Source organism: Salmo salar, unplaced genomic scaffold (assembly GCF_965601325.2).
Source record: "Salmo salar unplaced genomic scaffold, fSalSal1 ptg000152l, whole genome shotgun sequence".
Lineage (NCBI taxonomy): Eukaryota > Metazoa > Chordata > Actinopteri > Salmoniformes > Salmonidae > Salmo > Salmo salar.
Window position 1 is genome coordinate 295,462 of NW_027675323.1, and position 72,089 is coordinate 367,550.

At 41.7% G+C, this 72,089-nt stretch overlaps 2 protein-coding genes and 1 pseudogene across 2 annotated transcripts; 2 read left to right on the forward strand and 1 right to left on the reverse strand.

The window, feature by feature from the left end:
• The first annotated feature begins 8,520 nt into the window (after positions 1-8,520).
• On the forward strand, positions 8,521-15,342 carry LOC145866967 (uncharacterized). Its single transcript, XM_082971022.1, has 4 exons — positions 8,521-8,530; positions 12,433-12,855; positions 12,941-13,181; positions 15,318-15,342. Exons 1-4 carry the CDS (start codon positions 8,521-8,523, stop codon positions 15,340-15,342), a joined length of 699 nt encoding a protein of 232 aa, XP_082827148.1.
• A 4,629-nt stretch (positions 15,343-19,971) lies between these two features.
• Positions 19,972-33,309, reverse strand: LOC145867014 (uncharacterized). Its single transcript, XM_082971058.1, has 2 exons — positions 32,793-33,309; positions 19,972-23,933 (listed from the first exon to the last, which is right to left on the reverse strand). The coding sequence occupies exons 1-2, from the start codon at positions 33,079-33,081 to the stop codon at positions 22,291-22,293; spliced, it is 1,932 nt and encodes a 643-aa protein (XP_082827184.1). The 5' UTR covers positions 33,082-33,309; the 3' UTR covers positions 19,972-22,290.
• Positions 33,310-38,337: 5,028 nt separating this feature from the next.
• LOC145866968 (uncharacterized) lies at positions 38,338-42,294 on the forward strand (annotated as a pseudogene).
• Positions 42,295-72,089: the final 29,795 nt, after the last annotated feature.

A 72,089-nucleotide genomic window follows, 5' to 3' on the forward strand; every position in this document is an offset into this window, starting at 1 on the left:
AATAAGTATATGCATATTCTAGTTACTGGGTAGGATTAGTAACCAGATTAAATCGGGTACATTTTTTTTATCCAGACGTGCAAATGCTGCCCCCTAGACCCAACAGGTTAACCTGTTAGGGCTAGGGGGCAGCATTTGCACGTCTGGATAAAAAAAATGTACCCGATTTAATCTGGTTACTAATCCTACCCAGTAACTAGAATATGCATATACTTACTATATATGGATAGAAAACACTCTAAAGTTTCTAAAACTGTTTGAATGGTGTCTGTGAGTATAACAGAACTCATTTGGCAGTCAAAACCCTGAGACATTTTCTGACAGGAAGTGGATACCTGATGTGTTGTATTACCTTTAAACCTATCCCATTGAAAAACACAGGGGCTGAGGAATATTTTGGCACTTCCTATTGCTTCCACTAGATGTCACCAGCCTTTACAAAGTGTTTTGAGTCTTCTGGAGGGAGATCTGACCGAACAAGAGCCATGGAACGATGATGTCCCATTAGACACCTGGCGCGCGAGTTCATGTTGGGTACCCTCGTTCCAATACGTTATAAAAGAGTATGCATTCGTCCACCTTGAATATTATTCATGTTCTGGTAAAAAAAGACCCTAATGATTTATGCTATACAACGTTTGACATGTTTGAACGAACGTAAATATATTTTTTCCCCTCGTTCATGACGAGAAGTCCGGCTGGCTTAGATCATGTGCTAACAAGACGGAGATTTTTGGACATAAATGATGAGCTTTTTTGAACAAAACTACATTCGTTATGGACCTGTGATACCTGGAAGTGACATCTGATGAAGAGAATCAAAGGTAATGGATTATTTACATAGTATTTTCGATTTTAGATCTCCCCAACATGACTTCTAGTCTGTATCGCAACGCGTATTTTTCTGGGCGCAGTGCTCAGATTATTGCAAAGTGTGATTTCCCAGTAAGGTTATTTTTAAATCTGGCAAGTTGATTGCGTTCAAGAGATGTAAATCTATAATTCTTTAAATGACAATATAATATTTTACCAATGTTTTCTAATTTTAATTATTTAATTTGTGACGCTGACTTGACTGCCGGTTATTGGAGGGAAACGATTTCCTCAACATCAATGCCATAGTAAAACGCTGTTTTTGGATATAAATATGAACTTGATAGAACTAAAAATGCATGCATTGTCTAACATAATGTCCTAGGAGTGTCATCTGATGGAGATTGTAAAAGGTTAGTGCATCATTTTAGCTGGTTTTATGGTTTTGGTTACCCTGTCTTCGAATTGACAAAACATTACACACAACTCTTGTAAATGTACTGTCCTAACATACTCTAAATTTATGCTTTCGCCGTAAAAACTTTTTGAAATCGTAAAACGTGGTTAGATTAAGGAGATGTTTATCTTTCAAAGGGTGTAAAATAGTTGTATGTTTGAAAAATTTGAATTTTGACATTTATTTGGATTCAAATTTGCCGCTCTTGAAATGCACCTGCTGTTGATGGAGTGCACCACGGGTGGCACGCTAGCGTCCCACCTAGCCCATAGAGGTTAAGGTCTTTCGTCTGAACTATTCTCACCAGTCCTTGGCTCTGGATGACTACACGGGTAATGTCCGTTTTATCAGGGGTACTACTGGTATTCTGGCTGGCGGTAGAACTATCTCCTGTCCTAACCTCTACTACTCGGAATGGTACCGCAGTGTCGACAATGGTCTGGTCAAGGCCAACATACCATAACCCTAAATCCTCTTTCTTTATGCTTTTAATGGTCATTCCTATCTTCAAGCAATACTTCCCTTGCTCTGGATTGCAGTCAAAAACCCTGGCCTTCACTATACTCCATCTGTTTCTGTATTGGGTGTGTGGATTGACATAGCCTTCTCTCTCTGTGTGAGCTATGACCTGATTCCATGAGTTACACCGGGATCTACACAGATATCTTCCCCATGAAGTCCGAGTCCTAGACTGCCAGGAGGTTAGGGACCCCATTTGGTCTGCATAGAACTCTATTGAGACATCCTTCCCTAACTCTACTCTCACTTCCTTTTTATCCAGATCGAGTGACCTTTTGTAACTAGGCCATAAAAACTCCTCATCTTCTACACTATGGGTCAAGTTACCACTTTCTGACTTCTCGAGTGGTTCATGGTGTATTAGGAATATGGCTCCCACAATCAGACAGCTCAGACTGACCAGTACCCCTGTAAAGCCCCACCCCCTCCCGGAGAATATATCACTGGCTAGAGGCCAACCCACACTTTCACTTCTATGAACGCACACAGTGAGGATCGGGCGGGTTAGGGAATCTTTGTTAGAGAGGTAACCCCTGAACCTTATTGGTATTCGGTTTTTCTCCTAACTCTGTGATTGTTCGACAGTGTCAGTGTGTCTTACCCTCCCGCAATGTGTGATATGAACCCAGGTAGCTCTTTCAGCTATTCTCACCGCGAAGGCTATTACCAGGAACACTTGGTATGGGCCCTCCCACCGTGGCTGCTTCCAGTTCTTTTCTCCTCAGGGACTGGATCCACACCCAGTCTCCTGGTTGGATTGAGTGAATCATCTTCTCCTGTAATTCACCTGTTGGACACAAAGTCTCGGACATACGGGTTTGGTTAACCATGTGTTCTGTTAGTAATATCTTCAACTTCTATGTCTACCTGTTCTGGCCTCCCTAACTCTGGCATTCTAAATGGGTTTACCTGATCAGCTAAAATGTATTCCATAATTTAAAGAGATAGATCCTAGTAAACCAACTACCCTAATCGTGTCCACCCAGTAAGTTGGGACCGCTTCTTCCCATTTAATATACTTATCTATTATAAAAAATGTTTTTTTAAGTAGTTCGTTATCCAATAGGCCACAAAGTGTTTCCGAACCTGCTCTACTATCCCCCCTGTTGACACATGGCCCTGCCCATGTGTCAATCTTGCCGCATCTCTAAACAATGACTTAGGTAGTATTGGTAACTTATCATGATACCAAATACCGTCCCTTATATAAATTGCTCCTAACTTCTCCCATTTCGAAATCCCTTTCACTGGTGCTCTAGACTGACAATTTTAATATAGCTTTGTCTATGTTTACTTCCTCTTTTAAGAACTGCTGTGTCGATGGCTGCGGTTTAACCTGTTTAGGATAGGGGGCAGTATTTTCACGGCCGGATAACAAACGTTCCCGATTTAATCTGGTTATTACTCCTGCCCAGAAACTAGAATATGCATATAATTGTTTGATTTGGATAGAAAACACCCTAAAGTTTCTAAAACTGTTGGAATGGTGTCTGTGAGTATAACAGAACTCATATGGCAGGTCAAAACCTGAGAAGATTATATACAGGAAGTGCCCTCTCTGACCATATCTTGGCCTTCTATAGCCTCTTTATCAAAAACAGAGGATAGGTGGGACGCTAGCGTGCCACCCGTGGTGCACTCCATCAACAGCAGGTGCATTTCAAGAGCGGCAAATTTGAATCCAAATAAATGTCAAAATTCAAATTTTTCAAAAATACAACTATGTTACACCATTTGAAAGATAAACATCTCCTTAATCTAACCACGTTTTACGATTTCAAAAAGGTTTTACGGCGAAAGCATAAATTTAGAGTATGTTAGGACAGTACATTTACAAGAGTTGTGTGTAATGTTTTGTCAAGTCAAAGACAGGGTCACCAAAACCATAAAACCAGCTAAAATGATGCACTAACCTTTTACAATCTCCATCAGATGACACTCCTAGGACATTATGTTAGACAATGCATGCATTTTTAGTTCTATCAAGTTCATATTTATATCCAAAAACAGCGTTTTACTATGGCATTGATGTTGAGGAAATCGTTTCCCTCCAATAACCGGCAGTCAAGTCAGCGTCACAAATTAAATAATTAAAATTAGAAAACATTGGTAAAATATTATATTGTCATTTAAAGAATTATAGATTTACATCTCTTGAACGCAATCAACTTGCCAGATTTAAAAATAACCTTACTGGGAAATCACACTTTGCAATAATCTGAGCACTGCGCCCAGAAAAATACGCGTTGCGATACAGACTAGACGTCATGTTGGGGAGATCTAAAATCGAAAATACTATGTAAATAATCCATTACCTTTGATTCTCTTCATCAGATGTCACTTCCAGGTATCACAGGTCCATAACGAATGTAGTTTTGTTCAAAAAAGCTCATCATTTATGTCCAAAAATCTCCGTCTCGTTAGCACATGATGTAAGCCAGCCGGACTTCTCGTCATGAACGAGGGAAAAAATATATTTCCGTTCGTTCAAACATGTCAAACGTTGTATAGCATAAATCATTAGGGCCTTTTTTAACCAGAACATGAATAATATTCAAGGTGGACGAATGCATACTCTTTTATAACGTATTGGAACGAGGGTACCCAACATGAACTAGCGCGCCAGGTGTCTAATGGGACATCACCGTTCCATGGCTCTTGTTCGGTCAGATCTCCCTCCAGAAGACTCAAAACACTTTGTAAAGGCTGGTGACATCTAGTGGAAGCAATAGGAAGTGCCAAAATATTCCTAAACCCCTGTGTTTTTCAATGGGATAGGTTTAAAGTCAATACAACACATCAGGTATCCACTTCCTGTCAGAAAATGTCTCAGGGTTTTGCCTGCCAAATGAGTTCTGTTATACTCACAGACACCATTCAAACAGTTTTGGAAACTTTAGAGTGTTTTCTATCCATATATAATAAGTATATGCATATTCTAGTTACTGGGTAGGATTAGTAACCAGATTAAATCGGGTACATTTTTTTTATCCAGACGTGCAAATGCTGCCCCCTCTTCCAAGACCTCTGTGTCTGTAACTATAGCATATCCTGTCGCATTAGTACCATCATGGTTCTTTCTTGATGATCCATCTACAAACATAGTCAGTTCCCCATCAGGTAAAGCTACATAAGTCAAATCGGGTCTTGGTAGGACAACTTTCTCAGTTTCTGTTACACAATCATGTGGGCTGCCATCTGTTGCAATAGGAACTAATGTTGAGGGGTTCAGAGTAGTACAACATCCTATTGTCAAATTAGGCATGTTCAAAAGAATTATCATACGAGACAAATGTCTAGCTGGTGACATGTAAGCCATCTAATGCTCTAACAACAGTATGGATACGGCATGAGGAACTTTTAACCTGTTATGGCTAGGGGGCAGTATTTTCACGGCTGGATAAAAAACGTACCCGATTTAATCTGGTTACTACTCCTGCCCAGTAACTAGAATATGCATATAATTATTGGCTTTTGATAGAAAACACCCTAAAGTTTCTAAAACTGTTTGAATGGTGTCTGTGAGTATAACAGAACTCATATGGCAGGCAAAAACCTGAGAAGATTTCATGCAGTAAGTGGCCTGTCTGACAAGGTGTCGTTCTTCTTGTCTCTGTTTATGGAAGAGTGAGGATCTTAGCTGTCCCGTGACAGGCTCTCAGAAGGCGGCAAAATGCTTAATCGTGGCTTTGCAGGCTCTGGCTGAAAAAAAGTAGCGCGTTTGGGTAGTGGCTGGTTACAGTACTGTGAGACTCAGGCTCGTGCCCGCGTCGACCGAAAGCTTTGTTTTCTTTCCTCTGTTTAGCTAAATGGACATTCCCGGTCGGAATATTATCGCTTTTTTACGAGAAAAATGGCATAAAAATGGATTTTAACCTGTTAGGGCTAGGGGGCAGCATTGACACGGCTGGATAAAAAACATACCCGATTTAATCTGGTTACCACTCCTACTCAGTAACTAGAATATGCATATACTTATTACATATGGATAGAAAACACCCTAAATTTTCTAAAACTGTTTGAATGGTGTCTGTGAGTATAACAGAACTCAAATGGCAGGTCAAAACCTGAGAGATTCCTTTACAGGAAGTGGCCTGTCTGACCATTTCTGGAACTTCTTTGCCATCTCTATCATTTACTAAGGATCTCTGCTCTAACGTGACACTTCCCACGTCGTCCATAGGCTCTCATAGCCCGGGAAAAAAGAGAATGTCGTCATTCCAGCCCCAGGCTGAAACACATTATCGCCTTTCTCAAGTGGCCCATCAAGAGACACTAGCTTATGCGCGTGACCCCGACCGCCCCCGCCTTTGGGATTTTTTCCTCTGTTTGCCGAAAAGGAGATTCCCTGTCGGAATTTTATCGCTTTTCTACGAGAAAAATGACGTAAAAATTGATTTTAAACAGCGGTTGACATGCTTCGACGTACGGCAATGGAATACTTTGAATTTTATTGTCAGGAATTGCGCCAAGCGCGCGACACTTCTTTACTATTTCGGATAGTGTCTGGAACGCACGAACAAAACGCTGCTATTCGGATATATAACGATGGATTATTTTGGACCAAACCAACATTTGTTATTGAAGTAGACGTCCTGGGTGTGCATTCTGACGAAGACAACAAAAGGTAATGACATTTTTATAATAGTAAATATGATTATGGTGAGTGCTAAACTTGCCGGGTGTCTAAATAGCGAGCCCGTGATGCCTGGGCTATGTACTTAGAATATTGCAAAATGTGCTTTCACCAAAAAGCTATTTTAAAATCGGACATATCGAGTGCATAGAGGAGGTCTGTATCTATAATTCTTAAAATAATTGTTATGCTTTTTGTGAACGTTTATCGTGAGTAATTTAGTAAAATGTTAGCGAATTCCCCGTAAGTTTGCGGGGGGTATGCTAGTTCTGAACGTCACATGCTAATGTAAAAAGCTGGTTTTTGATATAAATATGAACTTGATTGAACAAAACATGCATGTATTGTATAACATAATGTCCTAGGGTTGTCATCTGATGAAGATCATCAAGGGTTAGTGCTGCATTTAGCTGTCTTCTGGGTTTTTGTGACATTATATGCTAGCTTGAAAAATGGGTGTCTGATTATTTCTGGCTTGGTACTCTGCTGACATAATCTAATGTTTTGCTTTCGTTGTAAAGCCTTTTTGAAATCGGACAGTGTGGTTAGATTAACGAGAGTCTTGTCTTTAAATAGCTGTAAAATAGTCATATGTTTGAGAAATTGAAGTAATAGGATTTTTAAGGTTTTGAAAATCGCGCCACAGGCTTAAAGTGGCTGTTACGTAGGTGGGACGAATTCGTCCCGCCTAGCCCAGAGAGGTTAAAGTGGCTGTTACGTAGGTGGGACGAATTCGTCCCGCCTAGCCCATAGAGGTTAAATGGCTGTAAAATAGTCATATGTTTGAGAAATTGAAGTAATAGGATTTTTAAGATTTTGAAAATCGCGCCACAGGCTGGCAGTGGCTGTTACGTAGGTGGGACGAATTCGTCCCGCCGGTCCCATAGAGTTTAACGAGAGTCTTGTCTTTAAATAGCTGTAAAATAGTCATATGTTTGAGAAATTGAAGTTATAGGATTTTTAATGTTTTGAAAATCGCGCCACAGGCTTCAAGTGGCTGTTACGTAGGTGGGACGAATTCGTCCCGCCTAGCCCATAGAGGCTAATCGGGAGGAATAGTAAGTAATAGGACTATTTTTTTTCCCCCGTGTCTCTGGGTCAGTACTGATGTGGGGGTGATTAGCGGGGCTATTTTTATTAGCTGGTCCGCCTTTTCTTTGTGCGGGATTGCGTTAATTTCATTGTATGCTGTGTGTGGTGACACGCTGTTTGTTGTACATTTTCAGTGGTGCATGTGTTTTGCGCAAGCTGTGTTTTGTCCCTTGTGTTTGGGGCACTTTGTTTGGTAGTGCGCTCTGTGCGCTGTTTGGGTTGGCTTGTCGTTTAGCCATTGTGCCTATTAAAGCCAATACCCTGAATCGCTGCTTCCTGCACTTGATTCCTCGTCAGCAAACACCCACGTCTTACAGAATCCCGCACCATGACTATGGAGTCAGCAGGAGCAGCGGCCAACCCCCTTCCCTCGATGGAGGAACGCGTGCTCCACCACACTACTGTCATCCACCGAATCGGATCCGCGATGGACCAGATGATGGAGAGGATGGAAAGATGGGAGAGGAGTGGTCTCCTCTCTCCACCTCCGGCTCCTCCGACGCAGCCACCTCCGCCTCCCACTGCGTCTGGCTCTGGCGCGCTTCATCTGGCACTCCCGAGGGAGTATGATGGAGCGGCGGCTGGGTGCCAGGGATTTCTGCTCCAGCTTGAGCTGTACCTGGCCACCGTTAGACCTGTTCCCTCGGGAGAGGAGAGCGTGAGTGCCCTCGTTTCCTGCCTGACGGGCCGAGCTCTGGAGTGGGCAAATGCTGTCAGGAATGGTCCAGACTCGGCGAGGGACCACTACCCAGAGTTCACCCGCCGCTTTCGGGCCGTGTTCGACCACCCTCCGGAAGGAAGAGCGGCAGGTGAGCGGCTGTTCCACCTCAGGCAGGAGACGAGGAGCGCGCAGGACTTCGCGCTGGAGTTCAGGACCTTGGCTGCTGGGGCGGGTTGGAACGACAGGGCCCTTATAGACCATTACCGGTGCAGTCTCCGGGCGGACGTCCGCAGGGAGCTAGCCTGTCAAGACACCGCTCTGTCCCTGGATGAGCTTATCGATATGTCCATCCGTCTGGACAATCTGCTGGCTGCCTGCGGGCGTTCGGAAAGGGTCCTGTCCGTTCCACCCCCGTGCACCCCCGCCCCTACTCCGATGGAGGTGGGGGGGGGGGGGGGCTGTGCCAAGGGGCACCGAAGGAGGTGGCTCCTCCTGCACCAGCTGTGGTTGGAGAGGACACACGGCCGACCGGTGCTGGAGGAGCCAGTCTGGGAGTCGATAGGGCAGGCAGAACACTTCTCGGTCACCCCAGGTGAGTCAGCACCAAATTCACCCAGATCCCCCTGTTGGTCACGTGTTCTTACCTATTTTGTTTTCTGATTTTTTTTCCCTCTTCCCAGCATAGGGCGCTAGTCGATTCAGGCGCAGCTGGGAACTTTATGGATCGCGGACTTGCCATTAAGCTGGGCATTCCGCGAGTGCCGATAGATTCTCCCTTCCCCGTGCACTCCCTAGATAGCCGACCATTAGGGTCAGGGCTAGTCAGGGAGTCTACGGTTCCACTGGACATGGGGACGCAGGGGAATCATAAGGAACGGATTCGTTTTTTCCTCATTGATTCACCTGTGTTTCCGGTGGTGCTGGGGGTCCCCTGGCTGGCTGATCACAATCCCCAGATTTCGTGGAAACAGGGGATTCTACAGGGGTGGTCAGAGGAGTGTTCAGGGAAGTGTCTAGGAGTTTCCATAGGTGCCACGTCATTGGAGAGTCCAGACCAGGTGTCCACCGTGCGCTATCCCCCTGAATATGCCGATTTGGCGATCACTTTCTGTAAGAAGAAGGCGACTAAATTACCACCTCATCGACAGGGGGATTGTGCAATAAACCTCCAGATAAACGCTGCACTTCCCAAGAGTCACGTGTACCCATTGTCCCAGGAGGAGACGTTAGCTATGGAGACATATGTCACGGAATCTCTGAGACAGGGGTTCATTCGGCCCTCCATTTCACCCGTCTCCTCGAGTTTCTTTTTCGTGAAGAAAAAGGGGGGAGGTCTGCGTCCGTGCATTGATTATAGAGGTCTCAATTCCATTACAGTGCGGTTCAGTTACCCGCTACCTCTCATCGCTACGGCGGTGGAATCATTTCACGGAGCGCGTTTTTTCACGAAACTGGATCTCAGGAGCGCGTATAATCTGGTGCGTATTCGGGGGAGACGAGTGGAAAACCGCATTTAGTACCACATCGGGCCACTATGAGTACCTCGTCATGCCGTATGGGTTGAAGAATGCTCCAGCCGTCTTTCAAACCTTTGTGGACGAGATTCTCAGGGACCTGCATGGGCAGGGCGTGATAGTGTATATCGACGATATCCTGATTTACTCCGCCACCCGCGCCGAGCATGTGTCCCTGGTGCGTAGGGTGCTTGGGAGATTGCTGGAGCATGACCTATACGTCAAGGCTGAGAAGTGTGAGTTCTCCAAACGAGCCGTCTCCTTCCTGGGTTATCGCATTTCCACCTCGGGGGTGGTGATGGAGTGTGACCGCGTTAACCTGTTAGGGCTAGGGGGCAGCATTGACACGGCTGGATAAAAAACATACCCGATTTAATCTGGTTACCACTCCTACTCAGTAACTAGAATATGCATATACTTATTACATATGGATAGAAAACACCCTAAATTTTCTACAACTGTTTGAATGGTGTCTGTGAGTATAACAGAACTCAAATGGCAGGTCAAAACCTGAGAGATTCCTTTACAGGAAGTGGCCTGTCTGACCATTTGTTGAACTTCTTTTCCATCTCTATCATTTACTAAGGATCTCTGCTCTAACGTGACACTTCCCACGTCGTCCATAGGCGCTCAGAGCCCGGGAAAAAACAGAATGTCGTCATTCCAGCCCCAGGCTGAAACACATTATCGCCTTTCTCAAGTGGCCGATCAAGAGACACTGGCTTATGCGCGTGACCCCGACCGCCCCCGCCTTTGGGATTTTTTCCTCTGTTTGCCGAAAAGGAGATTCCCTGTCGGAATATTATCGCTTTTCTACGAGAAAAATGTCGTAAAAATTGATTTTAAACAGCGGTTGACATGCTTCGAAGTACGGTAATGGAATACTTAGAATTTTATTGTCACGAATTGCGCCATGCGCGTGACACTTCTTTACTATTTCGGATAGTGTCTGGAACGCACGAACAAAACGCCGCTATTCGGATATAACGATGGATTATTTTGGACCAAACCAACATTTGTTATTGAAGTAGCAGTCCTGAGTGTGTATTCTGACGAAGACAACAAAAGGTAATGAAACTTTTATAATAGTAAATATGATTATGGTGAGTGCTAAACTTGCCGGGTGTCTAAATAGCGAGCCCGTGATGCCTGGGCTATGTACTTAGAATATAGCAAAATGTGCTTTTACCAAAAAGCTATTTTAAAATCGGACATATCGAGTGCATAGAGGAGGTCTGTATCTATAATTCTTAAAATAATTGTTATGCTTTTTGTGAACGTTTATCGTGAGTAATTTAGTAAAATGTTTGCGAATTCCCCGGAAGTTTGCGGGGGGTATGCTAGTTCTGTATGCTAGTTCTGAACGTCACATGCTAATGTAAAAAGCTGGTTTTTGATATAAATATGAACTTGATTGAACAAAACATGCATGTATTGTATAACATAATGTCCTAGGGTTGTCATCTGATGAAGATCATCAAAGGTGAGTGCTGCATTTAGCTGTCTTCTGGGTTTTGGTGACATTATATGCTGGCTTGAAAAATGGGTGTCTGATTATTTCTGGCTTGGTACTCTGCTGACATAATCTAATGTTTTGCTTTCGTTGTAAAGCCTTTTTGAAATCGGACAGTGTGGTTAGATTAACGAGAGTCTTGTCTTTAAATGGCTGTAAAATAGTCATATGTTTGAGAAATTGAAGTAATAGGATTTTTAAGGTTTTGAAAATCGCGCCACAGGCTTCAAGTGGCTGTTACGTAGGTGGGACGAATTCGTCCCGCCTAGCCCATAGAGGTTAATTTGCTAAATTGTAATTACTCTGCTACTATGGCCTATTTATTGCCTTACCTCCTTAATCCATTTGCACACACTGTATATAGATTTTTCTGTCATGTTATTGACTGTACGTTTGTTTATCCCACTTGTAACTCTGTGTTGTTTGTGTCGCACTGCTATGCTTTATCTTGGCCAGGTCGCAGTTGTAAATGAGAACTTGTTCTCAACTGGCCTACCTGGTTAAATAAATAAATAAAATCTTAACTTTATTGACAACACCCAAATGGATACTGTCATTAACGCAGTTCTTCAATAATTACACATAATTCTTAATGCTTTAGCAAACATTTTATTAAACAGGACATTCAAAAATATCCTTACAATTATAATCCAAGGTAGTGTGAAATGTACTCATAAGCAACCTGGAAATGGAGGTTACTCCCCTGAGTTTTCCCCCGTTCACATTCAGAATACATTGTGAAAAACTAAAATCTTTGCTCACCATTTTTGCTCCAGGCAGATATAGTACATCCATAACTAGTGGTTTCCTCATTAGCAGGGAGGAGTTTCTGCAATCAAATTGCCCTCGTGCCGCAATTTTAGCAAATACAGAAAGGGGCCTATATTGGAGACCAAAAGTCGTCTGGCACACTGCTTAGAGTTTCAACAACATGAATAACTTATTTCTAGCCTACAATCATCGATGTCACTACTAATGTGAAAACAAGACAAAATATGACTATTCTTGCTCATTTTAAGGCAAATATCAAATAATTTTAACATTCATTACAGACGTCAATTGTTGTCCAACATCATGGCTACGCTGTTGGCATCACCTTTTACAGTGGATTACCGCTGTTGTGGGCCTTTAATCATCTGTCTGACTTTGTTGTTCACACAGGAGAGATACTTAACTATCGTGGATCCTCTGGGGAGCCTCAACAACGTCATGATGCTGACGAGGCAGAGAAGAGTCTCTCCACATTAGAACACCTCAATAAACACCTGCAGACATCCACAGGGAAGAGAACTCACTGCTGCTCTGACTGTGGGAAGAGATTCACCTCATCAGGCATTAAAATTCATCAGAGAACACACACAGGAGAGAGACCTTATAGCTGTACTCAATGTGGGAAGAGTTTTACTCAGTTAACCACCCTGATATCACACCAGAGAACACACACAGGAGAGAAACCTTATAGCTGTGATCAATGTGGGAAGAGTTTTACTACATTTGGCACTCTGACTCAACACCAGAGAATACACACAGGAGAGAAATCTTATAGCTGTGGTCAATGTGGGAAGAGTTATGCTAAATCTAGCACTCTGACTCAACACCAGAGAATACACACAGGAGAGAAATCTTATAGGTGTGATCAATGTGGGAAGAGTTTTGGTGTATCTGGAGGGCTGACAGTGCACCAGAGAACACACACAGGAGAGAAATCTTATATCTGTGGTCAATGTGGGAAGAGTTTTGTCTGCATCTCGCAGTTTGACTCTACACCAGAGAACACACACAGGAGAGAAACCTTATAGGTGTGATCAATGTGGGAAGAGTTTTGGTCGATCTGGCCATCTGGTATCACACCAGAGAATACACACAGGAGAGAAACCTTATAGCTGTGATCAATGTGGGAAGAGTTTTGCTGCATTGAGCACTCTGACTCTTCACCATAGAATACACACAGGAGAGAAACCTCATAGCTGTGATCAGTGTGACAAGAGATACTCTGATAAAATATCTCTGATCAAACATCAGGAAAATACATACATGAAGGAATTGTTTCATGATATCAATGAAATGAAATCTCACAATGTAGAATGTTTAAACATTGTAGAAGGAGTATTTTAATGATGTCACAATGTAGAACCTAAACGTTTGTCCCCTGTTCTATTGATTTCAACATGATATGGATATTAACCTCAGGGGGAAAATCCAGGCTCTGAAATGGAAGAGTTACTATTTATGTGATTTAACAAAAAGTGACTAACAAAAGAAAGAGTTGTGTTACACTTACCATGTTGCTGACCCACTTGAATCAAAACGCTGGTCTAAACAATATCCCAATGCCCCAGGGCAGTGACTGCCCTGTGTAGGGTGCCGTCTTTCGGATGGGACGTTAAACGGGTGTCCTGACTCTCTGAGGTCATTAAAGATCCCATTGCACTTATTATAAGAGTAGGGGTGTTAACCCCGGTGTCCTGGCTAAATTCCCAATCTGGCCCTCATACCATCACGGCCATCTAATCATCCCCAGCTTACAATTGGCTCATTCATCCCCCTCCTCTCCCCTGTAACTATTCCCCAGGTTGTTGCTGTAAATGAGAATGTGTTCTCAGTCAACTTAACTGGTAAAACAATGGTAAAAAGACAAAAAAATCCACATGATATCGATGAGTTATGACAAATAAGTGTTGTGTTCCTTTGTTTAGGGACCCCTACATTTAAATGCATCATTCCAAAATGTAGCTGACTGTCTTCTGCAGGTTGTCCTCTAACCAGTGAGGTAAAATATATCTCCCATTTCCATGTGTTTTTTTAGTTGTGTTAGTTTCAACATCACGTACAACCTGATTTCCCCCCTAATGGATATCAGTGATTTATTGCTACTTGTCAAAACAACAGTGTTTCTGGTGCTTGTACAGTTTTATAAGGTGCTTGTTTTAAATAATACAAGTAATATAATCATTGTGGCAGATGTTTGTGTACATAGCACATTTTATGTTTAGGTTTTCAATTTATCACAAACTGTTTCTGCATATTGGTTATTGATTTGGACACGTTAAAACTGTGTTTTGACATTGGGGATATCCCATCTAGCAAAATGACGTTGAAAATATGACTATGCAATCAAATATTTCATGTAACATTTAGTAGTGATAATTATTTATGCAACCAACTGACAATTTTTTGGTACAATTATATTGACATTGTTGCCCTGTTTTTAGAATATCAGGGTTCATTCTCAGATGTGCCAACCCAAATGTACTAGAGCATGACATTGGGGACTGGGCCCCGTTCCAACAACATGCCTATCTAGTGAACCCTGAAAAGAGAGAGAAGCTCCGCAGTGAGGTGGAAAGTTACTACGGATATTTGCAGGAGTTTCCTCTTGAAATCAGACATGTCTGTGGTGAGGACAACTTGGTTGCTGATTGTCTCAAGGGTGGGCAGTCAAAAAGATTTGTTTTTTTGCGTTTAGCTAGTGCGTTGCTATAGATCACAATTTATTTTGACTACACATTTTTCCGTGTCGGAGATGAGTTTTGTTTGGGCTCGTTCCAAGGGGATGAGAGTTCTAGAAGCTAGGGAGTTTTAGGAAGATGAGAGTTCTAGAAGCTAGTGGGGAGAATATATATATTTTTTCTTGTTTATAATTGTTGACAGCCAGTAGACACCATGTTTATATTGGTGAAGGTGAAGCATTGTAGTTGATTATAATGTGAAATAGAAGTTATTTTCAACTAGTGGAAAAATGAGGAAGGGAAGCGCTACTGAGGTACACAATAGTACATTTTGGTAGACAGAAGGTGCTCTTTGGTAAAGGGGGTGAGTTGGTCATCAAAAAGAAAGGAGGACCAAGGCACTCTTCATATAATTGATTAAAATGCCTTTATTAGTATGGCAGGTTCAATAGAAACAATGTTAAAAAAAAAAATCCAACGCGTTTCGGCTGCATGGCCTTCGTCAGGGAATACAAAGAAATGATACAATGTCCTCTTTTTAACAGCTTTTCCAATTAGCCCTAATTGGAGAGGGAGTGGTTACAAAATTGATTGGACACACCTAGTAAGCAATAGTATACACATTAAAAAGTGAAACACTGTGGCTGTGTTATCACAAAAAAGGAAAGATAATACAACTCCAAGCTAGAGGCACTAGAACACCCAGCAAGGTAGTTCCAACCCTAAACATGTCTGGGAGAGAAGTCAAGAACAAGAAAGCAATCTATTCCCTAGTACACTTGAACCCAACAAAACATGAACAACAGTCTAAACATAGCTGAGGGCAATTGAGAAGAAAGACCACTAAATGACAGCAAATGGACCTATCACAACCCTACAGGAATGGACCTATCACAACCCTACAGGAATGGACCTATCACAACCCTACAGGAAGGGTGAGAAATCCATATCTTCATGTAAACCAGGGTATTTAGTGGCCTGTAGTTTGTAAATCCATATCTTCATTTAAACCAGGGTATTTAGTGGCTTGTAGTTTGTAAATCCATATCTTCATGTAAACCAGGGTATTTAGTGGCTTGTAGTTTGTAAATCCATATCTTCATGTAAACCAGGGTATTTAGTGGCCTGTAGTTTGTAAATCCATATCTTCATGTAAACCAGGGTATTTAGTGGCCTGTAGTTTGTAAATCCATATCTTCATGTAAACCAGGGTATTTAGTGGCCTGTAGTTTGTAAATCCATATCTTCATGTAAACCAGGGTATTTAGTGGCTTGTAGTTTGTAAATCCATATCTTCATGTAAACCAGGGTATTTAGTGGCCTGTAGTTTGTAAATCCATATCTTCATGTAAACCAGGGTATTTAGTGGCCTGTAGTTTGTAAATCCATATCTTCATGTAAACCAGGGTATTTAGTGGCCTGTAGTTTGTAAATCCATATCTTCATGTAAACCAGGGTATTTAGTGGCCTGTAGTTTGTAAATCCATATCTTCATGTAAACCAGGGTATTTAGTGGCCTGTAGTTTGTAAATCCATATCTTCATGTAAACCAGGGTATTTAGTGGCCTGTAGTTTGTAAATCCATATCTTCATGTAAACCAGGGTATTTAGTGGCCTGTAGTTTGTAAATCCATATCTTCATGTAAACCAGGGTATTTAGTGGCCTGTAGTTTGTAAATCCATATCTTCATGTAAACCAGGGTATTTAGTGGCTTGTAGTTTGTAAATCCATATCTTCATGTAAACCCGGGTATTTAGTGGCCTGTAGTTTGTAAATCCATATCTTCATTTAAACCAGGGTATTTAGTGGCCTGTAGTTTGTAAATCCATATCTTCATGTAAACCAGGGTATTTAGTGGCCTGTAGTTTGTAAATCCATATCTTCATGTAAACCAGGGTATTTAGTGGCCTGTAGTTTGTAAATCCATATCTTCATGTAAACCAGGGTATTTAGTGGCCTGTAGTTTGTAAATCCATATCTTCATGTAAACCAGGGTATTTAGTGGCCTGTAGTTTGTAAATCCATATCTTCATGTAAACCAGGGTATTTAGTGGCCTGTAGTTTGTAAATCCATATCTTCATGTAAACCAGGGTATTTAGTGGCCTGTAGTTTGTAAATCCAAAAACTTTCCCTTTGGTTTAACTGTTTAAGACGGCCCCCTTTTCTAATAGAGGCCGGAATGTGATCAATACCCACAAAATACAGTACTGAAGCAGAGAACATTAAAATAATCATTCAAAATAATTGGGGAATTATCCAAAGTGATACTCTACTACGCCAAGTCTTTCCTGAGCCACCAGTCATAAGCTTTAAAAGATGTCCTACCCTAAATGATAAATTAGTACACAGTTATCTTCCGGGTGACTCTCAAAAAAAAAACTTGGCTTGACCACAAACCCAAGGGCTCTTTTAAATATAACCACTGCAGAAATATTGCACAGAAAAAGTATTTTGTTGATACAGCTTCCAAAATGGAGTATTACGTCAAGCATTTCATTAACTGCAAAACCACTCATGTCATCTATAGATTGGAATGTCCACAGTGCAAGGTGTTCTACATTGGACGGACAAAGAGACGCCTTCAAGACCGCCTAGCGGAACACAAGTATGCCATACGGGTAGGCAATGACGACTACCCCATGGCAAGGCACTATAAGTCCTTACACCAAGGCAACCCTGCCTCCCTCTCTTCGCCCCAACCCGGGCTCAAACCAGGGACCCTTGCACACATCAACAACTGACACCCCACGAAGCAACGTTACCCATCGCGCCACAAAAGCCGCGGCCCTTGCAACGCAAGGGGAAACCCTACTTCAAGTCTCAGAGCGAGTGACGTCACTGATTGAAACGCTATTAGCGCGCACCACCGCTAACTAACTAGCCATTTCACATCGGTTACACCTACAAGCTGTGGGTATTGATCACATCCCGGCCTCTATTAGAAAAGGGGACCGTCTTAAACAGTTAAACCAAAGGGAAAGTTTTGGGATTAAATATTTATGTCCCCTTAGTGGTTCATCACGTCAGCAAAAGGGAATATGTTCCATTTATGTTTATTTAGTGCAAATTGTCCACTGGTATTGCTGTATGAAAGTGAATTTCCCCCCAGGCATACATACATGTTCTTTGTTATTACCCGAGCCACTGCCTGTTCACCCCGCTATCATTCAGAAGGCGAGATCAGTACAGGTGCATCAAAGCTGAGACCGAAAGACTGAAAAACAGCTTCTATCTCAAGGCCATCAGACTGTTAAACAGCTTCTATCTCAAGGCCATCAGACTGTTAAACAGCTTCTATCTCAAGGCCATCAGACTGTTAAACAGGCATCACTAACACAGAGAGACTGAAAAACAGCTTCTATCTCCAGGCCATCAGACTGTTAAACAGCTTCTCTCTCCAGACCATCAGACTGTTAAACAGCTTCTATCTCCAGGCCATCAGACTGATAAACAGCTTCTATCTCCAGACCATCAGACTGTTAAACAGCTTCTATCTCCAGGCCATCAGACTGATAAACAGCTTCTATCTCCAGACCATCAGACTGTTAAACAGCTTCTATCTCAAGGCCATCAGACTGTTAAACAGCTTCTATCTCCAGGCCATCAGACTGTTAAACAGCTTCTATCTCCAGGCCATCAGACTGTTAAACAGCTTCTATCTCCAGGCCATCAGACTGTTAAACAGCTTCTATCTCCAGGCCATCAGACTGGTAAACAGCTTCTATCTCCAGACCATCAGACTGTTAAACAGCTTCTATCTCCAGACCATCAGACTGTTAAACAGCTTCTATCTCCAGGCCATCAGACTGGTAAACAGCTTCTATCTCCAGGCCATCAGACTGAAAAACAGCTTCTATCTCCAGACCATCAGACTGGTAAACAGCTTCTATCTCCAGGCCATCAGACTGATAAACAGCTTCTATCTCCAGGCCATCAGACTGAAAAACAGCTTCTATCTCCAGACCATCAGACTGATAAACAGCTTCTATCTCCAGGCCATCAGAGTGGTAAACAGCTTCTATCTCCAGGCCATCAGACTGTTAAACAGCTTCTATCTCCAGGCCATCAGACTGAAAAACAGCTTCTATCTCCAGGCCATCAGACTGTTAAACAGCTTCTATCTCCAGACCATCAGACTGTTAAACAGCTTCTATCTCCAGGCCATCAGACTGGTAAACAGCTTCTATCTCCAGACCATCAGACTGTTAAACAGCTTCTATCTCCAGACCATCAGACTGTTAAACAGCTTCTATCTCCAGGCCATCAGACTGGTAAACAGCTTCTATCTCCAGGCCATCAGACTGAAAAACAGCTTCTATCTCCAGACCATCAGACTGGTAAACAGCTTCTATCTCCAGGCCATCAGACTGATAAACAGCTTCTATCTCCAGGCCATCAGACTGAAAAACAGCTTCTATCTCCAGACCATCAGACTGATAAACAGCTTCTATCTCCAGGCCATCAGACTGGTAAACAGCTTCTATCTCCAGACCATCAGACTGTTAAACAGCTTCTATCTCCAGGCCATCAGACTGGTAAACAGGCATCATGAAATCATTGGCCCTTTAATAATGTTTGCATATCATTTCTCATCTCATATGTATAAACTGTATCTCAGTCTATGCTGCTCTGACATTGTTTATCCATATATTTATATATTCCTAATTCCATTCCTTTACTTAGATTTGTGTGTATTAGGTATTTGTTGTGAAATTGTTAGATATTAATTGTTAGATATTACTGCACTGTGGGAACTAGAAGGACAAGCATTTCACTACACCTGCAATAACATCTGCTGAACACCTGTATGTGACCAACAACATTTGATTTATTATGAAGGTCATTTGTGTCAAATGTACTTTTCCCCTCATTCACCCCATCTCTTTACATTGCTGATGCATATTCAGTGGCCTGACTGTGTCAAAGGCTCATCCTGGTAGATCTGAACCTAATGCAGCTTGGAGTGATCGGAAGTCACATTTAGGTGCCAGGTGTAACTGAGGCCATAGATGCTCCATATACATTACTTTGAGTGTTTTATATAATATGACTAAATGTGTTTCTGTGTTGCAGGGACAGTCAATAAATGGAACAGCAAGGCCACAGAACATGACATAAGCAGAGCTGTGGGAGACCACCTCAAGCCCCTGGTAGAGCCGGGGGTGGTGTTTACCACTCCACCACGCCTTCAGCTGGCTGGAAACGTGGGATTGATACAGTTTTTCATACTAAGGTGGACCAATAGTTTGTTGATTGGTCAGTCATTGGGTTAATTTGTTTTACAATATGTTCAAATCAAATCAAGCTTTATTTATACAGCACATTTCAGACATGGATGCAACACAATGGCTTCACAGGAAAAAACTATGAAAATAATCAGAAATATTTAGTACACAAATATGAGGATAAAAAACAATAATAACTGAAAGACTAATGAGCATTGTAAGGAAATGCCATTGATTAAAATATCAACAATATGACGCAACATCCAACCCAAAATATAACTTGTTTTTTAGGAGGGGCTCTGAAAGACACTATGGGGGTGTCCACTGGAAGTTGACTAGTAACAACAACTGGGACCTAAAAGACACCCACCATGAGACCCACTAAATCTGCCCAAGAAGAGGAAAACAAAAGAAAAACCCACACCAAACTTAAAGACAGGAAGTAAACCAAAAAGGTGGAGCAACTAAAGGTGTTGACTCTCCACATGTATCAAGACAACTGGAGCACTGGGCCAGACACTCTTAAATAGAACCTGGACCAGCTCAGGTGAAACACCTTCCCACTAACGAGATGGACAAGCCAGCACAGGTGTAACACATACTGACTAACGAGGTGACACCAATCAGTGCGTCCTACGTGCTAACGAGCTAGACGGGCTAACGAGCTAGACGTGCTAACCAGCTAGACGTGCTAACGAGCTAGACGTGCTAACGAGCTAGACGGGCTAACGAAGCTAGACGTGCTAACGAGCTAAAGTTCAACCTCAAAACATAAATGGAAAAACCAAAGCCTGTAACACCTTCCCCCTTAAGACAACAAATATATCCTATATTTATGTTGGACAAGTTTGCTCACCACCAACAGAAAACAACTTCCATTTCTCATGATAATCAACTAGAATGATTCACCAATATAAACATGGTGTCTACTGGATGTCAACAATTAAAAACAAGAAAAAAACACGTATTTCTAAATAATAATATACAATAGGACTATTTGTTTCTCCTTTTTCTTTCTATAGAATCCTAAATACCACTAGCTTCTAGAACACTTGTCTTCCTAAATCCCACTAGCTTCTAGAACACTCGTCTTCCTACAACTCACTAGATTCTAGAACTCTCCTCTTCCTAAATCCCACTAGCTTCTAGAACTCACTTCTTCCTAAATCCCACTAGCTTCTAGAACTCTCGTCCCCTTGGAACCCAAACAAAACTCATCTCCAATACGGAAAAAACGTGCAGTCAAAATACATTGTGATCCATGGCAACGCACTGTCTAAACACAAAACTTTTTAACTGCCCACCCTTGAGACAATCAGCAACCAAGTTGTCCTCACCACAGACATGTCTGATTTCAAGAGGAAACTCCTGCAATATCCATAGTAACTTTCCACCTCACTGCAGAGCTTCTCTCTCTTTTCAGGGTTCACTAGATAGGCATGTTGTTGGATCGGGGCCCAGTCCCCAATGTCATGTTCTAGTACATTTGGGTTGGCACATCTGAGAATGAACCCTGATATTTTAAAAGCAGGGCAACAATGTCAATATAATTGTACCAAAAATTGTCAGTTGGTTGCATGAATAAATATCATCAATAAATCGATTACTAAATCTGATCATGAAATGTAAATATGAAATATTTGGTTGCATAGTCATATTTTCAATGTCTTTTCAATGACATGTTGCTAGATGGGATATCCCCAATGTCAAAACACAGTTTTAACGTGTCCTAATCAATAACCAATATGCAGAAACAGTTTGGGATATATTGAAAACCTAAACATAAAATGTGCTATATACACAAACATCTGCCACAATAAACACAACACATGGAAATGGGAGATATCTGTTACCTCACTGGTTAGAGGACAACCTGCAGAAGACAGTCAGCTACATTTTGTAGTGATGCATTTAAATGTAGGGGTCGCTAAACAAAGGAACACAACACTTATTTGTCATAACTCATCGATATCATGTTAAAATCATTTGTGTGACAGGAGGGAGATGAAGTTGCACGTCCTGTTAAAACGAACAGCTCAAAAAGCACACGGAATCTGGGAATAATGTGTACATCCCTGGTCAGAGGACAATTTGTAGAAAACAGCTAGCTACATTTTGAAGTGTTGCATTTTGATTCAAGTGCGTCACCAACATGGTAAGTGTAACACAGCTCTTTTTTTGTTAGTCACTTTTTGTTAAATCACATAAATAGTACTCTTCCATTTCTGAGCCTGGATTTTCCCCCTGAAACTAAAATCAATAGAACAGGGGGCAAATATTTAGGGTTCTACATTGTGACATCATTAAAATACTCCTTCTACAATGTTAAACATTCTACATTGTGACATCATTAAAATACTCCTACTACAATGTTTAAACATTCTACATTGTGACATTATTTCATTGATATCATGAAACAACTCCTTCATGTTTTTTCTGATGTTTAATCAGAGATCTGTTATCAGAGTATCTCTTCCCACATTGATCACAGCTAGGAGATTTCTCTCCTGTGTGTGTTCTCTGATGTGATACTAGGCTGGTTAGCCAAGAAAATCTTGTCCCACATTGACTACAGCTATATTGTTTCTCTCCTGTGTGTGTTCTCTGGTGTATAGTGAGATAGCTAGACGTAGAAAAACTCTTCCCACATCGAGTACAGCTATATAGTTTCTCTCCTGTGTGTGTTCTCTGGTGTATAGTGAGATAGCTAGACGTAGAAAAACTCTTCCCACATTGAGTACAGCTATATGGTTTTTCTCCTGTATGAGTTCTCTGGTGTTTAGTGAGATAGCTAGATGTAGAAAAACTATTCCCACATTGGTTACAGCTAAAAGGTTTCTCTCCTGTGTGTGTTCTCTGGTGTATAGTGAGATAGCTAGATGTAGAAAAACTATTCCCACATTGGTTACAGCTATAAGGTTTCTCTCCTGTGTGTGTTCTCTGGTGTAATATCAGGCCGTCTGACTGAGTAAAACTCTTCCCACATTGATTACAGCTATAAGGTTTCTCTCCTGTGTGTGTTTTCTGGTGCTTCTTCATATTCTGTGAAGTTGAGAATATTTTTCCACAATCTGAACAGTGGAAAGATTTCTCTCCTGTGTGTGTTTTCTGGTGTAGAGTCAGAGAGCCAGATGCAGCAAAACTCTTCCCACATTGGTTACAGCTATAAGGTTTCTCTCCTGTGTGTGTTTTCTGGTGTAATATCAGGCTGTCTGGCCGAGTAAAACTCTTCCCACATTGATTACAACTATAAGATTTCTCTCCTGTGTGTACTCGCTGGTGTTTAGTCAGATGGCAAGATGAAATATAAGTCTTCCCACATTGATCACAGCTATAAGGTTTCTCTCCTGTGTGTGTTCTCTGGTGTATTATCACGCTGTCTGGCCGAGTAAAACTCTTCCCACATTGATTACAGCTATAAGGTTTCTCTGCTGTGTGTACTCGCTGGTGTCTACTCAGATGGCAAGATGAAATATAAGTCTTCCCACATTGATCACAGCTATAAGGTTTCTCTCCTGTGTGTGTTCTCTGGTGTATTATCAGGCTGTCTGGCCGAGTAAAACTCTTCCCACATTGATTACAGCTATAAGGTTTCTCTCCTGTGTGTACTCGCTGGTGTCTACTCAGATGGCAAGATGAAATATAAGTCTTCCCACATTGATCACAGCTATAAGGTTTCTCTCCTGTGTGTGTTCTCTGGTGTGATAACAGGTTGCTTGACTGAGTAAAACTCTTCCCACATTGAGTACAGCTGTACGGTTTCTCTCCAGTGTGAATTCTCAGGTGTACTTTTAGTGCTTTTAAACTTGAGTAACTCTTCCCACAATCAAAACAGTGGTGAGATTTCTCTCCTGTGTGTGTTCGCTGGTGTATTTTAAGTTCTGATGAAGATTTGCAATGTTTTCCACAGTCAGAGCAGCAGATAGATTTCTTCCCTGTGGGTCTCTGCTGGTGTTTCTTGAGGTGATAGAATCTGGACAGACTCTTCTCTGACTCGTCAGCATCATGATGTTGAGGCTCCCCAGAGGATCCATGATAGTCACGTCTCTCTCCTGTGTGAACAAGTCAGACAGATAGTTAAAGGCTCACAACAGCAGAAATCCACTGAAAAAGGTGATGCCAACAGCGTAGCCATGATAGTGTACAACAATTGACGTCTGTAATGAATGTTAAAATGACTTGACAATTGTCTTAAGACAGTCAAGTGAGCAACAATAGTCATATTTAGTCTTGTTTTCACATTAGTAGTAACTAGAAATAAGTAAAAGGTGTTGAACTCCTAAGCAGTGTGCCAGGCGACTTTTGTTCTCAAATATAGGCACCTTTCTGTGTTTGCTAAAATTGCGACAAGGGCGATGCGCACACAATTTGATTGCAGAAACACCTCCCTGCTAATGCAGAAACCGCTAGTTATGGATGTAGTATATCTGCCTGGAGCAAAAATGGTGAGCAAGTGGCCTAAGCTGTGCCATTAGAGATTCTGGGTTCGAGTCCAAGCTCTGTTGCAGCCGGCCGCGACCGGGAGGCCCATGGGGCGACGCACAATTGGCCCAGCGTCGTCCGGGTTAGGGGAGGGTTTGGCCGGCAGGGATATCCTTGTTTCATCGCGCACTGGCGACTCCTGTGGCGGGCCGGGCGCAGTGCACGCTGACCAGGTCGCCAGGTGTACAGTGTTTCCTCCGACACATTGGTGCTGCTGGCTTCCGGGTTGGATGGGCATTGTGTCAAGAAGCATCGCGGCTAGGTTGGGTTGTGTTGTGTTTCGGAGGACGCATGGCTCTCGACCTTCGCCTCTCCAGAGTCCGTATGAGAGTTGCAGCAATGAGACAAGACTATGTACCAATTGGGGAGAAAAAAGGGGAGAAAAAAGGGGTGAAAAAAAATATATATTTAACAAATGGTGAGCAAAGATTAGTTTTCACAATGTATTCTGAATATTACAGCACTAGATCAGGAGTGTTACTCAAGGAAACTCACATTAAGCTCTGTGTCTATTCACTAATTCACCACCGTGGGGGAAACTCAGGGGAGTTCTCATAGGCTGACAGCAAAAATAGCCTCCATTTCCAGGTTGATTATGATTATTATCATCATTTGACACTATTTTGGATTATAATTGTAAGGCTCGTTTGAATGTCCTGATTTAATATAATATTTGTGTTATTGTCAAATGTACTACTTTATATTTAAAAACGACTTCAACCAGTAAAATGCTCATTGGCTAGTTTTCCATCAGCCTGACATCAGCCTGACAATGAGGTTTTGTCCACTAAGTGTATGCCAAAATGGTCTATAATCTCACCTAACAATAACATAGACCTACTGTAGGACCCATAACTTCACCTAACAACAACATAGACCTAGGACTATAAATCATTTAATATTTTAGGTGAAACAAGGAGACTAAAATGTCTTTGTCATGACAATTCATAACCTGATCACCAGATAATTTTGTGAATAATCCCACTAGGCTACTCTGTAATGTGTTGTCATTCTAAATGTCCTGAATAAAGGAAAATAGCTCTGTGTGTTGTACAATAGCCTATCCATCAAGGAACAGTTCTCTACACATTATGAGCTAAGTATCTCCGTTTCCAAACGGACTAACGAGACCCTACTGTAAATCAAGTAGACAATAACACATTATAAATATCGATTTGTTTGGGATGTTGGATCCAACGTGGAGCACGGCATAACTGTCTTTACCGGTGTAATGAATGAAGAACTACGTTTGACTGGCATGCAGAAAATGATTTCCTGGATCAGCTGATGATAGTTGAACATGTGACTGTAACTAAACAGCTACAGTATTAAGTATTATGTGTAATTATTGAAGAACCGCATTAATGACAGTATCCATTTGGGAGTTGTCAATAAAGTTAAGGTGACTCTCGGTTAGAACCATTGGATTTAGTAAACTGAAATGATTTAGGATTTCTGTGCCCATGAAAACTGTTTTCCCAGCGTAACAAAAGGAGACACTAAATGTTACGTAGTTAGAGAGCATTTCGGAGATCTGAATATACAAAACAACTGTCCGACAGCAAGATCCAGTATTTAAGTTAAAGTTCATCATATGACAAGCATAACGTTATGACTATAACTACTGTTCCCTGAAGGAGGGAAACTAGGTAGAACATACTATTAAATCCACACGTTATGACTATAACTACTGTTCCCTGAAGGAGGGAAACTAGGTACAACATACTATTAAATCCACTGGCTTACTGGTGTTCTTCCATGCCGTCCATGGGAGGGGTGCGTCACTTGAGTGGGTTGAGTCACTGACGTTGTCTTCCTGTCTGGGTTGGCGCCCCCCCTTGGGCTGTGCCGTGGCGGAGATCTTTGTGGGCTATACTCGGCCTTGTCCCGGGATGGTATGTTGGTGGTTGGAGATATCCCTCCAGTGGTGTGGAGGCTGCGCTTTGGCAAAGTGGGTGGGGTAATATCCTACCTGTTTGGCCCTGTCCGGGGGTTTCATCAGATGGGGCCACAGTGTCTCCTGACCCCTCCTGTCTCAGCCTCCAGTATTTATGCTGCAGTAGTTTATGTGTCGGGGGGGCTAGGGTCAGTCTGTCACATCTGGAGTATTTCTCTTGTCTTTTCCGGTGTCCTGTGTGAATTTAAATATGCTCTCTCTAATTCTCGGAGGACCTGAGCCCTAGGACCATGCCTCAGGACTACCTGGCTTGATGACTCCTTGCTGTCCCCAGTTCACCTGGCCGTGCTGCTGCTCCAGTTCAAACTATTCTGCCTGCAGCTATGGAACCCTGACCTGTTCACCGGAGGTGCTACCTGTCAAAGACCTGTTGTTTTCAACACTCTAGAGAGCAGGAGCGGTAGAGATACTCTCAAAGATCGGCTATGAAAAAGCCAACTGACACTTACTCTTGTGTTACTGACTTGTTGCACCCTCGACAACTACTATGATTATTATTATTTGACCATGCTGGTCATTTATGAACATTTGAACATCTTGGCCATGTGCTGTTATAATCTCCACCCGGCACAGCCAGAAGAGGACTGGCCACCCCTCATAGCCTGGTTCCTCTCTAGGTTTCTTCCTAGGTTTTGGCCTTTCTCTGGAGTTTTTGCTAGCCACCGTGCTTCTACACCTGCATTGCTTGCTGTTTGAGGTTTTAGGCTGGGTTTCTGTACAGCACTTTGTGATATCAGCTGATGTAAGAAATACATTTGATTTGATTTGTGACTATAATTACTGTTCCCTGAAGGAGGGAAACTAGGTACAACATACTATTAAATCCACACCTCGCTGGAAGCCCCGCATTCCACAGGTGATGAGCGTGAGACTCGGATATATTCCTTAACCTCTTGGGGCTAGGTGGGACGCTAGCGTGCCACCCGTGGTGCACTCCATCAACAGCAGGTGCATTTCAAGAGCGGCAAATTTGAATCCAAATAAATGTCAAAATTCAAATTTTTCAAAAATACAACTATGTTACACCATTTGAAAGATAAACATCTCCTTAATCTAACCACGTTTTACGATTTCAAAAAGGTTTTACGGCGAAAGCATAAATTTAGAGTATGTTAGGACAGTACATTTACAAGAGTTGTGTGTAATGTTTTGTCAAGTCAAAGACAGGGTCACCAAAACCATAAAACCAGCTAAAATGATGCACTAACCTTTTACAATCTCCATCAGATGACACTCCTAGGACATTATGTTAGACAATGCATGCATTTTTAGTTCTATCAAGTTCATATTTATATACAAAAACAGCGTTTTACTATGGCATTGATGTTGAGGAAATCGTTTCCCTCCAATAACCGGCAGTCAAGTCAGCGTCAGAAATTAAATAATTAAAATTAGAAAACATTGGTAAAATATTATATTGTCATTTAAAGAATTATAGATTTACATCTCTTGAACGCAATCAACTTGCCAGATTTAAAAATAACCTTACTGGGAAATCACACTTTGCAATAATCTGAGCACTGCGCCCAGAAAAATACGCGTTGCGATACAGACTAGACGTCATGTTGGGGAGATCTAAAATCGAAAATACTATGTAAATAATCCATTACCTTTGATTCTCTTCATCAGATGTCACTTCCAGGTATCACAGGTCCATAACGAATGTAGTTTTGTTCAAAAAAGCTCATCATTTATGTCCAAAAATCTCCGTCTCGTTAGCACATGATGTAAGCCAGCCGGACTTCTCGTCATGAACGAGGGGAAAAAATATATTTCCGTTCGTTCAAACATGTCAAACGTTGTATAGCATAAATCATTAGGGCCTTTTTTAACCAGAACATGAATAATATTCAAGGTGGACGAATGCATACTCTTTTATAACATATTGGAACGAGGGTACCCAACATGAAGTAGCGCGCCAGGTGTCTAATGGGACATCACCGTTCCATGGCTCTTGTTCGGTCAGATCTCCCTCCAGAAGACTCAAAACACTTTGTAAAGGCTGGTGACATCTAGTGGAAGCAATAGGAAGTGCCAAAATATTCCTAAACCCCTGTGTTTTTCAATGGGATAGGTTTAAAGTCAATACAACACATCAGGTATCCACTTCCTGTCAGAAAATGTCTCAGGGTTTTGCCTGCCAAATGAGTTCTGTTATACTCACAGACACCATTCAAACAGTTTTGGAAACTTTAGAGTGTTTTCTATCCATATATAATAAGTATATGCATATTCTAGTTACTGGGTAGGATTAGTAACCAGATTAAATCGGGTACATTTTTTTTATCCAGACGTGCAAATGCTGCCCCCTAGACCCAACAGGTTAACCTGTTAGGGCTAGGGGGCAGTATTGACACGGCTGGATAAAAAACATACCCGATTTAATCTGGTTACCACTCCTACCCAGTAACTACAATATGCATATACTTATTACATATGGATAGAAAACACCCTAAATTTTCTAAAACTGTTTGAATGGTGTCTGTGAGTATAACAGAACTCAAATGGCAGGTCAAAACCTGAGAGATTCCTTTACAGGAAGTGGCCTGTCTGACCATTTCTTGAACTTCTTTTCCATCTCTATCATTTACTAAGGATCTCTGCTCTAACGTGACACTTCCCACGTCGTCCATAGGCGCTCAGAGCCCGGGAAAAAACAGAATGTCGTCATTCCAGCCCCAGGCTGAAACACATTATCGCCTTTCTCAAGTGGCCGATCAAGGGACACTGGGCTTATGCGCGTGACCCGACCGCCCCCGCCTTTGGGATTTTTTCCTCTGTTTGCCGAAAAGGAGATTCCCTGTCGGAATATTATCGCTTTTCTACGAGAAAAATGGCGTAAAAATTGATTTTAAACAGCGGTTGACATGCTTCGAAGTACGGTAATGGAATATTTAGAATTTTATTGTCACGAATTGCGCCATGCGCGCGACACTTCTTTACTATTTCGGATAGTGTCTGGAATGCACAAACAAAACGCCGCTATTCGGATATAACGATGGATTATTTTGGACCAAACCAACATTTGTTATTGAAGTAGCAGTCCTGGGTGTGCATTCTGACGAAGACAACAAAAGGTAATCAAACTTTTATAATAGTAAATATGATTATGGTGAGTGCTAAACTTGCCGGGTGTCTAAATAGCGAGCCCGTGATGCCTGGGCTATGTACTTAGAATATTGCAAAATGTGCTTTCACCAAAAAGCTATTTTAAAATCGGACATATCGAGTGCATAGAGGAGGTCTGTATCTATAATTATTAAAATAATTGTTATGCTTTTTGTGAACGTTTATCGTGAGTAATTTAGTAAAATGTTAGCGAATTCCCCGGAAGTTTGCGGGGGGTATGCTAGTTCTGAACGTCACATGCTAATGTAAAAAGCTGGTTTTTGATATAAATATGAACTTGATTGAACAAAACATGCATGTATTGTATAACATAATGTCCTAGGGTTGTCATCTGATGAAGATCATCAAAGGTGAGTGCTGCATTTAGCTGTCTTCTGGGTTTTGGTGACATTATATGCTGGCTTGAAAAATGGGTGTCTGATTATTTCTGGCTTGGTACTCTGCTGACATAATCTAATGTTTTGCTTTCGTTGTAAAGCCTTTTTGAAATCGGACAGTGTGGTTAGATTAACGAGAGTCTTGTCTTTAAATAGCTGTAAAATAGTCATATGTTTGAGAAATTGAAGTAATAGGATTTTTAAGGTTTTGAAAATCGCGCCACAGGCTGCCAGTGGCTGTTACGTAGCGTCCCACCTAGCCCATAGAGGTTAAATGATTTAATCCTTAAATGTAATACCTCACTTCACCGACCCAGGAAGTGGAGGAGCCAAACAGGTGTTGTAACTCGTTCATAACTGGCACGCAGATCGGTAGAAATGGTAAGATAAATTGGCACTTCAAACGGAAATGGAAAAAGTTTGCCTATTTTACCGGAAACTTCAGGAGCATAACGTCAGAATTAACGAAGGCCAGCAGCAGGTGGGGAATTGGTTATTTTCTTCTGGTTATATTGACCTCTGGCTTCCTCAAGTAATTTGTTTGTGTTAATTATTTAATCAAATGCTTGAAGCATCAGTTCAATTCAAGTTCTGCACATACAGTTGATTTTATTAAACACATGGGGTGTGTCTATATGAACAAATACACGTCATAAAATTTCAACCAATCAATTGGTAGAAAGAATACAGTAGGTTGTATCTCTCTAGGTCATGCCAGTAGGTTACAGTAGGTTGTATCTCTCTAGGTCATGCCAGTAGGTTACAGTAGGTTGTAACTCTCTAGGTCATGCCAGTAGGTTACAGTAGGTTGTAACTCTAGGTCATGCCAGTAGGTTACAGTAGGTTGTAACGCTCTAGGTCATGCCAGTAGGTTACAGTAGGTTGTAACTCTCTAGGTCATGCCAGTAGGCTACAGTAGGTTGTATCTCTCTAGGTCATGCCAGTAGGTTACAGTAGGTTGTAACTCTCTAGGTCATGCCAGTAGGCTACAGTAGGTTGTATCTCTCTAGGTCATGCCAGTAGGTTACAGTAGGTTGAACCTCTCTAGGTCATGCCAGTAGGTTACAGTAGGTTGTATCTCTCTAGGTCATGCCAGTAGGTTACAGTAGGTTGTAACTCTCTAGGTCATGCCAGTAGGTTACAGTAGGTTGTAACTCTCTAGGTCATGCCAGTAGGTTACAGTAGGTTGTATCTCTCTAGGTCATGCCAGTAGGTTACAGTAGGTTGTATCTCTCTAGATCATGCCAGTAGGTTACAGTAGGTTGTAACTCTCTAGGTCATGCCAGTAGGTTACAGTAGGTTGTACCTCTCTAGGTCATGCCAGTAGGTTACAGTAGGTTGTACCTCTCTAGGTCATGCCAGTAGGTTACAGTAGGTTGTACCTCTCTAGGTCATGCCAGTAGGTTACAGTAGGTTGTAACTCTCTAGGTCATGCCAGTAGGTTACAGTAGGTTATAACTCTCTAGGACATGCCAGTAGGCTACAGTAGGTTGTAACTCTCTAGGTCATGCCAGTAGGTTACAGTAGGTTGTAACTCTCTAGGACATGCCAGTAGGCTACAGTAGGTTGTATCTCTCTAGGTCATGCCAGTAGGTTACAGTAGGTTGTACCTCTCTAGGTCATGCCAGTAGGTTACAGTAGGTTGTACCTCTCTAGGTCATGCCAGTAGGTTACAGTAGGTTGTATCTGTCTAGGTCATGCCAGTAGGTTACAGTAGGTTGTATCTCTCTAGGTCATGCCAGTAGGCTACAGTAGGTTGTAACTCTCTAGGTCATGCCAGTAGGTTACAGTAGGTTGTATCTCTCTAGGTCATGCCAGTAGGTTACAGTAGGTTGTAACTCTCTAGGTCATGCCAGTAGGCTACAGTAGGTTGTAACTCTCTAGGTCATGCCAGTAGGTTACAGTAGGTTGTATCTCTCTAGGTCATGTCAGTAGACTACAGTAGGTTGTACCTCTCTAGGTCATGCCAATAGGCTACAGTAGGTTGTAACTCTCTAGGTCATGCCAGTAGGTTACAGTAGGTTGTAACTCTCTAGGTCATGCCAGTAGGTTACAGTAGGTTGTACCTCTCTAGGTCATGCCAGTAGGTTACAGTAGGTTGTATCTCTCTAGGTCATGCCAGTAGGTTACAGTAGGTTGTATCTCTCTAGGTCATGCCAGTAGGTTACAGTAGGTTGTATCTCTCTAGGTCATGCCAGTAGGTTACAGTAGGTTGTAACTCTAGGTCATGCCAGTAGGTTTCAGTAGGCTGTATCCAAGTGGAAACAATTATCAACCCAATGTGGAAAGTGTTGAATTTGGTCAACAACAAAATGAATGGCTTATTTGCTACGTGAGGTTTACTTGATCTAACAGAAGTTTCGTAATGATTAAGTTGTTACGTGGACACGTGACATACCGACAACTTTGATAAAAACATTATAGGAGTTGTCTCCAGATCGCTATGCATATTCATGCTAGTAGCTTAGCATCTCTCTCCATTGAATACAGGCGGTTGACGACAACAACCCTCATAGAATATAAACAATAGATTACAATAATAAGATGTATCCACCAATCCAAAGACAGGATAGGTGGGAGATAGACAACCCACAGTGCAGCTTTGTGGACAACGACTCCCCTTGTTAGGACGGAGAGACATCTTGTTAGTATATCCATAATCTTTGGTGTAGCCAACCCAACTCTCACATGGCTCTATTGGGGGTCACGGTGTGTAGTAAAACATCACTACATTAAAATCACTACATGCCGTGGCCCCCCAGTCTGCGGTCAGCAGATAGACCCTCCTCAAATATATATGTTAAGTCACTTTTTGGAAACGGAACGGAGAAAACAAGGGGTAGCTTGTCTCTACGTCGTCTGATTCTAGACATATCAGTCATCATCCCAGGGCCCTCCGTTGAAGAGGTATTGACGAGCCAACTCCGAATATCCAAAGTTAAAAACTAATTGAAGGCGGTACTTACTGGTGTTAATCAGATCTCCTATCTCCTTCTCTTCATCTTCCAATGTGACAGTAATCTCTCCTTCCTTCTTCACTCCAAAAACAGCATCATCCTCTTCTTCCTCTTGTTTAACTGAAACGTCTTTCTCTTCATCTTTCACTGTAACAGCCTCACCCTCTACTTCTTGTTTTACTGTAAGATCCTCCTCTTCCTTCTCCTCTTTCACGACAATGTTCAGCCCCAGAGCTTCTGTCTCCGTCCAGCAGACCTCCTCTTCTTTAACAGGAGGGGAGTAGTTTAGGGAGCTCATGTTCGGGGATGTTAGCTAGCTAGCTATCATTAGCGACTAGGCTAATGCTAACTTAACCAGCCAGCTACTATAGCTGACTAATAAAAAAATAACATAATATTAAATTAAATAGGTTAACAAGTAGATACGACAGAAGTGTGTCTAAAACACAGTAGCTAATATAGACTGAAAGCGTATAAATAGCTTGAATCTTTCGGCTATGTTGGCTAGCAAGCTACCGAGGTGGTTGACGAGCTGTTTATGAAGAACCGTCCACTAGATTATACGTCACGCTGCAGAATCGCCTGAAAGACGCACATCGCCGTCTGCTGACTGGAGGGAAACGCAGTCGAGGATCACATTTTATTTTCAGACAAATATTATTTTACATGAATTTAATTAAATAATACTATTATATTGAGACATACAAAGACAGGAATGTGTTGGTTGATTAGTGAGAATAAAACATGTTTACTACAGCACATTTAAGGCAGTTTCCTTCAGTCAAACAACATATAAATAAGTAGCCAGCTACTGTAGGTCTATACTGCTCCTACATGGTGTAACAATACATCATGTAGATGTATATAATGAACAGACTAGGTCTATACTGCTCCTACATGGTGTAACAATACATCATGTAGATGTATATAATGAACAGACTAGGTCTATACTGCTCCTACATGGTGTAACAATACATCATGTAGATGTATATAATGAACAGACTAGGTCTATACTGCTCCTACATGGTGTAACAATACATCATGTAGATGTATATAATGAACAGACTAGGTCTATACTGCTCCTACATGGTGTAACAATACATCATGTAGATGTATATAATGAACAGACTAGGTCTATACTGCTCCTACATGGTGTAACAATACATCATGTAGATGTATATAATGAACAGACTAGGTCTATACTGCTCCTACATGGTATAACAATACATCATGTAGATGTATATAATGAACAGACTAGGTCTATACTTCTCCTACATGGTGTAACAATACATCATGTAGATGTATATAATGAACAGACTAGGTCTATACTGCTCCTACATGGTGTAACAATACATCATGTAGATGTATATAATGAACAGACTAGGTCTATACTGCTCCTACATGGTGTAACAATACATCATGTAGATGTATATAATGAACAGACTAGGTCTATACTGCTCCTACATGGTGTAACAATACATCATGTAGATGTATATAATGAACAGACTAGGTCTATACTGCTCCTACATGGTGTAACAATACATCATGTAGATGAATATAATGAACAGACTAGGTCTATACTGCTGCTACATGGTGTAACAATACAGTGCATTCGGAAAGTATTCAGACCCCTTCACTTTTTCCACATTTTGTTACATTACATCCTTATTCTAAAAGGATTAACACTACCGTTCAAAAGGTTGGAGTCACTTAGAAATGTTCTTGTTTTTGAAAGAAAAACACTTTTTTGGGCCATTAAAATAACATCAAATTGATCTGAAATACAGTGTAGACATTGTTAATGTTGTAAATGACTATTGTAGCTGGAAACAGCTGATTGTTTATGGAATATCTACATAGGCGTACAGAGGTCCATTATCAGCAACCATCACTCCTGTGTTCCAATGGCACGTTGTGTTAGCTAATCCAAGTTTATCATTTTAAAAGGCTAATTGATCATTAGAAAACCCTTTTGGAATTATGTTAGCACAGCTGAAAACTGTTGTGCTGATTTAACAAAGCGTTTGTAAACAGTGTTGTTGCATAACAATCAGGCAGTAGAACAACAATAATCATCACCCTCTTGACCAATCTTCCCTCCCCTTAACATTGGGGTTGATTCAGACCCTGTCAGTGTACCAGGTGGACATTGGGTTGATTCAGACCCTGCCAGTGTACCAGGTAGACATTGGGTTGATTCAGACCCTGTCAGTGTACCAGGTGGACATTGGGTTGATTCAGACCCTGTCAGTGTACCAGGTGGACATTGGGTTGATTCAGACCCTGTCAGTGTACCAGGTGGACATTGGGTATATTCAGACCCTGCCAGTGTACCAGGTGGACATTGGGTTTGATTCAGACCCTGCCAGTGTTCCAGGTGGACATTGGGTTTGATTCAGACCCTGCCAGTGTACCAGGTGGACATTGGGTTTGATTCAGACCCTGCCAGTGTACCAGGTGGACATTGGGTTTGATTCAGACCCTGTCAGTGTACCAGGTGGACATTGGGTTGATTCAGACCCTGTCAGTGTACCAGGTGGACATTGGGTTGATTCAGACCCTGCCAGTGTACCAGGTGGACATTGGGTTGATTCAGACCCTGTCAGTGTACCAGGTGGACATTGGGTTGATTCAGACCCTGTCAGTGTACCAGGTGGACATTGGGTTGATTCAGACCCTGCCAGTGTACCAGGTGGACATTGGGTTGATTCAGACCCTGTCAGTGTACCAGGTGGACATTGGGTTGATTCAGACCCTGTCAGTGTACCAGGTGGACATTGGGTTGATTCAGACCCTGCCAGTGTTCCAGGTGGACATTGGGTTTGATTCAGACCCTGTCAGCGTACCAGGTGGTCATTGGGTTGATTCAGACCCTGCCAGTGTGCCAGGTGGACATTGGGTTTGATTCAGACCCTGTCAGAGTACCTGGTGGACATTGGGTTGATTCAGACCCTGGCAGTGTGCCAGGTGAACATTGGGTTGATTCAGACCCTGTCAGTGTACCAGGTGGACATTGGGTTTGATTCAGACCCTGCCAGTGTACCAGGTGGACATTGGGTTTAATTCAGACCCTGCCAGTGTACCAGGTGGACATTGGGTTTGATTCAGACCCTGTCAGTGTACCAGGTGGACATTGGGTTGATTCAGACCCTGTCAGTGTACCAGGTGGACATTGGGTTGATTCAGACCCTGTCAGTGTACCAGGTGGACATTGGGTTTGATTCAGACCCTGCCAGTGTACCAGGTGGACATTGGGTTTAATTCAGACCCTGCCAGTGTACCAGATGGACATTGTGTTGATTCAGACCCTGTCAGTGTACCAGGTGGACATTGGGTTTGATTCAGACCCTGTCAGTGTTCCAGGTGGACATTGGGTTTGATTCAGACCCTGTCAGTGTACCAGGTGGACATTGGGTTGGATTCAGACCCTGTCAGTGTGCCAGGTGGACATTGGGTTTGATTCAGACCCTGCCAGTGTACCAGGTGGACATTGGGTTGGATTCAGACCCTGTCAGTGTACCAGATGGACATTGGGTTTGATTCAGACCCTGCCAGTGTACCAGGTGGACATTGGGTTTGATTCAGACCCTGCCAGTGTACCAGGTGGACATTGGGTTTGATTCAGACCCTGCCAGTGTACCAGGTGGACATTGGGTTGATTCAGACCCTGTCAGTGTTCCAGGTGGACATTGGGTTTGATTCAGACCCTGTCAGTGTACCAGGTGGACATTGGGTTGGATTCAGACCCTGTCAGTGTACCAGGTGGACATTGGGTTTGATTCAGACCCTGTCAGTGTTCCAGGTGGACATTGGGTTTGATTCAGACCCTGTCAGTGTACCAGGTGGACATTGGGTTGGATTCAGACCCTGTCAGTGTGCCAGGTGGACATTGGGTTTGATTCAGACCCTGCCAGTGTACCAGGTGGACATTGGGTTGGATTCAGACCCTGTCAGTGTACCAGATGGACATTGGGTTTGATTCAGACCCTGCCAGTGTACCAGGTGGACATTGGGTTGATTCAGACCCTGTCAGTGTTCCAGGTGGACATTGGGTTTGATTCAGACCCTGTCAGTGTACCAGGTGGACATTGGGTTGGATTCAGACCCTGTCAGTGTGCCAGGTGGACATTGGGTTTGATTCAGACCCTGTCAGTGTACCAGGTGGACATTGGGTTTGACTCAGACCCTGCCAGTGTACCAGGTGGACATTGGGTTTGATTCAGACCCTGCCAGTGTACCAGGTGGACATTGGGTTTGATTCAGACCCTGCCAGTGTACCAGGTGGACATTGGGTTTGATTCAGACCCTGCCAGTGTACCAGGTGGACATTGGGTTTGATTCAGACCCTGTCAGTGTGCCAGGTGGACATTGGGTTGGATTCAGACCCTGCCAGTGTACCAGGTGGACATTGGGTTGGATTTCCTCCATACAGATTTTCTCCATGTCCTTGTTTAATTTAGTCTGTCTTGTGGACTGCCCTGTTCAATTCAAACCACAGGTTTTCAATGGAGTTCAAGTCCGAAGACTGAGATGGCCATTGAAAATGTTGATTTTGTACCCAATTAACCATTTCTTCGTGGATGTTGATGTGTCTTGCTGGAAGATCCACTTATGGCCAAGTTTCAGCCTCCTAGCAGAGAGGTAACCAGGTTTTGGGCTAAAATATCCTGGTAGTGGGTAAAGTTAATTTATTTATTTCATACAGTAATTTTTGCTCATCATTATCAAGGGTACCAATAACTAGGTGCTTATTTTGATATCTAGTTATTTGACTGAATCAGAAATACAGATGTGGAGTAGATGTAGAGTTTGTTTTAAATTCTCAGAAAAAATCTGAATTAATCAAACAACACTTGTTGCTCTTTTTACGTGTTGATATAATATTCATATTTAATGGAGAGGAAAAACGTTTCCCTAAACTGCTTTATAATATTATAATTCAATGAAGAATAAAAATAGTTTTCCCTCCTCAACTGCGTTTCCTCCCTCCAGACAGCAGATGGCGATATGTGTCTTTCAGGCGATGTTTCTAGTGTGACGTATAATCTAGTGGACGGAACGCTTCTTCAACAACTGCAGCCACCTCGGTAGCTCGCTAGCCAACAAAGTCGGAACATTCAAGTTCTTTAGACAATTTCTTGGTTTAATTGCCATTTTGCTTTAAACATACTTATGTGGAAACGACTAGCTACCCCATTAAATTTAATATTTACGTTGTAAGTCAACTAGCTGGCTGGTTAAATTAGCACTAGTCTAGTCGCTAATGCTAACTAGCTATTATCTCCGACCATGAGTTCACTAAGCTACTCTCCTCCTGCTAAAGAAGAGGTCTGCTGGACGGAGAAAGAAGCTCTGGTGAAAGAGGAGGAGGAAGAGGAGGCTGTTACAATACAAAAACAAGTAGAGGGTGAGGCTGTTACCGTGAAAGAAGAAGAGAAAGACGTTACAGTGAAAGAAGAGGAAGACGCCTTCAGAGTGAAAGAGGAGGAGGATGTTACAGTAAAAGAAGAGGAGGAAGATGCAGTTTTTGGAGTGGAGGATGAAGTGAAAGAAGATGAAGACGTTTTTGGAATTAAGGCTGAAGAGGGGTCAATTACTGTCAATGATGAAGAGAAGACTGGAGAACTGATTAACACCAGTAAATACAGTGAGTACTATCTAATAAAACAGGGACATTGATCTGATTAACACCAGTAAATACAGTGAGTACTATCTTATAAAACAGGGACATTGATCTGATTAACACCAGTAAATACAGTGAGTACTATCTTATAAAACAGAGACATTGATCTGATTAACACCAGTAAATACAGTGAGTACTATCTTATAAAACAGGGACATTGATCTGATTAACACCAGTAAATACAGTGAGTACTATCTAATAAATCAGGGGCACAAACCATTTTGAGAACTTGTTCTCAACTGGCCTACCTGGTTAAATAAAGGTAATATATATATATATATATATATATATATATATATATATATATATAGTAACTTTATTGACAACACCCAAATGGATACTGTCATTAATGTGGTTCTTCAATAATTACACATAATTCATAATACTGTAGCTGTTTAGTTACAGTCACATGTTCAACTATCATCAGCTGATCCAGGAAATCATTTTCTGAATGACAGTCACATGACAAACATCAGGACATGCAACAACAACCAAAGTGCTTCTTCATTCATTACTCTGGTAAAGACAGTTATGCCGTGCTCCATGTTGGATCCAACATCCCTAACAAATTGATGTTTATAAAGTGTTATTGTCTACTTGATTTACTGTAGGGTCTCGTTAGTCTGTTTGGAAACAGAGATACTTAGCTCATAATGTGTAGAGAACTGTTCCTTGATGGATAGGCTATTGCTCAACACACAGAGCTATTTTCCTTTGTTCAGGACATTTAGAATGACAACACATTAAAGAGTAGCCTAGTGGGATTATTCACAAAATTATCTGGTGATCAGGTTATGAAATGTCATGACAAAGACATTTTAGTTTCCTTGTTTCACCTGAAATATTAAATTATATATAGTCTTAGGTGAAGTTATTGGTCCTACAGTAGGTCTATGTTATTGTTAGGTGAAGTTATGGGTCCTACAGTAGGTCTATGATATTGTTATGGGTCCTACAGTATGTCTATGTTATTGTTATGGGTCCTAGAGGACACTATGTATGTCATGCAACAACAACCAAAGTGCTTCTTCGTTCATTACATAGGTATGATTGTTGTTAGGTGAAGTTATGGGCCAATTTGGCAAAGAGTGTACAAACCCTCATTGTCAGGCTGATGGAAAAGCCAAAGAGCATTTTACTGGTTGAAGTGTTTTTTTAAGTATAAAGCAGTTGATTTGCGACAATAACACAAACATATTAAGCAGGAGATTCAAATGAGCCTTACAATTATAATCCAAAGTAGTGTGAAATGAACTCATAAGCAACCTGGTAATGGATGTTACTCCCCTGAATTTCCCCCATTCACATTCAGAATACATTGTGAAAAACTAAAATCTTTTCTCACCATTTTTGCTCCAGGCAGATATACTACATCCATAACTAGTGGTTTCCTCATTACCAGATATACTACATCCATAACTAGTGGTTTCCTCATTAGCAGATATACTACATCCATAACTAGTGGTTTCCTCATTACCAGATATACTACATCCATAACTAGTGGTTTCCTCATTACCAGATATACTACATCCATAACTAGTGGTTTCCTCATTACCAGATATACTACATCCATAACTAGTGGTTTCCTCATTACCAGATATACTACATCCATAACTAGTGGTTTCCTCATTACCAGATATACTACATCCATAACTAGTGGTTTCCTCATTACCAGATATACTACATCCATAACTAGTGGTTTCCTCATTAGCAGGGAGGTGTTTCTGCAATCAAATTGCCCTCGTGTCGCAATTTTATTAAACACAGAAAGGGGCCTATATTGGAGACCAGACGTCGTCTGGCACACTGCTTAGAGTTTCAACAACATGAATAACTTATTTCTAGCATACAATCATTGATGTCACTACTAATGTGAAAACAAGACAAAATATAACTTTTCTTGCTCATTTTAAGGCAAATATCAAATAATTTTAACATTCATTACAGACGTCAATTGTTGTCCAACATCATGGCTCCGCTGTTGGCATCACCTTTTACAGTGGATTACCGCTGTTGTGGGCCTTTAATCATCTGTCTGACTTTGTTGTTCACACAGGAGAGAGACGTGACTATCGTGGATCCTCTGGGGAGCCTCAACAACCTCATGATGCTGAAGAGGCAGAGAAGAGTCTCTCCAGATCACAACACCTCAAGAAACACCTGCAGAGACCCACAGGGAAGAGAACTCACTGCTGCTCTGACTGTGGGAAGAGATTCACCTCATCAGGCATTAAAATTCATCAGAGAACACACACAGGAGAGAGACCTTATAGCTGTGGTCAATGTGGGAAGAGTTTTGGTCGATCTGACTCTCTGACTCTACACCAGAGAATACACACAGGAGAGAAATCTTATAGCTGTGATCAATGTGGGAAGAGTTTTACTACATTTGGCACTCTGACTCTACACCAGAGAATACACACAGGAGAGAAACCTTATAGGTGTGATCAATGTGGGAAGAGTTTTGGTCGATCTGACTCTCTGACTCTACACCAGAGAATACACACAGGAGAGAAACCTTATAGCTGTGATCAATGTGGGAAGAGTTTTACTACATTTGGCACTCTGACTCTACACCAGAGAACACACACAGGAGAGAAACCTTATAGCTGTGGTCAATGTGGGAAGTGTTTTGGTCAATCTGGCCATCTCGTATCACACCAGAGAATACACACAGGAGAGAAACCTTATATCTGTGGTCAATGTGGGAAGAGTTTTGCTGCATCTCGCAGTCTGACTCTACACCAGAGAATACACACAGGAGAGAAATCTTATAGCTGTGATCAATGTGGGAAGAGTTTTAGTCAATCTGGTTCTCTGACTCTACACCAGAGAATACACACAGGAGAGAATTCTTATAGGTGTGATCAATGTGGGAAGAGTTTTGGTCGATCTGGCTCTCTGACTCTACACCAGAGAACACACACAGGAGAGAAACCTTATAGCTGTGGTCAATGTGGGAAGAGTTTTACTACATCTAGCACTCTGACTCAACACCAGAGAACACACACAGGAGAGAAATGTTATAGCTGTGGTCAATGTGGGAAGAGTTTTACTACATCTAGATATCTGACTTTACACCAGAGAACACACACAGGATAGAAATCTTATAGCTGTGGTCAATGTGGGAAGAGTTTTACTACATCTAGCACTCTGACTCAACACCAGAGAACACACACAGGAGAGAAACTTTATAGCTGTGGTCAATGTGGGAAGAGTTTTACTACATCTAGATATCTGACTTTACACCAGAGAACACACACAGGAGAGAAACCTTATAGCTGTGGTCATTGTGGGAAGAGTTTTACTACATCTAGCACTCTGACTCAACACCAGAGAACACACACAGGAGAGAAACTTTATAGCTGTGGTCAATGTGGGAAGAGTTTTACTACATCTAGATATCTGACTTTACACCAGAGAACACACACAGGAGAGAAATCTTATAGCTGTGATCAATGTGGGAAGAGTTTTGGTGTATCTGGAGGGCTGACAGTGCACCAGAGAACACACACAGGAGAGAAACCTTATAGCTGTGGTTAATGTGAGAAGAGTTTTGCTGCATTGAGCACTCTGACTCTTCACCATAGAACACACACAGGAGAGAAGCCTTATAGCTGTGATCAGTGTGACAAGAGATTCACAGATAAAAGACCTCTGATCAAACATCAGAAAATACATACATGAAGGAGTTGTTTCATGATATCAATGAAATGATGTCACAATGTAGAATGTTTTAACATTGTAGAAGGAGTATTTTAATGATGTCACAATGTAGAACCCTAAATGTTTGCCCCCTGTTCTATTGATTTCAACATGATATGGATATTAGCCTCAGGGGGAAAATCCAGGCTCTGAAATGGAAGAGTTACTATTTATGAGATTTAACAAAAAGTGACTAACACAAAAAGAGTTGTGTTACACTTACCATGTTGGTGACCCACTTGAATCAAAATGCATCACTTCAAAATGTAGCGAGCTGTTTTCTACAAGTTGTCCTCTAACCAGGGATGTACACATTATTCCCAGATTCCGTGTGGTTTTTGAGCTGTTCGTTTTAACAGGATGTGTAAACTCATCTTCCTCCTTTCGCACAATTGATTGCCAGCAGCATACCACCCTGCATCCCACTGCTGGCTTTAACCCAGCAGCATACCACCCTGCATCCCACTGCTTGCTTGCTTCTGAAGCTAAGCAGGGTTGGTCCTGGTCAGTCCCTGGATGGGAGACCAGATGCTGCTGGAAGTGGTGTTGGAGGGCCAGTAGGAGGCGCTCTTTCCTCTGGTCTAAACAATATCCAAATTCCCCAGGGCAGTGATTGGGGACAGTGCCCAGTGTAGGGTGCCGTCTTTCAGATGGGACGTTAAACGGGTGTCCTGACTCTCTGAGGTCATTAAAGATCCCATGGTGCTTATCGTAAGAGTAGGGGTGTTAACCCCTGGTGTCCTGGCTAAATTCCCAATCTGGCCCTCATACCATCATGGATATCTAATCATCCCCAGCTTACAATTGGCTCATTCATCCCCCTCCTCTCCCCTGTAACTATTCCCCAGGTTGTTGCTGTAAATGAGAATGTGTTCTCAGTCAACTTAACTGGTAAAACAACGGTAAAGAAGAAAAAAACTCCACATGATATCGATGAGTGATGACAAATAAGTGTTGTGTTCCTTTGTTTAGGGACCCCTAAATTTAAATGCATCACTCCAAAATGTAGCTGACTGTCTTCTGCAGGTTGTCCTCTAACCAGTGAGGTAAAATATATCTCCATTTCCATGTGTTTTTTGTTTTGTTGTGTTAGTTTCAACAGCACGCACAACCTGATTTCACCCCTAATGGATATCAGTGATTTATTGCTACTTGTCAAAACAACAGCGTTTTTCGTGCTTGTGCAGTTTATAAGCTGCTTGTTTTAAATAATACAAGTAATATGATTATTGTGGCAGATGTTTGTGTATATAGCACATTTTATGTTTAGATTTGGACATGTTAAAATTGTGTTTTGACATTGGGGATATCCCACCTAGCAACATGTAATTGAAAAGCTGTTGAAAATAAGACTATGCAACCAAATATTTCATATTTACATTTCATGTAACATTTAGTAATAATTATTTATGTAACCAACTGACTATTATATTGACATTGTTACCCTGCTTTTATAATATCAGGGTTAATTCTCAGATGTGCCAAACCAAATGTACTAGAGCATGACATTTTGGACTGGGCCTGATCCAACAACATGCCTATCTAGTGAACCCTGAAAAGAGAGAGAAGCTCTGCAGTGAGGTGGAAAGTTACTATGGATATTGCAGGAGTTTCCTCTTGAAATCAGACATGTCAGTGGTGAGGACAACTTGGTTGCTGATTGTCTCAAGGGTGGGCAGTTAAAAAGTTGAGTGTTTTGTGTTTAGCCAGTCCGTTGCCATGGATCACAATTTATTATAACTGCATGTTTTTCCGTATTGGAGATGAGTTTTGTTTGGGCTCGTTCCAAGGAGACGAGAGTTCTAGAAGCTAGTGGGATTTAGGAAGACGAGAGTTCTAGAAGTGTATATATATTGTCTTGAATTGTTGACAGCCAGTGGACACCATGTTTATATTGGTGAAGCAGTTGATTATAATGTGAATTGGAAGTTTTTTTCTGTTGTTGGTAAGCATTCTCTTAAGGTGTTACCGTCTTTGGTTTTTCCATTTATGTTTTGAGGTTTGGAATTTAGCACGTCTAGCTCGTTAGCTCGTTAGCCCGTCTAGCTTCGTTAGCACGTCTAGCTCGTTAGCACGTCTAGCTGGTTAGCACGTCTAGCTCGTTAGCACGTAGGACGCACTGATTGGTGTCACCTCGTTAGTCAGTATGTGTTACACCTGTGCTGGCTTGTCCATCTCGTTAGTGGGAAGGTGTTTCACCTGAGCTGGTCCAGGTTCTATTTAAGAGTGTCTGGCCCAGTGCTCCAGTTGTCTTGATACATGTGGAGAGTCAACACCTTTAGTTGCTCCACCTTTTTGGTTTGCTTCCTGTCTTTAAGTTTGGTGTGGGTTTTTATTTTGTTTTCCTCTTCTTGGGCAGATTTAGTGGGTCTCATGGTGGGTGTCTTTTATGTCCCAGTTGTTGTTACTAGTCAACTTTCAGTGGACACTGAGAGCAAAATTGCAACATTATGTTATAATACTTTTATTGCATCAAATGGTTGTTTTATGCAACAGAATAGAGGGTTCTTGGAACTATTGTGTCTGTGTGTTCTACTGAGGATGGGCCTCTGGGAGAAAACACTGACAGGAGATTTACAATGTCTTTTGGGTGATTAAACCTAAAGAGACTGCATTCCAGAGCATGAGTTAATGTTTCTGTTCTATATGGTACCAGGGAGAGATGACCCCAGGGCCAGACCCTGGTCTCTACACAGAGTACTGTTTTTACAGCAGATAGTCTCTGCTGAGAATTTATAAGTATCTTTCATACAAATCTTAACCTTGTGACCCGTTCTATACATCTGTTGTTGGTCATGTAGGTTAAAAGGGGTGTGTCTTGGCTGTAAAAGACCTTTGTACTTTTGTATCGTGGCTCTCAACGAATCATCTGGGGGTGATTCGTCGACCAGCCATCATTTATCGTAGAGCACTCAATTGATTCACTTGTGTATGTGTACGTTGTATTGACCTGCTCCCTTATAAGTGAATAAAGATTGATTTTAAGAATAACTCTGACTTGTGTCATAAGTTTGTCTCCTCATTTGATATTAAAGAAATTAACCACCACATTTGGCGATGGGAATGTGAATCTTGACTTGGTGACCGCTCCTGACGACCTGGGTAAAGGGTGCATGAGGGATCCCTCTAACTTGGGATCTCAGGGAAACCACACAGACCATTTATGATAGTACGGTGCACCTGTAATTGTTTTAAACCTGTAATTGTTTTAAACCTGGACCCCATTTTAGAAGTATTGAAATATGTACATGTATGAGTTACATTATCCTAGGAACTAACCATGAGATAGAAATGTGAAGATATTCCTGCAGGTTAAAATATTGTTGAAAAACAACTAATTGATTAGGTATGTTTGGGAATAGCATTGTGTGACTGTGATATGAGAGTTGTGTGACTGTGGTATGAGAGTTGTGTGACTGTGGATATGAGAGTTGTGTGACTGAGTCTTAATCTGATGTTTGGATAGTAACATAGAGATCTATAGTTCCTCACAGAGATTTATAGTTCCTCCTAGAGATCTATTGTTCCTCACAGAGATCTATAGTTCCTCACAGAGATCTATAGTTCCTCACAGAGATCTATAGTTCCTCACAGAGATCTATAGTTCCTCCTAGAGATCTATAGTTCCTCCTAGAGATCTATAGTTCCTCCTAGAGATCTATAGTTCCTCACAGAGATCTATAGTTCCTCCTAGAGATCTATAGTTCCTCCTAGAGATCTATAGTTCCTCCTAGAGATCTGTAGTTCCTCACAGAGATCTATAGTTCCTCACAGATATCTATAGTTCCTCCTAGAGATCTATAGTTCCTCCTAGAGATCTATAGTTCCTCCTAGAGATCTATAGTTCCTCACAGAGATCTATTGTTCCACACAGAGATCTATAGTTCCTCACAGAGATCTGTAGTTCCTCCTAGAGGTCTGTAGTTCCTCACAGAGATCTGTAGTTCCTCCTAGAGGTCTGTAGTTCCTCACAGAGATCTATAGTTCCTCACAGACATCTATAGTTCCTCCTAGAGATCTATAGTTCCTCCTAGAGATCTATAGTTCCTCACAGAGATCTATAGTTCCTCACAGATATCTATAGTTCCTCACAGATATCTATAGTTCCTCCTAGAGATCTATAGTTCCTCCTAGAGATCTATAGTTTCTCCTAGAGATCTATAGTTCCTCACAGAGATCTATTGTTCCACACAGAGATCTATAGTTCCTCACAGAGATCTGTAGTTCCTCCTAGAGGTCTGTAGTTCCTCACAGAGATCTGTAGTTCCTCCTAGAGGTCTGTAGTTCCTCACAGAGATCTATAGTTCCTCACAGAGATCTATAGTTCCTCCTAGAGATCTATAGTTCCTCCTAGAGATCTATAGTTCCTCCTAGAGATCTATAGTTCCTCACAGAGATCTATAGTTCCTCACAGAGATCTATAGTTCCTCACAGAGATCTATAGTTCCTCACAGAGGTCTGTAGTTCCTCACAGAGATCTGTTGTTCATCCTAGATGTCTGTAGTTCCTCACAGAGATCTATAGTTCCTCCTAGAGGTCTATAGTTCCTCCTAGAGGTCTATAGTTCCTCCTAGAGATCTATAGTTCCTCACAGAGATCTATTGTTCCACACAGAGATCTATAGTTCCTCACAGAGATCTGTAGTTCCTCCTAGAGGTCTGTAGTTCCTCACAGAGATCTGTAGTTCCTCCTAGAGGTCTGTAGTTCCTCACAGAGATCTATAGTTCCTCACAGACATCTATAGTTCCTCCTAGAGATCTATAGTTCCTCCTAGAGATCTATAGTTCCTCACAGAGATCTATAGTTCCTCACAGATATCTATAGTTCCTCACAGATATCTATAGTTCCTCCTAGAGATCTATAGTTCCTCCTAGAGATCTATAGTTTCTCCTAGAGATCTATAGTTCCTCACAGAGATCTATTGTTCCACACAGAGATCTATAGTTCCTCACAGAGATCTGTAGTTCCTCCTAGAGGTCTGTAGTTCCTCACAGAGATCTGTAGTTCCTCCTAGAGGTCTGTAGTTCCTCACAGAGATCTATAGTTCCTCACAGAGATCTATAGTTCCTCCTAGAGATCTATAGTTCCTCCTAGAGATCTATAGTTCCTCCTAGAGATCTATAGTTCCTCACAGAGATCTATAGTTCCTCACAGAGATCTATAGTTCCTCACAGAGATCTATAGTTCCTCACAGAGGTCTGTAGTTCCTCACAGAGATCTGTTGTTCATCCTAGATGTCTGTAGTTCCTCACAGAGATCTATAGTTCCTCCTAGAGGTCTATAGTTCCTCCTAGAGGTCTATAGTTCCTCCTAGAGATCTATAGTTCCTCACAGAGATCTATAGTTCCTCCTAGAGATCTATAGTTCCTCACAGAGATCTATAGTTCCTCACAGATATCTATAGTTCCTCACAGATATCTATAGTTCCTCCTAGAGATCTATAGTTCCTCCTAGAGATCTATAGTTTCTCCTAGAGATCTATAGTTCCTCACAGAGATCTATTGTTCCACACAGAGATCTATAGTTCCTCACAGAGATCTGTAGTTCCTCCTAGAGGTCTGTAGTTCCTCACAGAGATCTGTAGTTCCTCCTAGAGGTCTGTAGTTCCTCACAGAGATCTATAGTTCCTCACAGAGATCTATAGTTCCTCCTAGAGATCTATAGTTCCTCCTAGAGATCTATAGTTCCTCCTAGAGATCTATAGTTCCTCACAGAGATCTATAGTTCCTCACAGAGATCTATAGTTCCTCACAGAGATCTATAGTTCCTCACAGAGGTCTGTAGTTCCTCACAGAGATCTGTTGTTCATCCTAGATGTCTGTAGTTCCTCACAGAGATCTATAGTTCCTCCTAGAGGTCTATAGTTCCTCCTAGAGGTCTATAGTTCCTCCTAGAGATCTATAGTTCCTCACAGAGATCTATAGTTCCTCCTAGAGATCTATAGTTCCTCACAGAGATCTATAGTTCCTCCTAGAGATCTATAGTTCCTCTCAGAGATCTATAGTTCCTCTCAGAGATCTATAGTTCCTCACAGAGATCTATAGTTCCTCACAGAGGTCTGTAGTTCCTCACAGAGATCTGTAGTTCCTCCTAGAGGTCTATCGTTCCTCACAGAGGTCTGTAGTTCCTCACAGAGATCTATAGTTCCTCCTAGAGGTCTATAGTTCCTCCTAGAGATCTATAGTTCCTCCTAGAGGTCTATAGTTCCTCCTAGAGGTCTATAGTTCCTCCTAGAGATCTATAGTTCCTCACAGAGATCTATAGTTCCTCCTAGAGATCTATAGTTCCCCCTAGAGGTCTATAGTTCCTCCTAGAGGTCTATAGTTCCTCACAGAGATCTATAGTTCCTCTCAGAGATCTATAGAAACTTCCGGGTTTGGAGCGAGTAGTCGTGCTGCACTTCGCTCCGCAGGTAATATTACATTTCACTACATTACAACGGTTTGATTTGTTTGATCTGAGCAATTTTAGCTAGCTACATAGCTGTCTTTGCTGTCGTTGTATCAAAGATAGTGGTGTAGTTTAGAGAAATTTTCGAGGTTAGCTAGCCAGCTATTTTCGTCCGCCGCGACACCGTTTTCCAAACCTAGTCATCACCACAGCCACTGCTAGCTAGCCTACATTATCAATAGCAGCACTGTAGAAACTAAATAAATTACAACGGAACGATTTGATTAGTGTAGTGTTAGCTAGCTACATAGTTGTCTTTGCTGTCTTTGTATCAAAGATAATTGTGTAGTTTACCGCCAACTTTAGAGAAATTATCGAGGTTAGCTAGCCAGCTCGCAGCGGCGCCGTTTTCCTAACAGTCAACTCCACAGCCACCGCTAGTTAGCCAACTTTACCAATAGCAGCACTGTAGCACTGCAGAAACTAATACATTACAACGGAACGATTTGATTAGTGTAGTGTTAGCTAGCTACATAGCTGTCTTTGCTGTCTTTGTGTAGTTTAGAGTAATTTTCGAGGTTAGCTAGCCAGCTATTTTCGTCCGCCGCGACGCTGTTTTCTAAACCTAGTCAAACTTAGTCAACACCACTGCTAGCTAGCCAACTTTACCGACTAGCAGCACTGTAGAAACTCAATACATTACAAAGGAACGTCTTGATTAGTGTTACGTTAGCTAGCTACATAGTTGCCTTTGTATCATGATAAAGGTGTAGTACAGATAAACTATCGAGGTTACCTAGTCCCTGTGCGCACAACCCACATGGAGTTCCAGGTCTCCGGCAGCCTCTGGAACTGCCGGTCTGTGGCCAACAAGGCAGAGTTCATCTCAGCCTATGCTACGCTCCAGTCCCTCGACTTCTTGGCGCTGACGGAAACATGGATTACCACAGAAAACACTGCTACTCCTACTGCTCTCTCCTCGTCTGACCACGTGTTCTCGCATACCCCGAGAGCATCTGGCCAGCGGGGGGTGGCACTGGAATCCTCATCTCTCCCAAGTGGACATTCTCTCTTTCTCCCCTGACCCATCTGTCTATCTCCTCCTTTGAATTCCATGCTGTCACAGTCACTAGCCCATTCAAGCTTAACATCCTTATCATTTATCGCCCTCCAGGTTCCCTTGGAGAGTTCATCAATGAGCTTGACGCCTTGATAAGTTCCTTTCCTGAGGATGGCTCACCCCTCACAGTTCTGGGTGACTTTAACCTCCCCATGTCAACCTTTGACTCATTCCTCTCTGCCTCCTTCTTTCCACTCCTCTCTTCTTTTGACCTCACCCTCTCACCCTCTCACCCTCCCCCCTACTCACAAGGCAGGCAATACGCTTGACCTCATCTTTACTAGATGCTGTTCTTCCACTAATCTCATTGCAACTCCCCTCCAAGTCTCCGACCACTACCTTGTATCCTTTTCCCTCTCGCTCTCCTCCAACACTTCTCACTCTGCCCCTACTCGGGTGGTATTGCGCCGTCGCAACCTTCGCTCTCTCTCTCCCGCTACTCTCTCCTCTTCCATCCTATCATCTCTTCCCTCTGCTCAATCCTTCTCCAACCTATCTCCTGATTCTGCCTACTCAACCCTCCTCTCCTCCCTTTCTGCATCCTTTGACTCTCTATGTCCCCTATCCTCCCGGCCGGCTCGGTCCTCCCCTCCTGCTCCGTGGCTCGACGACTCAGTGCGAGCTCACAGAACAGGGCTCCGGGCAGCCGAGCGGAAATGGAGGAAAACTAGCCTCCCTGCGGACCTGGCATCCTTTCACTCCCTCCTCTCTACATTTTCTTCCTCTGTTTCTGCTGCTAAAGCCAATTTCTACCACTCTAAATTCCAAGCATCTGCCTCTAACCCGAGGAAGCTCTTTGCTACCTTCTCCTCCCTCCTGAATCCTCCTCCCCCCTCCCCCCTCCTCCTTCTCTGCGGATGACTTCGTCAACCATTTTGAAAAGAAGGTTGACGACATCCGCTCCTCGTTTGTTAAGTCAAACGACACCGCTGGTCCTGCTCACATTGCCCTACCCTATGCTTTGACCTCTTTCTCCCCTCTCTCTCCAGATGAAATCTTGCGACTTGTGACGGCCGGCCGCCCAACAACCTGCCCGCTTGACCCTATCCCCCCACTCTCCTCCAGACCATTTCCGGAGACCTTCTCCCTTACCTCACCTCGTTCATCAACTCATCCTTGACCACTGGATATGTCCCTTCCATCCTCAAGAGAGCGAGAGTTGCACCCCTTCTCAAAAAACCTACACTCGATCCCTCCGATGTCAACAACTACAGACCAGTATCCCTTCTTTCTTTCCTCTCCAAAACTCTTGAGCGTGCCGTCCTTGGCCAGCTCTCTTGCTATCTCTTTCAGAATGACCTTCTTGATCCAAATCAGTCAGGTTTCAAGTCTGGTCATTCAACTGAGACTGCTCTTCTCTGTGTCACGGAGGCTCTCCGCACTGCTAAAGCTAACTCTCTCTCCTCTGCTCTCATCCTTTTAGACCTATCTGCTGCCTTTGATACTGTGAACCACCAGATCCTCCTCTCCACCCTCTCCGAGTTGGGCATCTCCGGCGCGAACCACTCTTGGATTGCGTCCTACCTGACAGGTCGCTCCTACCAGGTGGCGTGGCGAGAATCTGTCTCCGCACCACGTGCTCTCACCACTGGTGTCCCCCAGGGCTCAGTTCTCGGCCCTCTCCTATTCTCGCTATACACCAAGTCACTTGGCTCTGTCATATCCTCACATAGTCTCTCCTATCATTGCTATGCAGACGACACACAATTAATCTTCTCCTTTCCCCCTTCTGATAACCAGGTGGCGAATCGCATCTCTGCATGTCTGGCAGACAAATCAGTGTGGATGACGGATCACCACCTCAAGCTGAACCTCGGCAAGACGGAGCTGCTTTTCCTCCCGGGGAAGGACTGCCCGTTCCATGATCTCGCCATCACGGTTGACAACTCCATTGTGTCCTCCTCCCAGAGTGCTAAGAACCTTGGCGTGACCCTGGACAACACCCTGTCGTTCTTCGCTAACATCAAGGCGGTGACCCGATCCTGTAGGTTCATGCTCTACAACATTCGTAGAGTACGACCCTGCCTCACACAGGAAGCGGCGCAGGTCCTAATCCAGGCACTTGTCATCTCCCGTCTGGATTACTGCAACTCCCTGTTGGCTGGGCTCCCTGCCTGTGCCATTAGCCTGTTAGGGCTAGGGGGCAGCATTGACACGGCTGGATAAAAAACATACCCGATTTAATCTGGTTACCACTCCTACTCAGTAACTAGAATATGCATATACTTATTACATATGGATAGAAAACACCCTAAATTTTCTAAAACTGTTTGAATGGTGTCTGTGAGTATAACAGAACTCAAATGGCAGGTCAAAACCTGAGAGATTCCTTTACAGGAAGTGGCCTGTCTGACCATTTCTTGAACTTCTTTTCCATCTCTATCATTTACTAAGGATCTCTGCTCTAACGTGACACTTCCCACGTCGTCCATAGGCGCTCAGAGCCCGGGAAAAAACAGAATGTCGTCATTCCAGCCCCAGGCTGAAACACATTATCGCCTTTCTCAAGTGGCCGATCAAGAGACACTAGCTTATGCGCGTGACCCCGACCGCCCCCGCCTTTGGGATTTTTTCCTCTGTTTGCCGAAAAGGAGATTCCCTGTCGGAATATTATCGCTTTTCTACGAGAAAAATGTCGTAAAAATTGATTTTAAACAGCGGTTGACATGCTTCGAAGTACGGTAATGGAATACTTAGAATTTTATTGTCACGAATTGCGCCAAGCGCGTGACACTTCTTTACTATTTCGGATAGTGTCTGGAACGCACGAACAAAACGCCGCTATTCGGATATAACGATGGATTATTTTGGACCAAACCAACATTTGTTATTGAAGTAGCTGTCCTGGGTGTGTATTCTGACGAAGACAACAAAAGGTAATGAAATTTTTATAATAGTAAATATGATTATGGTGAGTGCTAAACTTGCCGGGTGTCTAAATAGCGAGCCCGTGATGCCTGGGCTATGTACTTAGAATATTGCAAAATGTGCTTTCACCAAAAAGCTATTTTAAAATCGGACATATCGAGTGCATAGAGGAGGTCTGTATCTATAATTCTTAAAATAATTGTTATGCTTTTTGTGAACGTTTATCGTGAGTAATTTAGTAAAATGTTAGCGAATTCCCCGGAAGTTTGCGGGGGGTATGCTAGTTCTGAACGTCACATGCTAATGTAAAAAGCTGGTTTTTGATATAAATATGAACTTGATTGAACAAAACATGCATGTATTGTATAATATAATGTCCTAGGGTTGTCATCTGATGAAGATCATCAAAAGTGAGTGCTGCATTTAGCTGTCTTCTGGGTTTTGGTGACATTATATGCTGGCTTGAAAAATGGATGTCTGATTATTTCTGGCTTGGTACTCTGCTGACATAATCTAATGTTTTGCTTTCGTTGTAAAGCCTTTTTGAAATCGGACAGTGTGGTTAGATTAACGAGAGTCTTATCTTTAAATGGCTGTAAAATAGTCATATGTTTGAGAAATTGAAGTAATAGGATTTTTAAGGTTTTGAAAATCGCGCCACAGGATAGCAGTGGCTGTTACGTAGGTGGGACGAATTCGTCCCGCCTAGCCTAGAGAGGTTAAACCCCTACAACTCATCCAGAACTCCGCATCCCGTCTGGTGTTCAACCTCCCCAAGTTCTCTCACGTCACCCCGCTCCTCCGCTCACTCCACTGGCTTCCAGTTGAAGCTCGCATCCACTACAAGACCATGGTGCTTGCCTACGGAGCTGTGAGGGGAACGGCACCTCCGTACCTTAAGGCTCTGATCAGTCCCTACACCCTAACGAGGGCACTGCGTTCATCCACCTCTGGCCTGCTGGCCCTACCTCTGCGGAAGCACAGTTCCCGCTCAGCCCAGTCAAAACTGTTCGCTGCTCTGGCACCCCAATGGTGGAACAAGCTCCCTCACGACGCCAGGACAGCGGAGTCAATCACCACCTTCCGGAGACACCTGAAACCCCACCTCTTTAAGGAATACCTAGGATAGGATAAAGTAATCCTTCTAACCCCCCCCCCCCCCTCCCCTAAAAAGATTTAGATGTTCTATTGTAAAGTGGTTGTTCCACTGGATATCATAAGGTGAATGCACCAATTTGTAAGTCGCTCTGGATAAGAGCATCTGCTAAATGACTTAAATGTAAATGTATAGTTCCTCTCAGAGATCTATAGTTCCTCACAGAGATCTGTATCAAATACAATTTATTTATATAGCCCTTCTTACATCAGCTGATATCTCAAAGTGCTGTACAGAAACCCAGCCTAAAACCCCAAACAGCAAGCAATGCAGGTGTAGAAGCACGGTGGCTAGGAAAAACTCCCTAGAAAGGCCAAAACCCAGAAAGAAACCTAGAGAGGAACCAGGCTATGAGGGGTGGCCAGTCCTCTTCTGGCTGTGCCGGGGTGGAGATTATAACAGAACATGGCCAAGATGTTCAAATGTTCATAAATGACCAGCATGGTCAAATAATAATAATCATAGTAGTTGTCAAGGGTGCAACAAGTCAGCAACTCAAGAGTAAGTGTTATATATTATATGCAACATTTTGCTGCGTGGCAATACTGTGTTGGGATTCTGAAGGGCATTTATGCAAAAGAGGTAGTCTAGACACTGTATTAATACCATTATGCATTTGAATCCCATCTAGAGCTACCATCTAAGATATTAATTTCCCTCCACAAGGGGGCGGACATGTAACGTTTCCAAAATGGGATAGTATTGTACATGTAACGTTTCCAAAATGGGATAGTATTGTCTATGTAACGTTTCCAAAATGGGATAGTATTGTACATGTAACGTTTCCAAAATGGGATAGTATTGTACATGTAACGTTTCCTAAATGGGATAGTATTGTACATGTAACGTTTCCAAAATGGGATAGTATTGTACATGTAACGTTTCCAAAATGGGATAGTATTATCCATGTAACGTTTCCAAAATGAGATAGTATTGTACATGTAACGTTTCCAAAATGGGATAGTATTATCCATGTAACGTTTCCAAAATGAGATAGTATTGTACATGTAACGTTTCCAAAATGGGATAGTATTGTCCATGTAACGTTTCCAAAATGGTATAGTATTGTACATGTAACGTTTCCAAAATGGGATAGTATTGTCCATGTAATGTTTCCAAAATGGGATAGTATTGTACATGTAACGTTTCCAAAATGGGATAGTATTGTACATGTAACGTTTCCAAAATGGGATAGTATTATCCATGTAACGTTTCCAAAATGAGATAGTATTGTACATGTAACGTTTCCAAAATGGGATAGTATTGTACATGTAACGTTTCCAAAATGGGATAGTATTGTACATGTAACGTTTCCTAAATGGGATAGTATTATCCATGTAACGTTTCCAAAATGAGATAGTATTGTACATGTAACGTTTCCAAAATGGGATAGTATTGTACATGTAACGTTCTGCCCCCTTGTGAGTTAATAGTATTGCATGCTGTAGCAGGCTATATAAAGAGGAAGACCTCCATTGACGATTCAGTTCGTTGTAACATCTGGTCTGGACAGGTCACCGTCCTTAGTTAGTTAGTTAGTTAGTTAACGAAGCTAACGTTAGCTAGTTTATTATCACAACATGTACATGTAGATTGGAAACTTACGTTAATGAGTGTAAAGCCATGTTGGCTTTATGGAAACGATATACAATATATGGGAAAGAATATAGTTGAGGAAATAATCCAAATCTAGTTGTGCCTAGTTAGGACATAACGTTAGCTAGCTAGCTAACGGTACTGTACTGTAGCTCATACAACGCCGACGGTCAAACCCGGCTTTCTAATATTTACGTTCATTAACTATAGTAACGTTATGGAAGATATTCACAGAAAACCATCATTGTCTTCGTTATTCATTATTAGTATGTTATATTATTATAATAAATGATTTCGAGACATATTCAGAGCCAAACATCAACCCAACTTAACCTTTTTAACTGTTGTCGCATCCAAACTTGTCACCATCGTTTTCAGTTGTAATTGCGAAGTCCCCGGAAGAAGTCCAGCAACAACGGAGGTTCCTCGATGAACCCACCTTCTAACAAGTTCTTTGAAGAACCTTTTGGGGATGTTTTTCATTGACCAAGAACCCTAAGGTTCTTAGGGGATCTGAGAACAACTCCAGTTGAACCCTTCATTTTTAGAGTGTAGTCGGCTCTATTTACTCTCAGATTCAAACATGATGAATAGCATCAACGATCAAGTCAGCTGCTGCTGCTCCAAAACAGTCTGAGGTGAGACGGTGAACTGATGTTGAACCGGGCAGTCAGCTGCTGCTGCTCCAATACAGTATGAGGTGAGACGGTGAACTGATGTTGAACTGGGCAGTCAGCTGCTGCTGCTCCAATACAGTATGAGGTGAGACGGTGAACTGATGTTGAACCGGGCAGTCAGCTGCTGCTGCTCCAATACAGTATGAGGTGAGACGGTGAACTGATGTTGAACTGGGCAGTCAGCTGCTGCTGCTCCAATACAGTATGAGGTGAGACGGTGAACTGATTTTGAACTGGGCAGTCAGCTGCTGCTGCTCCAATACAGTGTGAGGTGAGACGGTGAACTGATGTTGAACTGGGCAGTCAGCTGCTGCTGCTCCAATACAGTATGAGGTGAGACGGTGAACTGGGCAGTCAGCTACTGCTGCTCCAACACAGTATGAGGTGAGACGGTGAACTGATGTTGAATCATAATGATTAAGTTAATTAAAATGAATTAGTGAAACTATTAAAAAATAGTATTTGTCATATTAAATATATTACTCTATTGTTATCATATAGAAACATCATGGAATATTATACATCATATTAAATATATTACTCTATTGTTATCATATAGAAACATCATGGAATATTATACATCATATTAAATATATTACTCTATTGTTATCATATAGAAACATCATGGAATATTATACATCATATTAAATATATTACTCTATTGTTATCATATAGAAACATCATGGAATATTGTACATCATATTAAATATATTACTCTATTGTTATCATATAGAAACATCATGGAATATTGTACATCATATTAAATATATTACTGTATTGTTATCATATAGAAACATCATGGAATATTGTACATCATATTAAATATATTACTCTATTGTTATCATATAGAAACATCATGGAATATTATACATCATATTAAATATATTACTCTATTGTTATCATATAGAAACATCATGGAATATTGTACATCATATTAAATATATTACTCTATTGTTATCATATAGAAACATCATGGAATATTGTACATCATATTAAATATATTACTGTATTGTTATCATATAGAAACATCATGGAATATTGTACATCATATTAAATATATTACTCTATTGTTATCATATAGAAACATCATGGAATATTGTACATCATATTAAATATATTACTCTATTGTTATCATATAGAAACATCATGGAATATTATACATCATATTAAATATATTACTCTATTGTTATCATATAGAAACATCATGGAATATTGTACATCATATTAAATATATTACTCTATTGTTATCATATAGAAACATCATGGAATATTGTACATCATATTAAATATATTACTCTATTGTTATCATATAGAAACATCATGGAATATTGTACATCATATTAAATATATTACTCTATTGTTATCATATAGAAACATCATGGAATATTGTACATCATATCAAATATATTACTCTATTGTTATCATATAGAAACATCATGGAATATTGTACATCATATTAGCATCAACATACATTATTGTTTCATTCAATTTCACATAATAAGGATATTTAATATTTTCAAGTTCAGAAGTCAGAACCCATCACCTGCTATGTAAAAGAGACAGCAGAATGCACAATGGTCAATGCTATCTGGGATCCTTGGGACATCCCTACCCTAAACCCTAACCTTAACCCCTACCTTAACCATTTTAAATGTCAACTTCAACGGGCTAGGGACGTCCCAAGGATGCATCTCTACCTGAAAATACATGATCTAAGTGATTGATAGTTGGTATTCAGCAGTCATAAAGCCTAATTTACTTTAATGAACTACTAAAATTGTGATTTTGTCAGACAGCATAGACAGCAGCTCTACACTTTATTGACTGACTGATCCATTCATCCTTCCATCCCTCCTCAGCCTTCCTCTCCTCTGAAGACCCAGTGAGGGTGGAGCTCAGTCAGAGAGCTGTTGAGGGACTGGTTAGGAAGAACACTTCTACAGCCAGAGAGGTGAGAGGTCACACATGGTTTAGATGGTAAATATTTATGTCCCCTTAGCGGTTCATCACGTCAGCAAAAGGGAATATGTTCCATCATCTATATTTATTTACATTAGTGCAAATTGTCCACTGATATCGGTGTAATTTCTCACCCCTTTAAGCTGTATGAAAGTGAATTTCCCCTTAGGCATACATACATGTTTTTTGTTATTACCCGAGCCACCTGAGCCACTGCCTGTTCACCCGCTATCATTCAGAAGGCGATATCAGTACAGGTGCATCAAAGCTGGGACCGAAAGACTGAAAAACAGCTTCTATCTCAAGGCCATCAGACTGTTAAATAGCACAGAGAGGCTGCAGCCTACATATAGACTTGACATCATTGGCCACTTTAATAAATGGAACACTAGTCACTTTAATAATGTTTACATATCATTTCTCATCTCATATGTAGAAACTGTATCTCAGTCTATGCTGCTCTGACATTGTTTATCCATATATTTATATATTCCTAATTCCATTCCTTTACTTAGATTTGTGTGTATTAGGTATTTGTTGTGGACAAGCATTTCGCTACACCCGCAATAACATCTGCTGAACACCTGTATGTGACCAACAACATTTGATTTATGAAGGTCATTTGTGTAAAATGTACTTTTCCCCTCATTCACCCCACCTCTTTACATTGCTTATGCATATTCAATGGCCGGACTGCATCCAGACTATGTCAAATGCCCATCCTGGTAGATCTGAACCTAATGCAGCTTGGAGTGATCAGAAGTCACATTTAGGTGCCAGGTGTAACTGAGGCCATAGATGCTCCATATACATTACATTGAGTGTTTTATATAATATGACTAAATGTGTTTCTGTGTTGCAGGGACAGTCAAGAAATGGAACAGCAAGGCCACAGAACATGACATAAGCAGAGCTGTGGGAGACCACCTCAAGCCCCTGGTAGAGCCGGGGGTGGTGTTTACCACTCCACCACGCCTTCAGCAGGCTGGAAAAGTGGGATTGATACAGTTTTTCATACTAAGGTGGACCAATAGTTTGTTGATTGGTCAGTCATTGGGTTAATTTGTTTTATAATATGTTCAAATCAAATCAAGCTTTATTTATACAGCACATTTCAGACATGGATGCAACACAATGGCTTCACAGGAAAAAACAATGAAAATAATCAGAAATATTTAGTACACAAATATGAGGATAAAAAACAATAATAACAACTGAAAGACTAATGAGCATTGTAAGGAAATGCCATTGATTAAAATATCAACAATATGATGCAACATCCAACCCAAAATATAACTTGTTTTTTAGGAGGGGCTCTGAAAGACACTATGGGGGTGTCCACTGGAAGTTGACTAGTAACAACAACTGGGACATAAAAGACACCCACCAAATCTGCCCAAGAAGAGGCAAACTAAAGAAAAACCCACACCAAACTTAAAGACAGGAAGCAAATCAAAAAGGTGGAGCAACTAAAGGTGTTGACTCTCCACATGTATCAAGACAACTGGAGCACTGGGCCAGACACTCTTAAATAGAACCTGGACCAGCTCAGGTGAAACACCTTCCCACTAACGAGATGGACAAGCCAGCACAGGTGTAACACATACTGACTAACGAGGTGACACCAATCAGTGCGTCCTACGTGCTAACGAGCTAGACGTGCTAACGGGCTAGACGAGCTGACGTGCTAACGAGCTAGACGTGGTAACGAGCTAGACGTGGTAACGAGCTAGACGTGCTGACGAGCGAGACGTGCTGACGGGCTAACGAGCTAGACGGGCTAACGAGCTAGACGTGCTAACGAGCTAGACGTGCTAAAGTCCAACCTCAAAACATAAATGGAAAAACCAAAGCCTGTAACACCTTCCCCCTTAAGACAACAAATATATCCTATATTTCTTTTGGACAAGTTTGCTCACCACCAACAGAAAACAACTTCCATTTCACATTATAATCAACTAAAATGATTCCCTTCTACAATATAAACATGGTGTCTACTGGCTGTCAACAATTAAAAACAAGAAAAAAAATGTCTAAATAATATACAGTATCTTTTCTCCTTCATCTTTCGTTCTATACAATCCTTCCTTAGCTTCTAGAACTCTCGTCCTCTTGGAACGAGCCCAAACAAAACTCATCTCCAATAGGACACAGACATGTCTGATTTCAAGAGGAAACTCCTGCAATATCCATAGTAACTTTCCACCTCACTGTGGAGCTTCTCTCTCTTTTCAGGGTTCACTAGATAGGCATGTTGTTGGAACGGGGCCCAGTCCCCAATGTCATGCTCTAGTACATTTGGTTTGGCACATCTGGGAATGAACCCTGATATTCTAAAAGCAGGGCAACAATGTCAATATAATTGTACAAAACAATTGTCAGTTGGTTACATTAATAATAATCATTACTAAATGTTCCATGAAATGTAAATGTGAAATATTTGGTTGCATGTCTTATTTTCAAAGTCTTTTCAATTACATGTTGCTAGGTGGGATATCCCCAATGTCAAAACACAGTTTTAACGTGTCCTAATCAATAACCAATATGCAAAAACAGTTTGTGATAAATTGAAAACCTAAACATAAAATGTGCTATATACACAAACATCTGCCACAATAATCATATTACTTGTATTTTTTTTAAACAAGCACCTTGTTTTGACAAGTAGCAATAAATCACTGATATTAGGGGGGAAATCAGGTTCTACGTGCTGTTGAAACTAACACAACTAAAAAAAACACATGGAAATGGGAGATATATTTTACCTCACTGGTTAGAGGACAACCTGCAGAAGACAGTCAGCTACATTTTGGAGTGATACATTTCAATTTAGGGGTCGCTAAACAAAGGAACACAACATTTATTTGTCATCACTCATCGATATCATGTTGAAATCAATTGTGCGAGAGGAGGGAGATGAGGTTGCAAGTCCTGTTAAAACTAACAGCTCAAAAACCACACGGAATCTGGGAATAATGTGTATATCCCTGGTTAGAGGACAATTTGTAGAAAACAGCTAGCTACATTTTGATTCAAGTGGGTCACCAACGTGGTAAGTGGAACACAACTCTTTTTTTGTTAGTCACTTTTTGTTAAATCTCATAAATAGTAACTCTTCCATTTCAGAGCCTGGATTTTCCCTCTGAGGCTAATATCCATATCATGTTGAAATCAATAGAACAGGGAACAAACGTTTAGGGTTCTACATTGTGACATCATTAAAATACTCCTACTACAATGTTAAAACATTCTACATTGTGACATTAATTCATTGATATCATGAAACAACTCCTTCATGTATGTATTTTCTGATATTTGATCAGAAGTCTTTTATCAGATTATCTCTGGTCACAGCTATAACATTTCTCTCCTGTGTGTGTTCTCTTGTGTACTGTCAGACCGCTAGATGAAACAAAACTCTTCCCACATTGATTACAGCTATAAGGTTTCTCTCCTGTGTGTGTTCGTCGGTGTATTGTCAGATAGCTAGATTGACTAAAACTCTTCCCACATTGACCACAGCTATAAGGTTTCTCTCCTGTGTGTATTCTCTTGTGTTGAGTCAGATGGCAAGATTGACCAAAACTCTTCCCACATTGACCACAGCTATAAGATTTCTCTCCTGTGTGTGTTCTCTGATGAATTTTAATGCCTGATGAGGAAGTAAATCTCTTCCCACAGTCAGAGCAGCAGTGAGTTCTCTTCCCTGTGGATCTCTGCAGGTGTTTCTTGAGGTGTTCTGATGTGGAGAGACTCTTCTCTGCCTCTTCAGCATCATGATGTTGTTGAGGCTCCCCAGAGGATCCACAATAGTAAAGTTTCTCTCCTGTGTGAACAACAAAGTCAGACAGATGATTAAAGGCCCACAACAGCGGTAATCCACTGTAAAAGGTGATGACAACAGCATAGCCATGATGTTGGACAACAATTGACGTCTGTAATGAATGTTAAAATTATTTGACATTTGCCTTAAAATGAGCAAGAAAAGTCATATTTTGTCTTGTTTTCACATTAGTAGTAACATCGATGATTGTAGGCTAGAAATAAGTTATTAAAGTTGATGAAACTCTAAGCAGTGTGCCAGACGACTTTTGGTCTCCAATATTGGCCCCTTTCTGTGTTTGCTAATATTGCGCTTTGCCATCAGCCTGACAATGAGTGTTTGTCCACTAAGTGTTTAACATAACTTCTCCTAACAACAACATAGACCTACTGTAGGACCCATAACTATAACATAGACCTATTGTAGGACCCATAACTTCTCCTAAAAACAACATAGACCTGCTGTAGGACCCATAACTTCACCTAACAACAACATAGATCTACTGTAGGACCCATAACTTCACCTAACAACAACATAGACCTACTGTAGGACCCATAACTTCACCTAACAACAACATAGACCTACTGTAGAACCCATAACTTCACATAACAACAACATAGACCTACTGTAGGACCCATAACTATAACATAGACCTACTGTAGGACCCATAACTTCACCTAACAACAACATAGACCTACTGTATGACTCATAACTTCACCTAACAACAACATAGACCTACCGTAGGACCCATAACTTCACCTAACAACAACATAGACCTACTGTAGGACCCATAACTTCACCTAACAACAACATAGACCTACTGTAGGACCCATAACTTCACCTAACAACAACATAGACCTACTGTAGGACCCATAACTTCACCTAACAACAACATAGACCTAGGACTATAAATTATTTAATATTTCAGGTGAAACATGGAAACTAAAATGTCTTTGTCATGACATTTCATAACCTGATCACCAGATAATTTTGTGAATAATCCCACTAGGCTACTCTGTAATGTGTTGTCATTCTAAATGTCCTGAATAAAGGAAAATAGCTCTCTGTCTCTACACATTATGAGCTAAATATCTCTGTGTCCAAACAGACTAACGAAACCCTACTGTAAATCAAGCAGTCAATAACACATTATAAACATCAATTTGTTAGGGATGTTGGATCCAACGTGGAGAACAACTGTCTTTACCAGAGTAATGAATGAAGAGGCACTTTGGTTGTTGTTGCATGTCGTGATGTTTGTCATGTGACTGTCATTCAGAAAATGATTTCCTGGATCAGCTGATGATAGTTGAACATGTGACTGTAACTAAACAGCTACAGTATTAAGAATTATGTGTAATTATTGAAGAACGACGTTAATGACAGTATCCATTTGGGTGTTGTCAATAAAGTTAAGGTGACTCGGTTAGAACCATTGGATTTAGCAAACTCTGAAATGATTTAGGATTTCTGTGCCCATGAAAACTGTTTTTCCAGCGTAACATAAGGAGACACTAAATGTTACGTAGTTAGAGAGCATTTCAGAGATCTGAATACAAAAAACTGTCCTAACAGGACAATAACCTAAACCACAAGGCCAAATCTACACTGGAGGAGCTTACCAAGATGACATTGAATGTTCCTGAGTGGCCTAGTTACAGTTTGGACTTAAATCGTCTTTAAAATCTATAGCAAGACTTGAAAATGGCTTTCAAGCAATGATCAACAACCAACTTGACAGAACAGGAAGGATTTTAAAAAGAATAATGAATATTCACATGAAGATCAGTCGCCTATTGGATGACATCACGACTTCCCATCAAGCCAACTCCTTGGAGGCCTTACTATGACATCACTCACTCCTTCTAGTTTGCAGTTGTTAAAAAAACACTATTTTGCTCAAAACATTTATTTGTTTCCCTTTAGTGTGTTTATACTTTACTGTATTTATATATCACTTTTCAACAGGAAAAGTTAAAAAATCCCTGGAGGACGTCATGAACAATTCATACAGATTAAGTATAGTCTGGCCCAGGAGTGTGAAGGTGAACGGAAAGGCTGGAGCAACGAACCGCCCTTGCTGTCTCTGCCTTGCCGGTTCCCCTCTTTCCACTGGGATTCTCTGCCTCTAACCCTTTTACAGAGGCTGAGTCACTGGCCTACTGGTGTTCTTCCATGCCGTCCATGGGAGGGGTGCGTCACTTGAGTGGGTTGAGTCACTGACGTGGTCTTCCTGTCTGGGTTGGCGCCCCCCCCCCCCCCCCCCTTGGGTTGTGCCATGGCGGAGATCGTTGTGGGCTATACTCGGCCTTGTCTTAGGACGGTAAGTTGGTGGTTGGAGACATCCCTCTAGTGGTGTGGGGGCTGTGCTTTGGCAAAGTGGGTGGGGTTATATCCTGCCTGTTTGGCCCTGTCCGGGGGTATCATCGGATGGGGCCACAGTGTCTTCTGATCCCTCCTGTCTCAGCCTCCAGTATTTATGCTGCAGTAGTTTATGTGTCGGGGGGCTAGGGTCAGTCTGTTACATCTGGAGTATTTCTCTTGTCTTATCCGGTGTCCTGTGTGTATTTAAATATGCTCTCTCTAATTCTCTCTTTCTCTCTTTCTGTCTTTCTCTCGGAGGACCTGAGCCCTAGGACCATGCCTCAGGACTACCTGGTATGATGACTCCTTGCTGTCCCCAGTCCACCTGGCCGTGCTGCTGCTCCAGTTTCAACTGTTCTGCCTGCGGCTATGGAACCCTGACCTGTTCACCGGACGTGCTTGTTGCACCCTCGACAACTACTATGATTATTATTATTTGACCATGCTGGTCATTTATGAACATTTTAACATTTTAACATTTTGACCATGTTCTGTTTTAATATCCACCCTGCACAGCCAGAAGAGGACTGGCCACCCCTCATAGCCTGGTTCCTCTCTAGGTTTCTTCCTAGGTTTTTGGCCTTTCTAGGGAGTTTTTCCTAGGGAGTTTTTCCTAGCCACCGTGCTTCTTTCACATGCTTTGCTTGCTGTTTGGGGTTTTAGGCTGGGTTTCTGTACAGCACTTTGAGAATATCAGCTGATGTACGAAGGGCTATATAAAAATAAATTTGATTTGATTTGATTTGATACAGTACAAAAACATATTCAAGTGTAGAATGCCCTTTTAAAATCACACATTAGTTCAACAACTGCAGAGTTTGTGTCCCTGTTTTATAAGATAGTACTCACTGTATTTACTGGTGTTAATCAGATCAATGTCCCTGTTTTATTAGATAGTACTCACTGTATTTACTGGTGTTAACCAGATCAATGTCCCTGTTTTATTAGATAGTACTCACTGTATTTACTGGTGTTAATCAGATCAATGTCCCTGTTTTATTAGATAGTACTCACTGTATTTACTGGTGTTAATCAGATCAATGTCCCTGTTTTATTAGATAGTACTCACTGTATTTACTGGTGTTAATCAGATCAATGTCCCTGTTTTATTAGATAGTACTCACTGTATTTACTGGTGTTAATCAGATCAATGTCCCTGTTTTATTAGATAGTACTCACTGTATTTACTGGTGTTAACCAGATCAATGTCCCTGTTTTATAAGATAGTACTCACTGTATTTACTGGTGTTAATCAGATCAATGTCCCTGTTTTATTAGATAGTACTCACTGTATTTACTGGTGTTAACCAGATCAATGTCCCTGTTTTATTAGATAGTACTCACTGTTTTTACTGGTGTTAATCAGATCAATGTTCCTGTTTTATTAGATAGTACTCACTGTATTTACTGGTGTTAATCAGATCAATGTCCCTGTTTTATTAGATAGTACTCACTGTATTTACTGGTGTTAATCAGATCAATGTCCCTGTTTTATAAGATAGTACTCACTGTATTTACTGGTGTTAACCAGATCAATGTCCCTGTTTTATAAGATAGTACTCACTGTATTTACTGGTGTTAATCAGATCAATGTCCCTGTTTTATTAGATAGTACTCACTGTATTTACTGGTAATAATCAGTTCTCCAGTCTTCTCTTCTTCGTCCTCCTCTAATGTGACAGTAATCTCCCCCTCTTCATCCTTTATTCCAAAAACGTCTTCATCTTTCACTTCATCCTCCACTCCAAAAACTGCATCTTCCTCCTCTTTCACTCTGAACGCGTCTTCCTCTTCTTTAACTGTAACGTCTTTCTCTTCTTCTTTCACGGTAACAGCCTCACCCTCTACTTGTTTTTGTATTGTAACATCTTTCTCTTCCTCCTCCTCTTTCACGACAATGTTCAGCCCCAGAGCTTCTTTCTCCGTCCAACAGACCTCCTCTTTAGCAGGAGGAGAGTAGCTTAGTGAGCGCATGGTCGGGGATGTTAGCTAGCTAGGCTAGTGCTAATTTAACCAGCCAGATAGTTGACTTACAACGTAAATATGAAATTAAATGGGGTAGCTAGTTGTTTCCACATAAGTATGTTTAAATCATAGTGGCAATTAAACCACGAAATTGTCTAAAGAACTTGAATGTTCCGACTTTGTCGGCTAGCGAGCTACCGAGGTGGCTGCAGTTGTTGAAGAAGCGTTCCGTCCACTAGATTATACGTCACACTAGAAACATCGCCTGAAAGACACATATCGCCATCTGCTGTCTGGAGGGAGGAAACGCAGTTGAGGAGGGAAAACTTTTTTTATTCTTCATTGAATTATAATACACTGCTCAAAAAAATAAAGGGAACACTTAAACAACACAATGCAAGTCAATCACACTTCTGTGAAATCAAACTGTCCACTTAGGAAGCAACACTGATTGACAATAAATTTCACATGCTGTTGTGCAAATGGAATAGACAACAGGTGGAAATTATAGGCAATTAGCAAGACACCCCCAATAAAGAAGTGGTTCTGCAGGTGGGAACAACAGACCACTTCTCAGTTCCTATGCTTCCTGGCTGATGTTTTGGTCACTTTTGAATGCTGGCGGTGCTTTCACTCTAGTGGTAGCATGAGACGGAGTCTACAACCCACACAAGTGGCTCAGGTAGTGCAGCTCATCCAGGATGGCACCTCAATGCGAGCTGTGGCAAGAAGGTTTGCTGTTTCTGTCAGCGTAGTGTCCAGAGCATGGAGACGCTACCAGGAGACAGGCCAGTACATCAGGAGACGTGGAGGAGGCCGTAGGAGGGCAACAACCCAGCCATTTGCCAGAGAACACCAAGATTGGCAAATTCGCCACTGGTGCCTTGTGCTCTTCACAGATGAAAGCAGGTTCACACTGAGCACGTGACAGACGTGACAGAGTCTGGAGACGCCGTGGAGAACGTTCTGCTGCCTGCAACATCCTCCAGCATGACCGGTTTGGCGGTGGGTCAGTCATGGTGTGGGGTGGTATTTCTTTGGGGGGCCGCACAGCCCTCCATGTGCTCGCCAGAGGTAGCCTGACTGCCATTAGGTACCGAGATGAGATCCTCAGACCCCTTGTGAGACCATATGCTGGTGCGGTTGGCCCTGGGTTCCTCCTAATGCAAGACAATGCTAGACCTCATGTGGCTGGAGTGTGTCAGCAGTTCCTGCAAGAGGAAGGCATTGATGCTATGGACTGGCTCGCCCGTTCCCCAGACCTGAATCCAATTGAGCACATCTGGGACATCATGTATCGCTCCATCCACCAACGCCACATTGCACCACAGACTGTCCAGGAGTTGGCGGATGCTTTAGTCCAGGTCTGGGAGGAGATCCCTCAGGAGACCATCCGCCACCTCATCAAGAGCATGCCCAGGCGTTGTAGGGAGGTCATACAGGCACGTGGAGGCCACACACACTACTGAGCCTCATTTTGACTTGTTTTAAGGACATTACATCAAAGTTGGATCAGCCTGTAGTGTGGTTTTCCACTTTAATTTTGAGTGTGACTCCAAATCCAGACCTCCATGTGTTGATAAATTGGATTTCCATTGATTATTTTTGTGTGATTTTGTTGTCAGCACATTCAACTATGTAAAGAAAAAAGTATTTAATAAGATTATTTCTTTCATTCAGATCTAGGATGTGTTGTTTAAGTGTTCCCTTTATTTTTTTGAGCAGTATATATCAAATTAACCTGAAATATTACTCAACATCCCCCGCTGGTGGTGAAGAAGTATAATCCACCTAAACTAACAGTACGGGGCTGATAAACTGGCTGGTGTTCATGAGTTTATAAAACACATACTTTATACATGTCATAAATTACCTGCATTGATGAGACACACAGTGTGGATGAATGATCAGTAGGCGACAGGATATAAATAGCTCTCCTAAAGAAGATGCAGTGTGGATGAATGATCAGGATATAAATAGCACTCCTAAAGAAGATGCAGTGTGGATGAATGATCAGGATAAAAATAGCACTCCTAAAGAAGATGCAGTGTGGATGAATGATCAGGATATAAATAGCACTCCTAAAGAAGATGCAGCGTGGATGAATGATCAGTAGTGACAGGATATAAATAGCACTCCTAAAGAAGATGCAGTGTGGATGAATGATCAGGATATAAATAGCACTCCTAAGATGAGGCATTTTCCAGTTTGCTACCAACTTGAAAGAGGGAACTTTAGCATAAAACCCACATGGAAAACTGAGATTCATCAAATTACATATAAAGAGAGGCCAACAGAAGTTACTAAAACATAAATTGCTAATTTATGATGTAAAAGTTGGATTTTATGATGTAATGTCAACTTCATACATTTCTATCCCAGGACCACTCAATTTCCAATTTCTCCAAAAAATCTGCTGTGGGTTACCCAGAATCACATTGGGTTACCCAGAATCACATCCTTTATCACTGACTGTAATGTAAACACACGAGCAGCGATCTAAGGTACTGCATCTCAGTGCTAGAGGTGTCACTACAGACCCTGGTTCAAAAATAGGCTGTATCATAACAGGCCGGATTGGGAGTCCCATAGGGCAACGCACAGTGGCCCAGCATCGTCTGGGTTAGGGTTTGGCAGGTGTTTGGCCGTCATTGTAAATAAGAATGTGTCCTTAGCTGGCTTGCCTGTTTAAATGAAGGTTAAATAAAATAAAAAAAATGTAACTTCATTACACCGTTACACTGGCATACAAACTCGGTAGTATAGAGTTGATAATACATATGACGTTGGGAAATAGTGAATTGTGGGTAGTTTAGAAGATTTACCAAAATAAGTTAATACATTTGTAATAATGCAAAAACATAACTGTTTGTACTTATAGGTAACCATATTGTGACTACAACTAGCTTACTAAGTCTTTAACCATACTGTGTTGTTACGCTGGTGAGTAAAAACTCATGCTTCCTACACTTTAACTTGTCTGACATCAGTCAGGAGGTTAAAGCTTGGTCGCAAATGGGTCTTCCAAATGGACAATGACCCCAAGCATAGTTCCAAAGTTGTGGCAAATTGGCTTAAGGACAACAAAGTCAAAGTCTTGGAGTGGCCATCACAAAGCCCTGACCTCAATCCCATAGAAAATGTGTGGGCAGAACTGAAAAGCGTGTGTTAGCAAGGAGGCCTGCAAAACTGTCTCCCTTACACCAGCTCTGTCAGGAGGAATGGGCCAAAATTCACCCAACTTATTGTGGGAAGCTTGTGGAAGGCTACCAGAAACGTTTGACCCAAGTTAAACAATTTAAAGGCAATGTTACCAAATACTAATTGAGTGTATGTAAACTTCTGACCCACTGGGAATGTGATGAAAGAAATAAAAGCTGAAATAAATCATTCTCTCTACTATTATTCTGACATTTCACATTCTTAAAATAAAGTGGTGATCCTAACTGACCTAAGACATGGCATTTTTACTAGGATTAAATGTCAGGAATTGTGAAAAACTGAGCTTAAATGTATTTGGCTAAAGTGTATGTTAACTTCCGACTTCAACTGTAGCTACCTAACGTTAGTTGGCTACTTATACATCAAACTTACCAGTATATTAACTATATTCTAACTAACTACCCAACGTTTATTGACTTGATTATTCACATCATTCTTAGCCAAGGGGTTGTGTGCTTTCTCAGTGGACATTGTTAATTCGGGTGCGTTCCTAAATTCGCTCTGGCTCTCTACTCCGATTTCAGAGCACTCTCGTCTGAGTGTACCGGAGCTTAGAATAACTGAACAATTTACTAGCGCTCAACACCCGTTGAATATGTCCAGGTGTCAGTAAACGTTAAAAAAAGCTCAAATTAAATTGTTGCGAGCAGCACAGTTAGTCACCAACGCTCTGGATAACATGAAAACAGCCTAACCAGCTCTGCTAGGGCAAGTAAAATGGTAAGAGTGAGGTTTTTTCTCATTTGTGTCTAGCAAGCTATCCAACGGTAGCCAGTTCGCTTAGTCTTTGCTTTACTGTCTTTGTGAGGTCAGAACGCTTAGATCGACCCTACTCCTCAGCCATATAGTATTGGTTTACAAACAGTGGCCTTATACGAGCTCATGTTTTGGTTTCTGATGGGGTAATACAGTTGAATCATTTGAGGCATTTATAAGTTATATTCTTCAAGAATCAATGGCTAGATGGTAAATGGGTCTTTCTGTAACTGCCAGTGAAGATTTCCTGTGGGGGTCAAATTGTTAGAGCTGTTGATAAGTCATTGTATAATATTCTGGCAATTATTTTCATGCCATTACATTGAAGGCGAACATTTGTCTTTTCTTAGCAAGGTGTTGCTAAAATAATGTTAGCTGCTAATCGCTAGCTAGCTTGCTAAATGTATTAAGAGTCAAACGTAGCTGGCTAATACTGCCTGGTGCCAGTGCTGGTGTAGGCATAGATAAGCATGTTTGTGCAGCGGTATCTTATCAGAGAGGAATAAGAAGTTTGAATATGTTGGCTAGCTAGCCGGCTACATGAAGTAAGAAAACATGTAATGTAACATCTAATTAGGGTCATCTGGAAACACTGACCAACACTTTGGTTCTTACCATGTCTTCTTCTTCGCTGAGGTTTATTGTCAGACTACACTCATCAGGTGTATTGCTGCCACCTACTGTATGGGGTTGTATCATTCTAATTAAAATGATAGAATACAAAATAAACAGTTTGACTAGTGCAATTTCTCACTTGCGCTATAAACACAACTCAGTCCACCTTCTACACTATTAGTGTGTTGGGATCCTTCTCCTGCATGGCTTCACTGCAGACTGTGGGACATCCACTACCTTCTCTCTACTCACTCCTTCAGCTATTTTCACTGCCTGCACATAGGACACCTGCTGGATGGGCCTGATCCTAGCTACTGTGACATCCTTCATCCGTACAGGGCACTCCAGGATCTTGGGAACGTGATTCCCATCACAATTACAACAACATGCTTCATCTGACTCTTCAACTACGACATATTTATTCCTTGGACAAACACTTGACGCGTGTCCAAACTTTTACAATTGTAACACCGCAGCGGCTTCTGTACATAGGGTCTCACCGCATATCTCACATACCCAGGTTTTACATAAGATGGGAGAATCAGTTCACCAAACGACAGTAAAACCTTCCTGCTATCATTCATTTTATTGACGTGCGTATACCTGGAATGTTTTCCCTAAACCACCCAGCCTCTATGTCCAACGCAACACCAGAGATGACACTTTTAACCGGTGCCCTACTCTGAGTCATAGCCTTCCACATCGTACGTCCACATCTTGTTGAGTCACAGAGCTTCTCCTTTTGTGCTGTTGACACACAATCAGCATCATACCGCTCCTGGTCACTCAAACCGATTCCACTTTACCCAATTCATCCTTCACCATCTTTGAGACCGCTAACAGGTCACCCTAAAAAACATCCTTGCTGATGATTCCCACTCCAACCATAAACTGCTGTTCATTACCAACTTTAACCCCTTTCACTCCACTGTTATTCACCATCGTCCACTCAGTCTCAACAACTGTACAGAGTCACTGTTCTTCACCATCGTCCACTCAGTCTCACCAACTGTACAGAGTCACTGTTCTTCACCATCATCCACTCAGTCTCACCAACTGTACAGAGTCACTGTTCTTCACCATCATCCACTCAGTCTCAACAACTGTACAGTCACTGTTCTTCACCATCGTCCACTCAGTCTCACCAACTGTACTCACACCAAGAGAATCCCACAATGCTTCCTCCATTGCTCCTCCAGTGATCCCCTGGACTCCCTGCTCTTTGCTGTGAAAGATGAGAGTTTGTGTTCTCGAAGTAGCATCTATATTGTTCTCATTCCAGTACAGTTGCTGCTTCACCAACTTTTTGAATAAAAAAAAATAGTGAAAATGTTGTCCATATCGCCCAGCCCTACCTAGCCTAGCTAGACTAAAGAGCCTCCTGACTAACGTTGGCTAGCATGCATA

Bases quoted from the DNA above. Each gene is read 5' to 3' on its own strand.
- LOC145866967 (XM_082971022.1), top strand. The intron at 12,856-12,940 runs GTTTTGGTGTAT...ATGTGGGAAGAG, and splicing joins GTGTGATCAATGTGGGAAGA to TTTTGTCTGCATCTCGCAGT. The intron at 13,182-15,317 runs GTGTGACAAGAG...ATCACAAAAAAG, and splicing joins AAACCTCATAGCTGTGATCA to GAAAGATAATACAACTCCAA.
- LOC145867014 (XM_082971058.1), bottom strand. From the start codon at position 33,081: ATGAGCTCCCTAAACTACTCCCCTCCTGTTAAAGAAGAGGAGGTCTGC. The intron at 23,934-32,792 runs GTAAGTACCGCC...TTGTTCACACAG, and splicing joins AGGAGATCTGATTAACACCA to GAGAGAGACGTGACTATCAT.